This window comes from Propithecus coquereli, unplaced genomic scaffold (assembly GCF_000956105.1).
Source record: "Propithecus coquereli isolate 6110/MARCELLA unplaced genomic scaffold, Pcoq_1.0 Scaffold421, whole genome shotgun sequence".
NCBI classification, from domain to species: domain Eukaryota; kingdom Metazoa; phylum Chordata; class Mammalia; order Primates; family Indriidae; genus Propithecus; species Propithecus coquereli.
Window position 1 is genome coordinate 1,847,868 of NW_012149964.1, and position 70,945 is coordinate 1,918,812.

General features: G+C 38.3%; 1 protein-coding gene across 1 annotated transcript; it reads left to right on the forward strand.

The window, feature by feature from the left end:
• Positions 1–23,615: 23,615 nt before the first annotated feature.
• Positions 23,616–60,587, forward strand: LUZP4 (leucine zipper protein 4). Its single transcript, XM_012653513.1, is given in 11 exon segments — positions 23,616–23,706; positions 33,484–33,615; positions 35,133–35,251; positions 37,779–38,168; positions 38,170–38,257; positions 38,260–38,322; positions 38,325–38,424; positions 43,079–43,160; positions 47,328–47,383; positions 51,659–51,779; positions 60,462–60,587. Coding segments are annotated over 11 exon segments (1,368 nt in total).
• The last annotated feature ends 10,358 nt before the right edge of the window (positions 60,588–70,945 follow it).

Genomic DNA, 70,945 nt, shown 5'->3' on the forward strand with positions numbered 1-70,945 from the left:
GAACACATAATTTAAGTAGAACTCTTGGTATTTTCTTTTATATGCAGGTTTTAAATGCACCTTTCATTTTGTTGGTGGTCATAGAGTCTTATGCCACCTCATCATTTGATCTCATCATTCCCTTTTCAAAGAAGCTCTCCAGCAACATTTGTTCTTTGCTCATTTTTGCTAGGGTTAGATTGTGGGCTTACCAAAACTGTGACTGAGAAAGTGCACAGTGCAGGAAAGAGGTGCAGATGGAAGTGATAAATAAAATAATGGGTGGGCCATGCACAGACTAAAATAAGTGTCAAATTCTGACTTAAAGCATGCCACCAGATAGATGCAGATTTGCAATTAAAGTAAGATGCTCACTTGCTAGTATAAAGCCCACCACCAGATGTAGCATATTTGTCACTTGCCACTCACTGATAGGGTTTTGATATGAGTCTGCGAGCAATTGATTCATTGTGATCTCTGTGCAGTCAAACCTCTCTGCTAACAATAATCTATATCTGCACCCACTCCCCAGCACTAGCATCACCACCTCAGCTCCCCCTCAGATCATCAGGCATTAGATTCTCATAAGGAGCCACAACCTAGATCCCTCCATGCACAGTTTACAGTAGGGTTCGTGCTTCTATGAGAATCTAATGCTGTGGCTGATCTGACAGGAGGCGGAGCTTATGTGGTGATGTGAGCGATGGGGAGCAGCTGTAAATACAGATGAAGCTTCGCTCCCTTGCCTGCCACTCACCCCCTGCTGTGCGGCCCAGTTCCTAACAGGCCACAGACCAGTACTTATCGGAGGCCCAGGGATTGGGGACCAGAGCCCTTTCATTTCTTTAAGCTCTGTTATATATTTTCCTATATTACCTATCCCTTTAGAGAATTTTTTTATTCATGTCCTGAATTATTTTTTTGGTTTCTTTGTGTTGGTTTTCAACTTTCTCATCAATGCCGTTCATCTTCTTTGCTATTCATATTCTGAATTCCATATCTGACATTTTAACAATTCCTTTAGGTTAGGATCTGTTGCTGGAGACCTATTGTGATCCTTTGGGGGTGCCAAAACATCTTGTTTTTTCATGTTGCTGGTTCTTATGCTGATTCCTTCTCATCTGAAACCCTTCTCTCAGTTCCAGGAAGGTAAGTTTGTGGTACACATGTTCTCTGCTGGGAACTCTCCTACTTAGTGGAAAGGAATGGTCCCTGTTTGGCACACTTGTGTCCTACTCTGGAAAATTGAGCTGGCAAGACAGGGATGGATGCACTCGGAACCTATAATGCAGCTGTTCTCCTGTGTCATCATGTTCCTCTGTGGTTGTCACTGTACAATCCAGTGCTGGGAGATATTTGTGCAGAGTGGTCAATTGGTCCCAAGACTGCTATTGGAAACTTGGGTGGGGGACTGGGCTTGTCCCTCTCTATGGAGCCAGGTAGCTTGGGAGTTTGCCTTGGTCTCCCTGCAGTGGTGGCAGCGGTGGCTGGGCATTCTCTCTGCACCCAGGTCCAGGTGCAGTGGTGACAGTGGAGGCAGAGTGGCTGAGGCAGGCAGGGTGGCTGAGGCACGCAGGGCCATGGAGGCAGAAGGGGCCATGGAGGCATGTGGTGCGTAGTAAGCGAGGCCACAGTGGCACAGCAGCACATCTGGAGAGAAAGCGTGATGGCACCTGGGGGCAGGGGCAGGGCAAGTGGGTGGCTTTCGATGGGTGGGGCTGCTGAGGCATACAGTGGGCAGTGCTGCAGTAGCACCTGGGGTTGGTGATGCCACAGCAGCCAGGCAGCATGCAGCAAGTGGGACCACTGAAGCACACCGCAATAGCAGCTTATGGGGGGCCAGGATGGGACAGCTGTGCAGCTCGAAGCAGGTGGAGCCACAGAGGCATGTGATGTGCTGTAGGGGAGTCACTACAACTGAGGCTTTCCCACTGCCCAAGACTGGTGGCAGCAGGTGCTGTGGTGCTATTCAGGTGGCAGTGGCGCTATTCAGGTGGCAGTGGCGGTGGTGCTATTCAGATGGCGGTGGTGGATGCTGGGGCCCAATGGGCACCTTCTCTGTTTGGATACCACAGTGGTGGGGGTGGGGCATGGCACCCAGTCACAGAGAGCATGACAGTGCCTGCACTCCCCACTCCCTCCCCAGTACAGCAGGAGCTATGGGGAGGCCACTGCAGTGGAGTCAACCCCTGTGTATACCAGGTATTCTGGGGCTGAGAGCTCAGAATGGCATCAGTTGCAGTGATCTTGTGTTAGAAGCCAGCAGGACCCCACTGTACCTGCTCTCCAGGGCAATGCAGTGAACAGTCTCCAAGCAGCTCCCTGATCAGTCCAGAGGTCTGCTGTGGTGGGGAAGCCCCCTTGTAGCTCAGGTGGCAGTGTTGTGGGGGGAGTGTGGAGCCCGAGGATTCTCTCCTCTGACCCTTCCCCATGTGTGGGCACCTTCCCCAGGTACCTGCCTATGCTACCAAGCATTTCACTCAGCTTCCCTCTCCTTCACTTTTGCTGTCTCCGATCACTTCTCTGATGATTCACAATGCTCTCTCTAGGACAATCCATCCATAGGTGAACATCTACTTGCAACTTTCTATCCTCTTGAGAGCAGCATGTGCAGGCTGTTTGTAGTCCACCATCTTGACCGCCTTCCCTCATTTTTCAAACATATAAAAGCCGAAAGTATTCATCACCAGCAGACTCACACCATAAGAAATGTTAAAGGAAGCCCTTCAGACAGAGGGAAAATGATACTAAAGATAAAAATGGATCTGCACAAAAGAATGATGAACATTAGAAATGGTAACTTCATGGGTAAATATATAAGAAAATTTGTTCTTTATTTTAAATCCCTTTAAAAGGTACATGGCTGTTTCAAAAATAATAATAATGTAACATGGGTTTATGTTATATGTAATAGTAAAATGTGTGAAAACAATAGCATAAAGAAAGTGGTAGCAAACTATGGTTCGTGGGCCACATCTACTTGCCATCTATTTTTATAAATAAAGTTTTATTGGTACACAGTCATACCCATTCATTTACATATTGTCTATGGCTATTTTTATCCTACAATAGCAGAGTTAAGTAGTCACAGAGACTTTATGGCCCACAAAGCTGAAAAAAAAAACACTATTTGGCCTATTAGAGAAAAAGTTTGCTGATCCCAACATGAAGGCTAAGAGGGGGAAAATGGAAATACACTAATGCAAAGTTCTTATAATATATGTGAAGTGATAAAATGTCATTTAAAATTACACTGTGATAAATTATACTATAAACTCTAAAGCAAATACAAAAAAAAAAAAACCCAATGAGTTAGAGCTAATAAGTCAACAAAAAGGATAAAATGGAATCATAAAAAACACATATTTAATCCAAAAGAAGGCATTAAAAGAGGAAAAAGAGAGCAAAAGACAGATGGGAGAAATAGAAAACAAATAGCAAGCTGATAGAAATAAGCAAAACCATATTAATAATCATTAAATGTGAATGTCAATAAATGTAAATAAAACCCCATTTAAAAAGCAGAAATGGTCAAATTGGATAAGAAAGCAAGACCTAATTATATTCTGCTCACAAAAAATAATTTTAATATAAAGATATGAATAGATTAAAAGTAAAAATATAGAAAAAGATATGTCATATTAATACTAATCAAGAGACTGCTATATTAATATCAGACTAAGTACATTTCAGAACAAAGAATATTACTGGCATAAAGAAGGTCATTTCATGATGGTAAAATGAGTGATCTATTGGAGGACATAACAATATTTCTATGAATAATAGCTTCAAAATATATGAAACAAAAACTGATTGAACTACAAGGAGAAATGTAGAAATTCAAAATTATAGTCAGGGATTTCAAGAAACCTCTTTCAATAACTGATGAAACAAGGAGAGAGAAAATCAGTGAGAATATAAAAGACCTGAACAACATTATTACCTACTTGACCTAATTGGCATTTATAGAATCTTCTCCACAAAATATTTAGCATGATAGGCCATATGCTGAGCGATAAAATATGTCTCAATAAATTCAGAAGAACTGAAAAAGTATACTCTTGGACCATAATAACAGAAAGACATTTTGGATATTCACAAATATATGAAAATTAAATAACACACTTTACCTAATCCATAGGTCAAAGCATAAATCACACCTGACTGCAAAGTATACTACAAACTATAGTAACCAAAACAGCATGGTATTGGCATAAAAACAGGCACATAGACCAATGGGACAGAATAGAGAGCCCAAATGTAAATTCATGCATCTACAGCCACCTGACCTTTGACAAAGTTGCCAAAAACACAAACTGTGGAAAGGATAGTCTTTTCAATAAATAGTTCTAGGAAATTTGTGTATCTGTATGCAGAAGAATGAAATTGGACCCCTATCACCATATACAAAAAACAACCAAAAATGGATTAAAGACTTAAATATAAGACCCAAAACTATGAAACTACTAGAAGAAAACATAGGGGAAACATTTCAAGACATTAAACTGGGTAAGGAATTTTTGGATAAGATCTCAAAAGTACAGAAAACAAAATCAAAAATAGACAAATGAGATTACATCAAACTAAAAAGGCTCTACACAGCCAAGGAAACAGTCAACAGAATAAAGAGACAACCTACAGAATGACAGAAAATATTTGCAAACTGTACATCTAACAAAGGGTTAATATCCAGAATATGTAAGGAAAAAAACAACTCAATAGACAAAAAAAAAGAATCTAATAAAAATGGGCAAAAAAGATCTTGATAGATATTTCTCAAAAGAAACGTATAAATGACCAACATATATATGAAAAAAATGCTCAACATCACTAACCAACCATCAGGGAAATGCAAATGAAAACCACATTGAGATATCACCTCACTCCACTTAGAATGGTTATTATCAAAAATACAAAAGATAGCAAGTGTTGGCTAGGATGTGGAAAAAGGAGAACCTTTATACCTGTTTGTGGGAATGTAAATCAGTATAGCCATTATGGAAAACAGTACGGTGATTCCTCAAAAAATTAAAACTAGCACTACCAAATATCCCAGCAATCTCATAATAGGGTATATACCCAAAGGAAATAAAATCAGTATGTTGAAGATATATCTCAATTCCCATGTTCATTGCAGCATTACTCACAATAGCCAAGACATGGAATCAACCTAAGTGTCTATCAATGGATAAAGAAAATGTGGTATACATGTGGAATGGAAAATAATTCAGCCGTAAGAATTAATGAGATCCTGTCATTGCAACAACATGGATGGACCTGGAGGATGTTATGTTAAATGAAGTAAGCCAGACACAGAAAGACAAATACTGCATGTTCCCACTCATATGCAGAATTTTAAAAGGTTGATCTCATAGAAGTAGTGAATAGAACAGCGGTTATCAGAGCCTGGGGAGGTTAGGGGAAAGGGAAAATATTTGCAAATTATATGTTAAAAAAAAAAAAAGACTTGTATCGGCTGGGAGCGGTGGCTCACGCCTGTAATCCTAGCACTCTGGGAGGCCGAGGCGGGAGGATTGTTTGAGCTCAGGAGTTCGAGACCAGCCTGAGCAAGAGCGAGACGCCGTCTCTACTAAAAATAGAAAGAAATTAGCTGGATAACTAAAAAAAAATATAGAAAAAATTAGTCGAGCATGGTGGTGCATGCCCGTAGTCCTAGCTACCCAGGAGGCTGAGGTAGGAGGATCGCTTGAGCTCAGGAGTTTGAGGTTGCTGTGAGCTAGGCTGACGCCACGGCACTCTAGCCAGGGCAACACAGTAAGATTCTGTCTCAAAAAAAAAAATAAATAAAAATAAAATAAAATAAATGAACTATTAATACATATAACATGTGGATCAATCTCAAAATAATTGTGCTGCATGAAAAAAGCCAGAGAAAAGAGTATATGTATGATGTATGATTCCATTTGCATAAAACTCTAAAAAATGCAAGCTAATCTATACTGATAGAAACCAAATTAGTGGTTTCCTGAGAGGAATGTTGGGGTGGGAGTGTGGGGAGAGAAATTACAATGAGGCAACTCTTGGAGGTGATGAATATACTCATTATCTTATTCATGGTGATGGTTGCATGGATGTAAACATATGCCAAAACTTAACCAAATTGTACACTTTCAGTATGTGCAGTTTATTTTCTGTTGATTACACCTCCATAAAAATGTTAATGTCAATAAATACTAATTATAAATTAACATGGAAAAGATTGTTTTAGATTAAAACATTGGTAAAATAAAAATTAATATAGAAAATATTAAAAGGTTTTAATAGCAATAGGAAATTGGTCAAAGAATTAAATTAGATGAGCTGAGTTCACTTTTAATATACTTTCTCAACAAAAATAGTAAAGCGATATGTAATTCTGAATCAAATGTTTATATGTATAAGCAAGAAGTCAAAATGTCCTTAGGGTCCAATCATAGTCTACATTATCCACTGTATCAAAATAGGCTAAAATGTTAGAATAAAAATGGCCTAGACCCAATTGGGATGGTTGGGGTAATATTTAATTATAACCCCTTGATGAATGTACAACGTAGTTAAAGAAGTAAGACTTGCATATATTAAATAGTTAAATTATCTGTATAGTATGTGATTCCATCTAAAATTGTATTGGGAAATCAGAGATATAAGAGAATTAAGGACATCTTTATGAAGGGGTTGGAACTTGACTTCAGCCTTGAAAGATGATAGGAGAAACAGAGCAGAGAGGATATGATGCCTCGGGAAGGGACAAAGACAGAAATGAGCAGATAGTTTTAATATTTTAGGGATAGTATGCAGCATGGCCTGACCAGAGCAAAGGGAGCATATTGGGGAGAATGGGAAATAAGCTTACATAGATAGGATGGAACTGGTAATGGAAGGGCTTCAAGTCTGAAAGAGGAGATTAGACTGGCTTCATTAGGTAAATCTCTCAAAGAGGGTCTGGCATAATTATGCCCAATGGGGTTAAGCAGAGGGAAAGTAAAGTAGGGGAGATTGTAGTGGTAGACTAAGGCCGTGGTGTTAGAAATGTTTAAGAGACAAATTTAAGATGTATTTTATAGGAGGATTAAACAGGACTTGGAGAAAGATTAGATGCTTATTTCTCTCACGTTGTTAGTCTTATCCCTTGTTTCCTTGACATTGTGATCCAGTGTTATTAACATTTAAGTCTCCTTTCAGGTCCATATTTAAGAATAATCACAAAATTACATTTATGTAATCTAACCCTGGGATCTTTTTTATTCTTATTCAAGCATAATATATCATCTAATTCTTCCTGATTAATTTTTTCAATAGTAAGAATTGAGTGAGTTCAGTTTCATTAATGCCCTTTGTATAATTGTGTTTCATTATAACCTCATTTCATAATCTGATACACTGCTTATTCTAGTTTTCATTTTACACAAGATTCATTTTTGAATGGTTATATCAATCTGTAACTTTTAAAACTTTTAAAAGTATTTTAAACTTAATTCCTTGTGATCCTTTATTATTTCCTAATAAGTTAACATTTATTGTAGTTATTTCTTCTTACTGTTCTTGCACTTTCTGAACTGAATATTATCATCAATTGCATTCCATATGGTCTTCTGGATTCTTTCTTTGCAAAATAAATAGATTTCTGGCACAGAAAGAGTCTTTTTTTGTGGGATCGCTTAGAGGGTATGTATGCTTTTGTAGAGAGGAAAAAGAGACAGCTGGCAGAGCCTTTCTCCCTTGCTCTGACCCTAACTTGCTTTATTTCCACTGCACAATTTCCTAGAACAGGCTAAAACACATAAGTTATTAACCCTCAACATAAGTTATTAACCCTCAACAGGTTAAGCAACCAATCTTCAGCAAATAGTTACTCTTGCAAGCTAAGTAAAAGGAGCATTTTCAGAACTGTTTTTTTGACAAATACCTGAAATAAGTTTTTATGATATTACATCACACCATTCCATTACCCTCTTTCTGCTGCCACCACATTGATTACTTTGACCTCCAGGTCAAAGTTAGCCTTGAATCAAAACAATACAAAACAAGGACAACAACAAAAATCTTCGTCAACAGTCTCAAACCCATCATTCCCTTGCTGCTGTCCCCCACACTACCACCTTTGTTAAAACCCTAGTCATCTCTCTCCTGATTGTTATACAACAGATCTTAACTAGTCACTCTGCTCTGGTCTTGCCTCTGGTCCTTTCCATTCTCCACACTGCTGCCAGAGTGACTTATGAAAAATGGTCACTTATCAGCTTCCCTAATGCCTGCAGAAGCAAGTCTGGCTGCTTTAGCATGACATATGGGGGCTTTATGATTCGGCTCCTGCCTATTTCTCCAGCCTTATCACCACTTACTTGCTTTGTACCTTATGCTGTAGTCTAACCACATTGAATTATTTACGTTTCCCACCACATACTATGCTGTTGCTCTTGACTGAAATGACCTCCCCAAACCCTTTCCTCTAGGTAACTCCTACTCATCTCTCAGTTTAGGCATAATTTCTACAAAAAGCCTTTCTTCAACATCTCATCAGTGGGCTTCCCTCCAGTTCACCATGTTCTCAAAATATCCTGTCCTTATCTCCCAGATTGGTTATTATAATATATTACCACCTTTTTATTTGTCTTGTTTCTTCTCACTTGGACATGAACTCCTAAAAGGCAGAGACTATTAAATTCATATTTCTGTTCTGGCACACACTGTATACTCAATATATATACTCCATATATTTAGAGAAATAGAGAAATGCAACAGTAACTGCCATATAAGCCTCAGAACTGCCACTTTATATTTGGCTCCTTTCAACCACTTGAAAGAGGTTGGTGCCAATCCTTTTTTGAGGCATATGTGTATGTGTGTGAGAATCGAAATAATTTAACCCCAACATCTGCAATAATGTGATCCTTTTTTTCTCAAAACCACACTCTAAACTCTCCTAGAGAGGAGACCCTCACACCACAGTCGGGACCCTCTCTCTGTCTTTGCTTTCAACATAAAGCTGCTATGCTTCAAAGTTTTGTTATTTGCGACCCTGGGTTTTCACTTAATGTGACTGCCCCCTGATTCCTGGGAGCCTCAGACTCCAGCTTTGTGAGCAACTAAATTCCACTCTTTACTTCCCTAAAGCCAAATCCAAGAAAGGTTTTCTGGCTCATAAATTTTTCCTGCCGCTTGGAGTAGAGGGCACAGAGCTTGGGTGTCATAACAGAAAGTGCTAATCTGTACACCAGGTGTAGTAAAACATGTAAAGCCAATTCATAACATTCTAGGACACTTTTATGAGCTTAAAAGCATCTTGCCAGACCTATTCAAATTGTATGCATGTGGGAGAATTGTGCTCATAGCTATTTTTATAGTTTTAGATCATCCTCCCCAAATATGCCAAGGTACCCTCAGTATTCTGTTAGAGATCAAAAATGTTTCTAAAGAATTTATGCCAAGGTTCTAACTCCTTCTGGTCTGACAGGGCTTGGAGTGAGAAGGACTGATTACAGAATGCTAATTTTGACTGTAGGTTAAGAGGATGGACAGCAGGTCTACAGGCTTTCTAATAAGGGACAAAGCAGATTATTAATCTGCCAACTTCAGAGAGAGGATCAGTAGGTGACAGTGAGCAGTAGCTCTTGCAAACAGCTGGCAGTGGGAAATTTCATGGGCTGTGGAAAGGGGGACTGCAGTTACTGAAAAGTCTATGTGCCACCTTTGGTGGAAATACTACATATTGTTATTCCATTTCAGGATACACCTTCATCAACTGTCATCTCATCCCATTCACTCTTTCTCGCTTACTTATCTGTCAGCTCTGAGTCATCCATTCCCTGTAATTCATTCCTGCCATTACAGATTTCAGTTAACCACACAGTCACAGAATCAATACTAACAATTATTGAGACAATTGTGGACAATTTCAATAGAAGAACATAAATCAGGTTAAAGGAGATAATATCCTAACCCCACTTCTTATTGGTCAAAATACACCTGAATATTTGGTTTCTTTGTGCGGGCTACACTTGAAGAAGGAAACAGACACAAGTACAGCAGGAAAGTATTCAAATATAAGGAAGACTTCTTTTAAAAAAATGGTTAAATATAGCCATCAATAGGATTAACTATTGAACAAAGTGATTTCTTGAGTCCCTTCTAGTTCATGCATTTGATGAGTTTGATACCAAAAGCTTCACATTAGCAAGATTATGCCATGGCCTCCAAAGTTGATAATCCTGATCTCTTTGATCTTTCCTTTGTTTGGCATACATTTGTAAGTAGCTACTTTGTGCTGAACACTGTGCTAAGTTGGAGGGATACAATGGTCAGCAGGCAACATTGTTCCTGCCTTGATGGAATTCATAGTGTAGTGAGGGGAAAAGATAAAAGTACAATTATAGAGTGCTCGGTGCTGTGGTGGAATAAATTTAAGGTACTAAGAGAACATAGAGAAGGGATAACTTATCGGACTTGGGAGTCAGAGAAAACTTTCTGGAGGAGGCAATACCTAAACTGAGAACTAAAGGATCAGCAAAAGCTAGTGAGGCAAAGAGATGGAGGAGCTTGTGCAATGGCTAGGAAGAAAGGGACAGTATGCCCATTGGCCAGAATGGCTAGAACGGAAGTGCCAGAAGACACGAAATGAGACCAAAATGGTATACGGGGACAAAAATCTCTCTGGGCCTTGGATTTTATCCCAAGGGCAATGTGGAGCCATTGAGGGTTTTAAGAAAGGAAATAACATGACAAAAATTTTTAGTATACTAAAAAACATTCTTCAGTGAGAAAATAATTGAGAGGAGGCAAAACTAGAGGGCTGGGGACAAATACAAAGGACCTTGTTCAGTAGTCCAGAAGAAAGACAATATGCTTAAATGAGTGAGAGGGTATTGGAGATGGAGAGAAATAAATTATTTGAGAAATATCGATAGGACTTGGTGATAGATTGAATGTAAGGGTTAAAGAGAGGCAGAAGTCATGAATCACTCTCAAGTTTATGTCTTGAGCAGCTGGCTGGCACCACTCAGAGAGGGAAACAGGAGTAGGAGGCTTTATGCAGGGGAGACAGTCATGATGAATTTGATTTTGAACATGGAGAATTTGAGCAGCTTATAAGGCATCCAGATGCCTCCTAGGCAATAAGAAGTTGGGTATGTGAAACGGGAGAGGGATCTGAGCCAGAGATATAGATTTAAGAGTCATCAGCTTTTGAAACCATGTGAGCGGATAGGCTCACCCGGGGAGAGTATATTACGCAAAAAGAGAGTCTAAAACTAACCCCTTTGAAAAGCGATAAAGCTACCAGATAAGAAAGAGGAGCCTGCAAAGAACACTGAGAATGTCCAGATTTTTGATTCATTTGTTTGTATTATTTTATCTCTTTTTGTGAGCCACTAAACTCTCATAATTATATGATATACATAAAATGTACTTATGGCCCCATTTGACTACTTGCTTCTCTGATAATTTCCTTAGCGCACATAACAGTCATTCGCTCTGACTTTCAGCAGCAATGCACTGGAATCCTACCTGTTTATCTGGTACCTGAGTATAATACCTGGGATTTAGTGAAGGTCCACAAATAGTGGCTGTTTTTATTACCATGATGCCTTGTTACTCTTAGTTCTGGAGTATCACTTTATCTCCCAACTCTAATGTAGTTTTCAGTCCTGGGTAGACACCACTGACCTTGGTTTTTCTCCTCTTTAGCATAAAGAAATTGCAGTTATCTTAATGCTTGGTAATGGTTTCAACATCCCTTGTATTTCTAACTCTGTGATTCTGATTTCATCCAAACCAAGAAGATTAACAAAAATGTCATTTGAAAAATTCTAAAATTGTATTGAGATTAAATGCCAAAAATGTATAATTCAGGATATTAGGAAATATATTGTTTACAACCTTCATAATAATAGTCTTTGAAATTGCAGTTGTGAGATGTGATTAAAAATAAAAAGAAAATGAACCAATCAAAAACAAGAACACATTTTAGTACGCTTTAAGTATTCTTACCACACAAAAAAAATGGTAAGTACGTGAGGTAATGGATATGCTAATTAGCTTGATTTAGCCATTCCTCAGTGTATACTATATATCCAAACATCATGTTATATATCATAAATGTATACAATTTTATTTGTCAATTATACAATTTTTTTAAAACTCAGCAATTAAAAAAATAAGAACACATATTATAGAATTTAGTAAAAGAAAGCCCTATTAACTAATATTAAACCGGTGAAGTACAAGTTTGGTTTCAGTTTATTTTATACATTAGATATGCCCAAATCCTTAGAGGGCCAAAGCAGAAGATTTGGAAATTATGATGATGTGAAATGAACTAGGGAAAGATGGATTTGGTGAATTGCTTTGTTAGCCCTGGGGCAGGGAATGAGTCTGTTTACCAGCTGTCTGCCTATTTTCCTAATGTATCTGTTGGGCATTTGCTGTAGAGATGAAAACAAATAATAGTCTTGCCAATATAAGTGAAATTCTGAACAAGTAGCCTAAATAAAAGTAATTGATATGATGAAACAATGAATAATGTTATAAACACTTTGTTGGAGTATGTATATTTAATGGAATCTTTAAAAAGAGACATAGAACAGTTCATGGAAAGGGGATTTAAATTTGTGGCCTGATACTAATAAAATTTTTAATTTATCCACAGCAAAAATAATTTAAATGACTAGAATGAGGAAAAGACATAAATTTTTGATACTACCTTAGTTAGCTGAACATCATATATCAGCTTTAGAACACTATTACAGATGTAAAATTGTAATACCTGAATATAATTTTTTTAAATATGTGAGAAATATTTTATGATTTGTGAAAGTATCTATTACATAATAAGTAAAGAGCACACCCTATTTTTTCCCCCTGCTTAGAACTGAATTCATTCCATCATCTTTAATTAAAAGAAATTTTGGGAGACAAAATATATGTTATGGTAAAAATAATAGCACAATTATATTCCCCTAATATATCACACCTTTTCATAAAAGAATAGGTTTATCAGCTGGATTACATAATGAATCCCTATCAAAGAAGATACTCTCAAGAACATAAATATATTTTAAATTCATTGTTTTAGTGTATGTATCGCAATAACCACAAAACACAAGAAGAATGCATGCAGGATTACACTTACCAAATGAAAGAGTGTAGGCAGAAATAAGTGTTTCTCCCCAAGATTTAATAGGACTCTCTGAGGAGGAGACACTAAGCAAGTCTCTCCTTTCCTTATCTGCCAGATCAGTCCTGAATGTAGACCTTATTGTCAGAGCTAACAAACATTCAGGAAATTATCATGTGTCTGCACTGTAAGGACTTCCACAAAAATAAAATACAGACTGATGCAGAGTGTAGAAGAGAAATGAAACAAAAATGTGTAGCTGAAATGCTGCCAGAAAATCTCTGATAAATTAAGGCTGAATACCATTTATTTGTGACAGAATCAGTTTTGGAAGGCTGCAGATACCTGAAATATATTGAAAAACCATGTTTTTGTATCCATCTGAATTGGCAGTGGAGTGCCTCTTTTAGTGACCATGGTAACTCCATAGAGTGGGTTTGGAGATTCATCATTAAAAGGCTTTCACATTAAAATATAATGGTAGCTCAGCCACAGTACTTAGGTAATATTTAGTTTCTGAACTTCAAAACAAGTTTAAACCATCCTATGCCTTTAGAAACATAATAACAGAGGAATCTACATATAAAAACTAGCCAAATTTTGTTTTAATCCTCAGTAATATAAATTTTCAAGTATTACAAAGTATAGCTAGTGGTTATGGCATAGAAAAGGTAAAAACATGAAAGCATTTGAAAATCTAAAATGGCCTCACCAAATGTCAGTGTATTTAATGTAATCACAAAAATATAAATAAAGGAAAATGGGAAAGAACTCCCATTGATGTCCTCAAATGGCCATTTTGGGTTTTTGCTCTTTGTTTTAAAGAAATGTAATGTGGATGTTATTTTTAACTTCAAAACTTCTGACATTTCTTGGTTATCCTTATCTATCCAAGAAGATAACTAAATTGAAGGAAAACAAGATTTAATTTAGTGGGTTGAAACTAAAGAAATCTGTCTTGGTTTCTGCTTATAATCCTTCCTTGGCAGGTTTCATATTATAATTTGAGAACTGGTTAAATGCATGAAAATATCTCATTGGTCTCTTGAAAGCAACTGACCTTTACTCAGCCTTTAATCAGTGACTGAAGTCGGTGAGACGAGACTAATCCCAGAGGAACAGCTTTTGAATGTACCTTAGTGTGGGTGAGATCTGACAGAATTCAGGATGCATTTGACTAAAATTAAGAATACCAAAGTCTTATTCCTTTAGTGGTTTAAAATGCATTATGTACCTTTTGAAACAATAAATGTCTCCATGTGAATTGTATTCAGTCAACAGAACCGTAGGCTCAAAATACATGTTCTCAGAATTTTTAGATGAGATCAGGAAATATTATGATCTGAACTGGAAATTTAAAAGAGGAATCAAAACAAAATAGATAAAATTAACTGCCTGGGAAAATATTTTCAGGAAAATGGTCCGTGTAAGAGATCATCTCTGAGGATGTTGCCAATTTGACTAGGGATCCCCTAAGTTGGATGCACCTCCTTTAAAAGAAGGCATCAATTTTTAATGTAACAATGGCCTATAATCAGTCTATCACGAGGAAGAATTGAAATGGGAAAAGAAAGTTTTGATGACTATAAAAACATACATTAAAATAAAGGACTCAAAGCATAACAATTTTTCCATTTCTTCAGTGCCATGCAAGAGAGAAGATTCCATTCTTGACAACTCCATCCCTATAGAGGCAATAATGCATCTGATTGTTATACTTGGAAATCTCCATACTAAAGGAGAATTTTATCTGGCAGTAATGATTTTCATTGTGAACATTGCCTCTCAAATCTCTGATAAGTAGACTCTGTATGCATTGTGACCCCCTCCTCTATACATATAGACACTCTGTCAGATACAGCCTAAGCAGCCAGCTAAGCTCTTTCTGTGTTATCTTGTACAAAATATGGATATACTTGAACTACTGCTCTGTGCTCTGCTGTTAACAATAGACTACATAACTCCATTCAAGAAAAATGTTCCTGATCTACAAAAGGTATTGAAGAAATTGAAGGATCTTATGTTTTATATAAAATCAGCTGTATCCCGCTTTTAGAAAACTCAATAACATACATAAACAATGACATGAAAAACAAAAATTTGAGAGTGGGAAAATTATTTATTTAAAAACTCTTTTTCCTGTGGTTTCACTGTATGTTTTTCTTAAATAAGAAATTATACTGATAGGTTTCAAATATGAATCGATTACATACGTAACTTTTTAGAAGTGTTTCTAATACTGTAATTAAAGAGAGGGATCATTTGAAAATATGTAGAACATTTGACAATCTTGATATTTCTATTTTTCTCACATTCTACATCCAACTGTGTTCCTTCAAAATATATTCCAAATCTAACCACTTTGCATGATCGTGTTCTAAACTCCCATCATCTCTCGCCTGGATTATTGCCAGAATGCATAACTAGTCTATTTCTTGCTTCCACTCTTGCCCCCTACAGTCTGTTCTCAACACAGCAGTCAGAACAATTCAATTACAATCTAAGTCAAATCATATCATTCCTCTCTGTTCAAAACCCTGCGATGGCTTTCCATCACAGTCACATAAAAAGCCAAAAACTTTATGATGGCCCCTTTGTAGCTATAAGAAATATTCTCCTTTCCCTCTTATTACTCTGACCTTGTGTTCTACTTTCCCCTCTCTCCCACTCTACTCAGGCTGCTTTAGTGTGTTCCTCTAACATATGCCCCACACACTCAATCTCAGGGACTTTGCATGTGGTTATTCCTTCTCCCTGTGACACTCTTCCACCAGATTTCTCTATAGCTGATGCCTTCATCTCCTTCAGCCCTTTTCTCAAGTGTCACTTCTCATCAGGGTCTTTCCTAACCATTCTATTTAAAATTACAACCTTTCCCCACATACAACTTCTTACTTTCATTCATGGTTTTTTTTTTCTCTACAGCACTTATCATTATCTAATACACTATTTATTTTACTTATTTTGTTTATAGTCTGTCTCCCTCACTAGAATGTAAGCTCCATGAGGGCAGGGATATTTTCATTCTTTAGTCACTGCTGTATTCACACAACTAGAACACTATCTGGCTCAATAAGTATTTGTTGAATGAATGAGTGAGGCACATGAGACGATGTTCCAGCTGAGAGCATTCTTTCTATATATGTTATATATGTTAATATGCTAAATAATTCACTATATGTTAATATGGAGATAACGTTCTTGGGTTCATCTCTCAAATCTCTACCACTAGACAGTATTCTTGGGCATATTACTAAAAATCATTCAAAAGTTTTCAATACTACCAGACATGGCAGTTTGATTGCTTCTCGGCATTGACCATGTGGAGCATTTAACAACTATGAACTACAGTGTACGGTTCACACATATTTGCTTCTGATGGCAATCCCAGATGCTAACTCCCATCAATGTAGAACAAAGTGGTCCTACATTTTACCTTCCTATATTCATAAAAAATTAAATAAAATGTATAATTGTAGCTTTACAACTGTGTCTTCCAGGGGAATCTGGGCCAGTGATTTCTTTCTCATCCTTGAGTGTACATACCCAGAGAACCTGATTTCTATTGCCTCTGGATTGCAGAGCCATGATAAGGGCTGAGAGATGAATTCCTGTTCATGGTGGGCAGTTCTATCACTGACTAATTTTTTTTTTCATTTTTCACTGAAAAACTCAGTATACACATAATGACTGTGTAGGTGTATACAGGATAGATGCTTTTAATTTGAACACAAAGTGTTTAAATGAACACGTAGAGGAACATATATTTCAAATTGAGCATGTGGTTCACAAAAAGGAGTGAAACTCATGTAGAGTTAAATATACTCCCCATTCTCCCACACAAACCTAACTAAGGTAGCTATAAACAATCCACCAGTTTTTAGAGGAAAGGGGGAAGCCTGTAGAAAACTTTTCCAGGTGAGGTGAGTTAGTAACAGTATACTCATTTACTAGTGAGGTAGTACAATTACTAAAGTACATGCTCAGACAGCATTATATACGCTACTGCAGAATTTATTAGTCACAAAATTTATTAGTCACAAAACTAAAGCAGTAACAACATCTGGAAAAAAAGCATTGTCTCTTATTAAAACCAAAGAATAAGTAAGTCCAAGGGAGTTTAAAATTAAATTCAAAAGCTAATGGTGAAGGCATTTATTTGCTATCTTTTAAAGGTGTTTCAGTTCATTTCTTTTTATTTGTTTCTGTGTTCTGAAATATGAAAATCAGCAGATGCTGCATCTATTTTAAAGCATCAGTTCAGTATGTAAGGCTGTAATTATGGCAAACCCTTTTTGTATTAAAAATTAGAACAAATGGTGAATGTTACTTAACAAAAGCACTTGAGCATGAATGGATTTTCAGTGGGCTACTTAATGAAAGAAAGAAAATAACTGTTATTATTATTATGTGGTACTTTGTATAATAATGGAAAAAACACAAAATGTTCCCTCCTATTCCTTTGCAGAAGGTTCTTAACAAACAAAGAGCTCATATATTCTTAAGAAAATCTCACATTTGCTGAATATGCCTAAATATACAGCTGGTAATGCTTCTCCAAGATTGTGAAAGTACATGATTTATCTGACTATCTAAATGAAGAAGTGCAATGGACAGGATTCAGCCCAGAAAATGAAGCAGTCACATTAATGAGGTGTGTAGCTCTCCTATTGAATGTATTTTTTACCCAATAAACATAGGATATTTGACATCACAATGAAAAATATGGTGGAACTGAAAAATATTTTTTGTATTTAAAAAATACATGTTTCTTTGAATTTAATAGGAATGGAATTATTTGAAAACCATGTCTGCAACGTGGCTTTAGGGATAGGTACTATATTATGAAATCTGGACAAAATGCTCAGAGAATAGAATGCCTTGATCAAATATTAATAGATTTTCTGATTAAATGTAGGCTAAGCTAAATTCATTTTTGTTCAAATATTTTTAAGTAAAAATATTCTACAGAATATTGTTTTTCTTCATCGAATTAATATGTGCACCAAAACTTAAGCTTTTTTATGTTTGAACATGCGATACATTTTTGGATTATTAGAGTGAATAATAATCACTCTTCACTAGTCCAAATATAGAAGGTGAAAGAATTTGTGGTTGTTTGTGTTGTCAACAAATAGGATAAAAAATCTATAATATCAGATTTATTGTGATGTTTCACTTTCTCTTCCAAGTGGAAGACAGCAAAATACCCTGATTAACTAATTAGAAGTTGTATTAATACTTAAGTGGATAATTAGACTGTAAGATTTCCTGTATATAGAGAAAATGAATTTATAGAAAGGTATTTCATACTTAGGCATTTTTATCTTTTTTCTCACTCCCTAAATTCAGCTTTGTGAGTTTTCTGTACACGGCTAAGACAGAAGCTATGTGCCTGGCCCCAGTTCTGCAGCTCTCAGTGTTGGTGCAGGTCAGGCTACATGCCAAGTGCTAAACAACTCACCAGCTGTGTATCAGAGTGAGCACAGGGGGATCTATGACAAACTGTTCTTATTCATCACATGGGAAAGATAAGGGATCAAAAAAAAAAAAAAACAAAGAAAAAGAAAAACAGAAAGAAAGAAGAAAAAAGACAGGAATGCATTTTTTTTTCCTGAGCTCTACTCTTTAGGAAGGACCCCAATTCCATCTCTTCTCTCTGCCTAAGCTTAAATAACAGAACCCATGAAGCTGGCGACCCTAATGAGAAAAAAGGCTGGAGGATGGAGGGGAGGAGTGAAAGAGGAGAGGCCCCCTGTCCAATGTAGTGGAAAGAGAAGACAAGCAAAGACAATAGCTGTAAATAGATGAGAACATGTGAAGCATATTGCTCATGAAAAGTCTTACAATGACTCTGTGAAGATTTGTGAATTGATTTAAGAAATATAGAAATGCATATTTTAATGTCACAGAATAAAATAGAAGGAATAAGAAAAGAAACAACTTAGTCAATTACTTGCCCAATTTCATGTTTTCGATGCATTTATTTTTACCCTCCATTTATTTAAGAATAGGTAATTCAAAATGGTAGCAAAATTCTCACCCTGAAGTGAAACTTCTTAGCAAAGTTTTCTAAATTTTAAAATGCTCTAGGTATGTCTTGACAATTAAAAAATAAAAATATCCCATCACCACCTTCCTCTCCTAAAATTACCCTGATAGGCAATATAAGGCAACTCAGGAAACCAGTTCTCTAGTCTTGCTCTGCCAATTCCTAGTATTGCGGGGCAAATAGCAAACCTTTCTGGAGCTAAGTTCCTTTTTCCATAAAATGACAGGGTTGGACTGGATCACCCTCAGGCTTCTTTTTCCACTGAATTAATAAAATTTTAGGTCAGTTGCGGTGGCTCACACCTGTAATCCTAGGACTCTGGGAGGCCTAGGCGGGAGGATTGCTTGAGCTCGGGAGTTCGAGACCAGCCTGAGCAACAGCGAGACCTCGTCTCTACTATAAATAGAAAAAAATTAGCCAAACGACTAAAAATAGAAAAAAAATTAGCCAGGCATGGTGGCACATGCCTGTAGTTCCAGCTACCCGGGAGGCTGAGGCAGGAGGATCACTTGAGCCCAGGAGTTTGAGGTTGCTGTGAGTTAGGCTGACACCACGGCACTCTAGCCCGGGCAACAGAGCAAGACTCTGTCTCAAAAAAAAAAAAAAAAGCCAGTAATTTAGCTTGTGCTTCAAAATTCAGTGTCAATTATATCAATTCAAGACACCTTATTCCATCATTGTAGTTTTAATTACTATAAAATTTGTCTCTATATAGTGCAGAAATCCATTTTCCTATAACTTCTGTCCACTTGAGCTAATGCTGCTCTCTCCTGCTAGACCGAATAACAAATTCACTCTCTCTTCCCTTGAAGACAATTACTGTGATCTCTTGATATTTCTGTTCTACAGGCACAATTTCTTCAATTATGCTTCACATGACATAATTTAAATCTCCTCACAAACCTGGTTGATATTCCTCGGTTTCACTCTAGTTTGTCAGTTAACATATTGTGCCCAAAACTGAAGCAAAAATCAATGTATATCGTCCTTATGTTTCTATTGATGCCAGTAAGAACAAGCTTCTTAGTTGGGCATGACAAACTCTAGTTGTTTTAAGTTAGAAATTCTAAATCCTAAATTCAATAGGAATTTATTGAAAGTCTGTTACGTAGCTCAAAGTCTAGCCAGGATGTCTACAGAACAAGGATCAGGAAAAAGTGCAGGAACAAAGAGAGGCTAGAAATTCAGAATTGCAGCTAAAATCATACCTCAAAACTAATCTGATGTGGCTACCACTGCCACACACTGCATACCATAGTTTACACCCCTGCCATTGCTGGGTCTGGAAACTGGCTATTGATGTTGCTATGGCTGTTGCCAGAATGAATTCTACACTGGCCCTGCTTCTTTGCCTTACTAATGCCAGGTTCCATATGGGGTGAATGTGTTTGATTAGTCAAGTCTAGGTAATACATCTTTGCTCTAGTTTCTTGGGAATTTTCTTGGTCTATAACAGGAGACAGGCTCTGCCTCCCAATAGGACTCTAATGGTGGGATTTTCACAAAAATGGGAAGGAGCTTCATTTGATAAGCATCCAAAGTAAAGGAAAAATTTCCCTACAAAAGTATCATTTGATTTTTTAAACAGCCACATCCCACCGCTGACTCCTATTAATAACTAGCCACCAAAATCACCTAAGTGTATTTTTCACATGTACTTCTTAGGCCAGGTTGCCAATGTAGTTGTTACTTCTTGAGACATCTGTGAAACCCACAACCTCCTCCTCTGAAATCTTCGCCCTATACACACACACACACACACACACACACAAATGGGTTTTTGCAGCTATGGTTTTATATATGATGCTGGCCACAATTGACTGGCCAAAAAAATAGATGCCCTCACCTCAGTTGGGACAATCAGATTCTGGGTCATTCAGTTGTCAGTGTTTTAACTAAGATGATATAGAGTGGAGGAATGACCATATTTAAGCTCTGTACACAAATAAGCAAAGAAGGCCAGTATTCAGAGAAACAAGATATTCAGAGAAAGAGGAATGAGAGCAAGAAAGAAGTGATTAGGCTCAATGGCTTTACATTCATTCCTGCATTTATTCATTCAACAATATTTATCGAACACCTTTTATATGCCAGGTACTGTTGTACGTGCTAGGGATACACCAGTGAACAAATCAGACAGAGATCTCTGCCCTTATGTAATTTACATTCTAGTGTGTGTGTTGGGGGGAGACCAGTAAAAAACAAAATAGGTAAATATATATAGACTATCAGGTGGTGATTAATATTATACAATGGAGAAAATTAAGGAAGGAGGATTGCAAGTACAAAGGGTGAGAATTTAATTTAAAATATAATGGACATGTTGGGCTTCACAGAGAACACAATGTTTGAAGAAAAAGCTGAAAAAGTAAACCATGCAAATATTTAGAGGAAAAGCATACCAGGCAGAAGGAACAGAAAGTGCAAAGGCCCTGAGGCAGGGAACATGGTTGGACTATTTAAGGAACAACAACAAGACCAGTGTGGCTGGAGCAGAATGAGTGAATGGGCTAATTATGCAGGACTTTGTAGGCCCTCCTAAGGATTTTGGCATTTATGTGAGATGGAGAATCATTGGAGGATTTTGAGCAGAGTGCAATGATCTGACTCATGTTTGAAAAGGCTCACTTTGGCTTCTGTGTAGAGAATGGATATAGTGGGGCAGGGCAGTAGTAGAAAGATCAGTTAGGAAACTATTGCAGTAAGCCAGGAAACAGACGATGATGGCTTAAATCAAGACACCCTATTCTATCTTGTGTACAGGTAGTGGTCAAAAGCATTATTTTTAGAGCAAGATTTAGCTCCAACATTTACTAGCTACGTGTCCTTGGGTGACTTTTTAAAATGCCTCTGTGCCTTCATTTCCTTGCCTGTGAAAAAGAGATAATACTAATTCTTACATTATGAGGTTATTGTGAGGAATAAATAATCAAATATTAAGCTCTTAGGACAGTGTCTGGCAGATAGTAAATGCTATATGTGTTTGTTAAAGAAAAATGAATCAGTTACTCCTCAGTTTACAGCCTGCTAGAACTCCGCTGAAGGCAAAAAAATCAAATCTATTAACTAGTAAACTTAATAAATTCTTCATTCCTTAGCTAATTTGATCTTACAGCAACCCTTGATAAGATGGACTAGTAGGTTCTCCTTGGGATTCTCCTTTTATTTCACGGATACCTATTTCCTGGTTCTTTCCATATCTCTCTGATATTTTTTATTCAATTTTCTTTGTAATTTCCTTGGGATTCCTTGGTCCTCTTCCCTTCTCACTTCATACCTCAATAAATGTAACAGGAAAAAAAGCCCCAAACGCTGAGCATGATATAAAAGTCCTTCCATGATCTACATCTCTGCTGCTCTCTTTAGACTCATCTCTCAGTACCCTACCACATGGAATTGCTAGAACTTTCCAGAGAGTGTTGGTAGTGCTGCTTCCTCTGCCAAGAACTATCATTCCCACCTCTACAATTATGCCCTAATTTTTCAAGATTTAAATGAATTATTTTTATTCTTTAGATGGATTTTCTCCTTTGAGTACCAAATACATTTTGTAGATGTATGTATCCCCAGAACCTGACACAGTAGGAGCTCGGTATTTGTTGCCAGAGTAAATTATAGCACCTGAATTAATATTTTGCATGTATTTATTTTCTTTAGGCAACTGTATGTGCCTTGAGAAAAAGATTTATTTATCAATCTTTAGGTCCCAGGTGCTCAGCATTTACTTAAATGAAAAAAATAGTAAATTTACATTTCAAAATCACAATGCATGTTGTGTCCTTGTGTAACAGCTTGAACACGTTTTCAGCTTTCAAAATTTATTAATTTGATTTTTATTTCCTCTGAAGAACCAATGACAAGATTCTTCCTTAAAATAGGGTTTATTGAACAGCATTTAGGCAATAACAGGAACAATCACATTTTTCTTAAGAAATGTCATAGACACTTTCAAGGAGGTCATCAAAAAGCATGTGGCATTGCAAACCTGTGAATGGGCCCTAGCTGCCAGATTTGTGGTCACTTCTGAGAATTTGAGAAGAGAGAACCAGCCTACCAAGTCGAGAACATAAGGTTTTATTTGCCAGGAGTGCCAACAGCAAAGCGGAGAAATGGGTTGTATGAGTTATGAAAGGCAAGGGTCAAAAGTTCACAGACAAAAAAAAACAAAACATGTGGCTGACTGGGTGGCGGGAGCAAGTAAGGTGAGAACAAGTTTAGAAAGGTGGGGGTGGGGATAGCGGGAAGTGAGGGGGTGGGAGATGGGTGGGTCTTTGAGTTTTTTTTTTCTGCTGAGCCAAGCTTTGATAGGACACCTAGTAAGGGTACGTGGCAAGCTCCACCCCTTGGGCCTTACCAACAACCAAGGGAAAGGCTGTGATTGGGAGACCAAGTTAGCTGGAACCTTGGGACCTCGGGGCTCAGTGAGGCAGCGCTACATAAGCCCTGGCTCCCGTGTGACGCGGTCTCACCGAGATGTCCTCGTTTTCAAAGCTAGTATTTTCGCGGAAGGTGCTGCCAGACTGTGGCAACGCAGGAAAGCCGACCTTTCTGGATATGTCTCTAGGTATGTAGATCCCAGATCCCAGCCCCTACTAGTCTGGGCTCGCTGGCTTTGAGCAGGAGACCTCGGCTTAGGACAGACTAGAGTGAGGAGCACACCCCTTTGTGGAGAGGCTTCCCTCTTGGCGTCCCTGTGTCCCGGGAACCCGGGCCAGCTCGGCCCCTGCCCTCCCCTCCGCTCTCCGTTCCCACTCTCCCGCACCTCCAGCCCTCTCCTCTCTCATAAGTGGGGAACTCTGAAGAAAGCTGACAGAAATCGCGTGGGGACTAAAGGTTACTGCTACGAGGAGGTGAGGAAAATAAAAAGATGACTATTTCAGGATAGTTTGCCCTCCTAAGAAATGATACCAAGTCCCCGCCTTGAAACACGCGGGGCCACACGCTCTTCTCAGTGCAAGCGCGTGTCAGAAATGACTAGATTCCAGGGCTGGGACGAGTAAGGCTTAGGCTACTTTTCTAGGGATCCCGAGTCCTAGTGTGAAGCGGGGGCGATTTGCTTGTTGGCTGGCAGTTATTCAAAGGGGTGGTTGGTTGGTTGATTTGCGTTTTGGCGGGTAGTTATTCCAAGGGGTGATTGGTTGCTTGATTTGCTCATTGGCTGGCAGTTATTCAAAGGGGTGGTTGGTTGGTTGATTTGCGTTTTGGCGGGTAGTTATTCCAAGGGGTGATTGGTTGCTTGATTTGCCCATTGGCTGGCAGTTATTCAAAGGGGTGGTTGGTTGGTTGATTTGCTTTTTGGCGGATGGTTATTTCAAGGGGTAATTGGTTGCTTGACTTGCTCATTGGCTGGCAGTTATTCAAAGGGGTGGTTGGTTGGTTGATTTGCGTTTTGGCGGGTAGTTATTCAAAGTGGTGATTGGTTTGATTTGGTTGTTGGCTCGTAGTTATTCGAAGGGGTGGTTGGTTGACATGCTTGTTGGTTATTCGCTCTGAACTGCCTTCCCGCTCTGCTGATACCTTCTCGTCTCTCACCTCAGAACTCTACACAAAGAGTGGAGTCTTAGAAAAAATAAATCCTTTACCAAAGCCCTTAAAACCCTCCATTTGCACCACTTCCAGAAAATGTGGATTTTACTTGGACCAATTTCTCTGCTCGCTGTCATCCATCTTAGAAATGGGGAGAGGAGGGGAGACTTTCTAAGGGAGGGGGGAGTGAGCAGAGGAGGGAGGCTGACTTTAGAAATGGGGAGGGGCAGCAGAGCAGGGAAGAAGGAAACTTTAGAAATGGGGGCAGGAGCACGAAATAGCAAGGGCCATTTTTGAAATGAGAGGGGGAAGAGCAGAGCAATGAGATCCAAGCTTCACGATGGAGGGCGAGAGCAAGGAGGGTGGATCTTAGAAGAGGAGCAGGGCAAAGAAGGTTCACCTTAGAGATGAGGGTGAGGGAGCGGAGCAGGGAGAGCTAAACTTAAAAGGGGGCGGGGCAGTGGACAGTGCGCCATAGAAATGCGTAGGGGGAAGGGAGGGAGGGCAGACGGCGGAAATAGTGGGGAGGGCGTGAGGGTAGAGAAGCAGAGCAGGTAGAGGAGAATTTAGAAATGAGGGATAGAATAGGAGAACTAGGAAGCCTTTAAAAATGAGGGTGGAAAGCGGACAAAAGGGGGAGGGAAGAGCAAGGGAAGCAGACATTTAAAATGCCTGGGAAGAGGAGCAACGGCTAAGGCTAAAGACCTTAGAAAAGGAAGGAGTAGGACTGGGATGGAGGATGTTAGAAAGGCAGGGAGCAGAGTGGGCAGTGAAGGGGGAACTTAGAAAGGAAAGGGGACAGGGCAGTGAGGGTTGAGTTATAAATGAGGGGGGAGAGGGACAACAGTCTTTAGAAATGAGGGTGAGGGAATAGGAGTTCAGACGTTAAATATGAGATGAGGAGCAGCAATAAGGGAAACCCTTAGAAGTGAAGAGAGGGAGGAGCAAGGAGACTAGACCTTGGAAATGAGAAAGGACAAATAGGGAGAGCAGGTGTTAGAAATGGCTAGAGCAGCACAGCCAGGGAGGGCCTCGTAAGAGAATGGGCAGAGTGGACTTTACAAATCGGGGTGCGCTTGTCCCTAGTAAACATGCCCAAAAAGTACTAGAGTCCTTGTTTACAAATAAAAGGCAAAAATAAGACCAAAATTAGAACTGGCAACAGCAAGAACTTAATAGGAACTGGGCTTCTCTGTCCATCCCTTTTATCTAAAAGAGACCAAGGCAAAAGTTAGAAACAAAGGAACCCTTTCTGTCTGCTAGATGTGTTAGATCATAAACACGCAGATATTTACAAAGTGTACACTTTGGTTTTTTTTTTTTTTTTTTTTTTGAGACAGTCTCACTGTGTTGCCCTGGCTAGAGTGAGTGCTGTGGCGTCAGCCTAGCTCACAGCAACCTCACACTCCTGGGCTCAAGCGATCCTCCTGCCTCAGCCTCCGGAGTGGCTGGGACTACAGGCATGCGCCACCATGTCCGGCTAGTTTTTTCTATATTTTTAGTTGTCCGATTAATTTCTTTCTATTTTTTTGATAGAGACGGGGTCTCGCTCTTGCTCAGGCTGGTTTCCAACTCCTGAGCTCAAACAATCCGCCCGCCTTGGCCTCCCAGAGTGCTAGGATTACAGGCGTGAGCCACCGCGCCCGGCCTATGCACTTTGTATTATGCACTCTGCTAGGCACTTAGTACACTGATAAATAATGCCCTCTTCTGAAGGACCTCATAATCTAGTTGGAAAGGCAGGTAAATAAATATGTGCAATTATACGTTGTTTTAAGTGTTCTGGAAGTATGTATAGTCAGAGTCTCTCAGAAATTGAGAGGAATCTAAGTCACATTTTGTGAGGTTTCTAGTGTTTTAAATATTTAAAAAATGACAAAGTGGTATTTTCAAAAATTGTAATTTATTTTAAATATTTATAACTATAAATAGTTATAACACATAATAAAATACAATGCAAGATAATTACGCTTTTCACAAGAAAATTACACAATTTATGTAATATAATTGTATATATGTCACCTTAAGCAGTGTGATCAGTTTAAAACTGTATGAACAATGCTGTTTTTCTTTAATCCTGACAGTATAGTTCTGACACTAAGTATATCTTACTTAGATCAAAAATCCAAATTTGAGGCTCTTTGGTGAGGCCTGGATCAAATGGTTTTCCTTGAAAGAATTGCTAAGTGTTCTCTAAGTGGATTCAGTGGACAATATCATTACAGAGAGCAGCATGAACAAAGCCCCATGTCTCTGTAATGATACATTCTGAGAACTAAGAGAAGGGAACATGAGACTCTGGAAAAAGATTGGTTTTTGTATTAAGGATGCCTTCTTTATAACTTCATAGCCTCTGTTAGAAGGATCCTTAGACATCTTACCCAGGTTCAAAAGCATTTGTTTTCTTTTCAGTATGGAGAGGCTGAGCAGCAATTGAAGTTCATCCCTAAACCATAGCTTATGAGATCTATGATTTCTAGTGCTGTATATATTATTCTACAATTCCATTACCGTGCAACAAATGAAATGGAATTACAAAGTCCAGAGGCTAAAATTATCTATGATTTCACTTTTTAAAAAACCCTGCAACACACTCCAAGGGTGTGAATAATTAGGACTTTTTTAAAAGTAAGTTTTTAAATGAATTTATAAGTTATGTTTGAAAAATTGAGACCTCTGATGTTTTTTAGTTGTTTTTTTTTTCCTGCTGTGAAATCATTTGTTCTTTCTGGCCCACTTAGCATACACCTATATATTTAGGGGGAAGAAAAACAAAATAGAAAACATTAAGTACATTTTATAGGACACATAGGTACACATGAGAAAACCTTTCAGTGTCATTGATTATTAAATGCCAATTCTGTTCAATTAGGTATTTATCAAATGTTCACTATGTACCTAACAGAATTTCTATGAAACAGAAATACTTCTTATACTACAGTTTTTCCCTTCAGTTTTCTAATCTTGTTAATAGAATTTCAGAGTTGGAAAGGACTATAGAAACTCTTTTGTTACCTACCAGTCAAATAAGGAACCATTTACAAAAAGAATTAGAAGAATGTCATTGCTAAATTCACTGATTTCACTCAAGCTATACCTGAGGTCTTTTTTTAGTCTCATGGTACATTTCTAAGTTGGAGGCATAGGTATCTTTTCCTAATGCCATTTTTTTCAATTATATTTCAATTTGAACATTTGCAAATTTGATATGAAACATTTATGAAATCCTAAATACTACATTTATTTCCAGAAAATATAGCATAGAATGGATGTTCAAGATTATATAGCTGAAATATATATTTTTTCCCTTTTGAATCTGAAGTACCTTTATGGTTAAAATTTCCTACTCACTTGACTTTCATCACCTCTGGCATTTTAAATATTGATGTCTGGACTCAGCATTAGTTTAGATGAATACTGTGCCATACAGGCTTGTCTTGAGGTGACACCATATCAGTGTTATAAGTGCACAGAGAAATGGAATAATCAGCATTTGGCAAGAAATGAGGTGAAAGATCTGTTTTATGCAAAGCTTTTCCGTTTTATTGGAAGCCATACAGAACTTAAGTTGGAAAGTAACAAACATATTTGCTTTTAAAAATTTAGTGTTACATTAAACGCGCCCGTCATTCACATTTTCTTTGTCTATTCTCTTTTTGTGGTTTAGTGGTTTAGGCAGCTTTACAGCTTTTGCTAAAACAAGTTTTCTTTAAAATGTGGACTTAGTTTATAAAGACAGCCAACAATGAAATAAAAATTATTAGATAACAGCGAATAATGAAATAAAAATTATAATTACTTTCAAATAGCTGTGCAACAATCATGTAAATTATCTACGATTTCAAAGCATTGATCTGGCCAGGTGCGGTGGCTCATGCCTCTAATCCCAGTGCTTTGGAAGGCCAACACACGAGGACCACTTGAGGCCAGGAGTTCAAGACCAGCCTGGGAAACATAGTGAGACCCTGTCTCTACAAAAAATAATAATTAAAAAATAACCAGACCTGGTGGCCTGTGGTTTTAGTCCCAGCTACTCAGGAGGATGAGGTGAGAAGATTGCTTGAACCCAGAAGTTGGAGGTTGCAATGAGCTATGATGGTGCCACGGCACTCCAGCCTGGGCAAAACAGCAAGATCCCATCCCTAAAAAAAAAAAAAAAAAATTAAAAAAAATCATTGATCAATTTCTTGATTTCATGTGATACATAGCTTTTCGCCAGGCTCATAAGATTCTCTCAGTTAGTGCTTGTTATTTGGCACATTGACATGACACTATGCTAGAGATTATATGGGATTCTCCCCCTATAAGGTGTCTATTACCCTCCCTATTTGTGCCTTAGCTTCTCTCCATTACTGTATACTGAGGTGTTGACACTCAAGGCTTTTCATCACTTGTATCTATGTTATCTGTCTAACCTTTCCCCTCAGAGCTCTGTAGCCTTAATCTTCAATTCGAGCCAAGCTGATCTTCTCCCTGAACACACTATATTAATTCCTGACTCTAAGCCTCTTCTTGTCTTATTTCTCTTTCCTGGAGTGCCCAGATCTTTCCCCTCATTCAAATCCTACATATCCCACTCACCTAAGTCACAAGGATTTTGCAGCTGTTCCAGTACACAGTAGTCAGTTTTTTTCTTCAGTTCTGGAGCATTTATTCTCTATTTCATTCGGTTGATACTTAATCATATACAGGCAATTCACAGCTGGCAAATGTATTGTTATGTTCCAATACCTCATTTGTATGCCAGCTATTGGATATGTAAAGAATTTCCCCCATAGAAATAATATTATAAAGGCAGAATAGGTTTCTAGGGTAATACACAAGTCTATTTGATGCACATATAGCAAAGATATGGTACTGATATTCAGATTGCAGCAACCATTTATAATAATATTTTATGCAATAATGTATTTCAGGGTCAAACTGAGAATTCTAGGAAGGCATCTCACCCTGACATAATTTTAAAGATATCTCTCTATGGGTTGCTCCTCCTTCCCAGTTTGGCTTCATTTCCTTTGTGACCTGGAGAGGTCTTTGATGACTGGTGGTCCAGTGAGAATACTGTGAGCTGTGGGGGCAGAGCTTTCTGCTTGCAAGGGGATGGGTAGAAGGGAATGAGGCTGTGAAGGACTCTGCAGTCAATGTTCCTGTTGCATCTGAGGTGGACAGGAAGAGAAATTCTTGTTCTTCTTGTACTTTTTCCCTGACACCACCCTAGTATAAATTTTTATCTCTTCACTCTTAGACTATTGCAATCCATCTGCCTCCCCCTAAAAGAACTAGTTTTAGTTTTTGTAGTCTCACTCTATTCTCCAATCTACTGCCAATTGATATTTCCCCAAACCATCATTTTCATAATCTCAGTCCTAGATTCTTCAAGGTTCTTCATTGTTCAGGGCAATTGTTTGCAATCCTGGCTGAACATCAGAATTACTTGGAGGACTTTTTAAAAAAAATACAGATACTTGAGTCCCAGTCCAGTCCTACTGAGTCATAATCTTGAATAGGGGTCCTGTATTTTAACCCTTTAATCCCCAAGTGATTCTAATGTACAGCCATGGTAGAGAACCACTGACCTCTAGGATAAAATTTTAAAATCTTATCATGACTTTCAAAGCCCTTTATGTTCAGGAGATTTATGTTCTAGTCCAAGCTCTTTCATGAGCTAACCTTGGAAAAGTCATTTCTCCTCTCTGGGTTTCAGTTTTCCCATCTGTAAAATGAGGAATTGGTACTTTCTCCACTTAATGTTTCCATTCCAAATTCAGGGTCATTTTCAGCCTCTCTCTGCCTCTATAGTTTATTTAATGCTTTATTTTAGTCTTATTTCAGAAAATTTGATTTAAGAGGCAGTTTAAATGAGAGAAATGTGTGGGTGATTATTTTCAAGTCTGAAATATACCCATGACATCCTTTCCATCTTTTAAACAGAGTTTCATTTCTCTGTCTTACAGGCTGTCAGAACAAATTGCTGTTGCCTGTTGTGAAGTTTATTTTTCTGTACTCTACTTGGATGTGTTTATCTTCCTTTGCACAAATGATCCCTTTGATATGAAATTAAATTGTGGAATAAATACAACAAAAATGGAAAAATACGAAAGAGAAAATTGAATTTCCTCTCAGTGTAATGAATTTTATATAGCAACTATGGATATAGTCATTAAAGCTGAACCCATATTATGGGGTTGCTGACATTTTAAAGGGAAGGCAGTACTAACACTTATGAGTCTAAATTGGGTGAAAGCATTGACCATTTTGAAGAAAACATAAATCTTAACCCTGCAACAAAATCTTTTGTGGCCGAGGGTGGTGAACAGCCTTAGAGTAGGGCTAAATAAGTGAGAAAATAATGTACTATTGACTCAGAGATTCTCCTTATCTCAGATTTTGATGGATACCAGAGTAAATTTCTGCCTTTTTTCTTCTAAAACAATTACTGTGAGTCAAAATAGCTTGATGCTGTTGGTCAGGTAGGAGATAGAAACTTATACCCATTTGTTGAATGTGAACTGTGCCAGTTGATGTCTGCAAAGCCTGTTTGGGAATGATTCTACCAGGCATGTCTATAAAAAGCACATCTCATATGAAATGTGAAGCATTTTGCTTTGTGTAATACTACTGCTATTCTCTACTCTTTCTCTGATGTTTGTTCAGTCATAGTAATAAAAATTCATATTATTTGGATTGATTGAGACTGAGATGGGAAAATGCTTCCATACAGTAATATATTCAAAGGGAAAGGATTCAGAAAATCCTATGGAATTAATGTGGCACTACCAGGATAACACTAAGACTAAAGTTGTCTTTATGGTGTTATGTGTAAGATAAAAATTAATCTGAGAAGGATTTGCTTATAGGGGAAGAGGTCTCTAGATATTTCTGGAGCCATTTCATTTATTTCATCCCTGAGTTAAAAAGGATAATGTGAATTGCAGGGTGGTTTTATTGAAACTTCAAATGATTTAAGTCCTTTTGGGCAAATGAGGCCCCTGACAGGATTTAAAGCCATGCTATAGCATTCCTGTATAGTACTATATCAGAACAAGCTCGATAATAGCTTCATACCAGTTCTTTGCCAAGTGATTCTAAGACAGAGCTAGCCACTAGAATTATCTTTGGTGACTCTGAGGAGTGGAAAAATTAAAAGTCACTGCAAATTGTCTCTGAGTGCCACAAGACAGACTGATCCCAGAGCATTCCCTCATGTCATTGCAAAAGGTACTGAGGAAGGAGCTTGCTTTCACTTTCTCCTCTCTGAAATTTTGTTGTCCTGCTTAGGAAGTCATCCATCTCATTGGGTCCCTATAAACTGGGTAGTGATTGTTTCAGATTTGATGGGGAGGTTGGAGATTTAAAAATCTTCCTGTGGTGTCCTATAACATATGGTGTTCGTACACTCTCTTATACTGTAATGAGAAAAAAAATCTGTACAGACTTTGTACAGATTTTAAATGTAGAGTATTGGGGAAACAGAACAGAGGAAAAACAAAAAAGAAAAGAGAATGCATAAGAAATACAAGGAACAGAAAACTAAAGATTATGTCTGCAGGAGATGTTACAACCAATAACTGCTGAGATACAGACAGAACCAAGGTTTAAAATGGGGTTATCAAGAAATGGTACTCAATCAGTTCAAGGTTTGAAGACTTTCTAGCTTGTCCTATGGACCTCAACACCGAGAGTCACAAATTATAAATTTAATAGGTGGTTTTATATCAAAAGGTCAATTACGAAGCACCTAGAATTTATCAATTATATAAATATATTCTCTGGGTTCTGCTATGACCCTGACAGTGTTAACGTCTTTTTCCATTGTGGGTTTTATTTCCCCTCAGAAATTGGTTTTATTTGATGTACCCAAGTCTTCAGTTTCTCAAGAAAGAAAAAAAATCTCTATTAAAAAGAAAGAGCAAAGACACTCAATTGATTGTTGAGCTTTACACTGTCTTTAACCTTTGGAGATGTCAGATATTTCAAAGAAAATCAGAATTAGATATTTAGAGACCTGAGGCAGGACTAGTACTAAGCAAAATAATAAAGGAGTGGTTTAATCTTTGGCACCCAACTGCCTCTTCTGTGCCCTTTTCAGCTCCTCCTCTTTCTTTTAGAATCTCTTGCTCCTTCCAAATCTCTAGCCTGTGCTTATTTCTAAAGATGTCTTAACCTAAGTAAGCTTTCATCCACTGATAGAACATCCCACCTGTAGATCTTTCCATTCCAGATGTTAGGAGAGGCATTTTACAGCAGGTTGTACCTGTCTCCCATCATTCAAATCATGCCATCTAAGTGCTCTCTACTCGAGTACATGAGAACATGCCTGACACAAAGTAAAGTCTGATTGCTTCCTGCTACTCAAATAACCCAGGTTCCTCACCTCTGTGGTATCTCCTGTGAACTAAATTTTGGAGAAAATATGTGTAACTAATTGTCTAGCACTTAAATTTAATCAGTGATGACACTATTGCTCTGTATTTCTCTGAAACAAAAATAACATTTAGTCAAATCATTTATTTAGATGTTCTCCCCCTTGAGCTATTACAATCTGACAGTATTTTGGTTTTGCATAAATGAAATTACCATAAGTATAACAGAAATTTTTCTTTCTTTTTCCAGGAAACTAACCCTAAAATATCTGTATTTTTTGACTTTGGTTATTGTTTTACACATTCATTATTATAATATTATTATTTTTAAGGATACCAAATTTTAAGTGTTCTGAAATATGATGAGATAGAATATAGATTATTTGCTTGAGACACATTGTTTTTATTTAGCTTTTTCTATTTTCTTCACTTTTATATATTTCTTAATACAGCTGAGATTATAAGTTTTAGAAAGATAGAAAACACAAGCACTGAAGAAATAATGAATGAGAAAGAGAACTATAGAAAAAATAACTGGTATCCAAAATGGCAGTCAAGGTCTCGTAGGCACCACGGGCAGAGAGGTAAAGTATACTAAAAAATCACGGGTGGGTGGCCGGGCGCGGTGGCTCACGCCTGTAATCCCAGCACTCTGGGAGGCCGAGGTGGGCGGATTGTTTGAGCTGAGGAGTTCGAAACCAGCCTGAGCAAGAGCGAGACCCCGTCTCTACTAAAAATAGAAAGAAATTAATCGGACAACTAAAAATATACACATAGAAAAAATTAGCTGGCCATGGTGGTGCGTGCCTGTAGTCCCAGCTACTCGGGAGGCTGAGGCAGAAGGATTGCTTGAGCCCAGGAGTTTGAGGTTGCTGTGAACTAGGCTGATGCCACGGCACTCTAGCCTGGCAAAAAGAGTGAGACTCTGTCTCAAAAAAAAAAAAATCACAGGTGGTAAAAAGATTCTGAAATATTTGTGAATAACTAGGTAAGCAAATTCAAGAACTTGCAATGTTTTTCTAAAGTTGCATTATGTTGTTTGTTTTATTTTTTCTGGATATGGACTTATACAAGGTTGGTAAGAATTTATGCCATGTCAAATGAAAAAAATTTTTTTTTAATTTATATGAGTATTTTTTTATTTATATGAGGGCAGGATGAGAAAAGTAATCATATAGGCTGAGAAATGCTTTGTACTCATTTACAAGCCTGGGCTGGTTAGTCCAGTTCCACTTTTAGAAGGCAATACAGTAGGGTTAAAGAGCATGGTCGATAATCTGAGCACCATGGCATCCAGATTTTGGGAAAAAAAAAGGAATGTTGTAGGCCAAAGAGAGTGTGGTAGAACATAAAGTCCTCTATATCATTAACTTTGTTGGTCAGTGCAGTGTGCATATTTTAATATGAATGTGCTGCAGATTGCCACAGTAGGGAAGTCTTTTCAACAATTAAGGGTCTTCATGGTCTAGTCAACAGGTAAGAACCATCTTGATATTGGGCGTACTCTACCATTTGCATACCCAGCTTCATTAAAGTCCTTATTTGAATCTTCTGTGGCTCAACCTGTTGAGAAAGGAAAGGGATGTTGGTTATTGTAGGGTCAAAGCAGCTAAGAATCGTGAGATGGCCCATTCTCATGTTCCTACCCAAACATAAAATTGATTTTTGTGAGTCTTTAGGAGAGCTATATTCTTTGATAGTTTCTTAAACTGTCTTTAGTATCCAAAGCAAAGAAGACAGTTGAGGCAAATATCCACATGATTAATACACAACAGACAGTTTTCCTCTGTCTCTCCTTTTTCTATTGGAGTATTCTTTCAATTAATTTCAGATAACATGTCCCAACTTTGGTGGTATATGAAACCAAATTTGAGGTATTATGTACAGAGAAGACCACCCTACTAAGATATGCAAATAAAAATAGTATGGCAAAAACTGTTCTAGAATTCAATAAGACTCCCAGTTGATATCGGAGTAATTAAATGTCAAAGGTTTTACAAAACCCAGTGCAGAGCTTTTAAAAATGAGATCATAGATAATACTCCTGAAAGATATGTTGAATTTACTGACTGAAACTACAGAAAATAATTATTTTTTAAAGAATACTCAAGATACAGAAACAACTTTGGGGAAAGAAATTGTGATAACAACCCACACCAAGAACCTTCTGGATTCAACTATGGACGAGGCCCTTTTAACAGGCAGCCTTTAATTGAGCAGGTAAATAAATACCAACAATTAGACAATACAAAAGGTCCTAAATTTAGTATTTTTCTTAATATTAAGGATTATTTTAAATTCTGTACAAGGATTGTTTCTTAGTGATGCCTTGAACATAATTTAAATTCAATATTTATTAGTTGTTTTAACCCATAACTATTTTAATAAACAGTTGATTTTTGCTATTTTCGATCATTGCTAGATATCTTAAATTTATAAAATGCCAAAATAGATTATTGGTTATTGTGATGTGTCCTATATAATCATTCTCATTTTTGTCCTCATACAGAGTCTTTGATCTTAACTTACAGTATAAAAATAGTTTAAGTAGCCTTGTGAATGAATTGTAAAAGCCAGAAGTCAGATGATATAGGATATGAAATATACTTTGGGACCAACAAGTGGGACAGACCATACTTATACAAATCCATCACCTCTAAATTTGTATAGGTGAGCCAGTCACTGACAGGAATTCGAGAGGTGCTCATATCCAGATTTATGAGCTAACATTGGCACTAATGTTTTAGCTTGGCTTTATAAACCGATTCGTCTTAAGATGTTATGTGGTCCTTTAGCAAAAACGGCAGTTCCGGGAGCTTAAACCATTTTTACCAAATTACATAAATGCAAATATTTATTTGTTTGTTTTGAATAGAAACATGTTGCATTCAAATATTTGAAGGATTCATCTAAATTTAATAAATGTCAATTGATTCAATGCCTACTCTATACAGGAACTGTGGTACCAGAACAGCCTGCTTCAAATATTGTATGTGGTGGTGAGAGAGAAAGATAAGAGAGAAATGTAATGCCAAGCAGGCCACAGTATGTGTTCTAATAGTTTATATATTGTGGGGATGTAGTTATTCATTCTGATTGGAGGGACTTGAAAAAGTTTGATGGAGGTGATGGCGTTTGATCTGTGCCTTGTAGGATGACAAGGTTTTTGATAAAGTTTGGAAAGAAGAACATGAGCTTTCTTTTGCTGCAGTCCAAGATGCATAAATGAACTGAGAATATTGTAAAACAGTATTTTCAAATTGAAAGCATCCTTCTATTGCTCATACTTTTGAAACTTTTAAGACTATCATTATAGCAGAACTCACCAGAAAAAAAAATGCCCCGTGGTAAAGAAATATATTAAAATTTAAGCATAATTATTTTACCAATAAATTGAATAATTACAGTTTTCAGTAATGCTTTGCAATGCTAATAAGCCAGTTTTGTACTTCACAAGATTTAATTTTAGTATCAATAAAACATAATTGCATTTATTCAACACAATTCTTTTTGATGGAAGGTGTCTACTAGTTTATTATATAATAGGAAACTAATGCGCATTTCATTTTCTAAAGATAGGAAATCTATAGTATCCAAGTTGATGAAAATATTTCTTAAATAAACATTTATAAAAGGACTGCAAGCTCCTTTAGAAAGGTACTTGGGTACATATGGGTCCTTAGGAGACGAATCTCAGTCCTATCTTTCCTCTTGACTCACTGTGTTTCCCAACACTAATCACTTAAAAAGGAGAAGAGGTACATATGCGTTCCACCCAATCTCCTTACTTAAGTTTTTTAATATAAAAGCTGGAGAGTGGCTATGGCTTTATGCATTAGCAAAGTAAGTAATTTTTCATATTTTTCTTATTAAAGTTTTCTATGCATAATATTATTTATGCTGGTGTTTCCCCTGCTGTTTAACAGTTGCTTCCAGCTTCTGGTATTGTTAAACTAGAAAGCCATAGTGCCAAATGTAGGACATGTTTTCCTTGTCAAGCAATATTTACTAAAAAGAAAGCTTGATTTCTCAGCATGGTCCATATGACTTTATCCACTTACATTTATGTAGCATCATAGAGATTTGTCAGAGGTTTCACTGTTTCCATTCAGGTTATTCACTTCACTGCTCTTTTGGCTTTAAAATTTAAAACTTAGAAAGGCAGCATTGTTGCCAGTCTAATTTACTTTAATAGTATTAAGCCAACCTTATGCTCCCTTTATAGCTTCCTTCCCCTTCACTTGCTTTGTCTTTCTCTCTAGAATTAAGTATTAATTTATATTGAAGAGATGGATAGTTTCCTTCAATGATCATCAAGCAGACAAAGAATAAACAGTATGGTTTTGAACACTTTCCTTTGATCCTAAAGATTTGTATTACAAAATATTATTAAATATTCTGTCTCTCCTCAGCTATAAAGTCAAAGAATCTGTCGTTTCTTTAGTAAAACAATAGGTCCAGAAAATGGTAGGTAGAATATGACCTCGGAATATATTCGAACTCATAAAACAACTAGTTTTCCATATTTTTTATTTTATTAAATTTTATGTACATAATATTCTTTGTGTCAATGACATCAGAGCTATTCTGCAAGTTAATTCTGAAAACTGGTTAATATATAAATGTAGGCACAGTGGAATTCTAAAAGAAACAGTTACAGAAGTTGTCTTAAGAATATATCATTATGACTTAATCAAATCATGGGTTATATGTTTCATTTGTTTTGCATAATTGGGGTTCTCTGCAGGAGAAGTACAGTGACATTTATAAGGCCCAAGCAGAGAAGAATCGAGGCCAATCAGAGGGGCACCAGCATCAATCAGAAGGAAGTCAAGATGATTGGGAAGGATCTCTGGGCCAACCAGAAGAAAATCGACACCATTCAGAGGGATTCCAAAGCCACTTGCAGAGATCTCATTATCAATCAGAGATATCTTATGGTCAATTAGAGAGATCTTATGACCAATCAGAGAGATATTATGGTCAATCTGAGATATCTCTTGGCCAATCAGAGAGATTTTATGGTCAATCAGAGAGATCTTATGGTCAATCAGAGAGATCTCTAGGCCAATCAGAGAGATCTTATGGTCAATCAGAGAGATATCATGGCCAATCAGAGAGATCTTATGGTCAATCAGAGAGATATCATGACCAATCAGAGAGATCTGATGGTCAATCAGAGAGATATCATGGCCAATCAGAGAGATCTTATGGTCAATCAGAGAGATCGGCCAATCAGAGAGATCTTATGGTCAATCAGAGAGATCTCATGGCCAAACAGAGAGATCTTATGGTCAATCAGAAAGATCTCATGGCCAATCAGAGAGATGTCGAAGCTACTCACCAGTAGGAAGAATGCAAACACCACCCAGAACTGATTCTGAATATTGCAGGTAAAAATACAAGTCCTTAATCATTAGTACAATGTGTTGAATGATATGGAAATGAAAAGGCATGCTTTACATATCTATATTTTAATGGATAAATATGTATTTGTTGTAACAGGTATGTTTTGGGACAAAGATATTAATAGAATGGAGGTAATATATACATGCTATCAATGTTCTCTCAACTTTCTGATGTCCTCTGGTTATCATCCAGTTTCCCAAGGTGTCCCATTGAGTTGTTCCATCTAGGTCTGCTTTCCCTGGCAGAGTCCCATGTACTCAGCCTTTCTTACTGAGCTTCCCCCACAATCAGAATATATTGACTCATTGTCTAATCCCCTTTGGACCTTCCAACCTGGTGAGCAAGCTAATCTAAGAACAAACTACTATTAATAAATTGATATATATAATATATGATAATGAATTTCTGTGTTTCCCTCTTCTGTCTCCTTCCTGAAGAGTCCTCAGAGAGTCCTTAGCAAACAAATGATAGATGTGCCTTTGGGCAGCTGAACTTTTTTGCTTTCCTCAAATCAGACTATAGGAGAGAATGCCTGTTCTATGCATAGTTGCGATACTAACCTTCTAAATATATTTTGAAAGCATTGTATATATTCACTGTTGCCTTATAAAACTGTTAGGGTAGGTCTGTCTACCCGAGCAAAAGAACCAGAGAAGGTTAAATAGTACTGTAGATTGAGTTTAAAAACACAAGACATTTTTATTGCAATTTATTAGTTTACTGAATAAAAATTTATTTTTAGTTTGAATTTCCCAGTGATTGCCCTCAGTTTTCATTGGCTATAAATGTCTAATCAAATATTTTAGCTATTATTAACTGCTGCACAGAATTGCTGATTTCAGCTAAAAAAAATTATTTCCAAGATGTGCATATGGGTTATTGCATATCTAGACAATATCTGATGCAGGCACCATTTTAATGCAAAAGGTCTCACTCTACTTATATTAGCAGTATACACATTATTTGCTATAAAAAATTAAAATATGTTTAATTTGTGACAAGCAATTCATATATCTGCATTCATTAGGGATTTTCGCACATTTTGCTTCATTTTACATATCAATTTATCAAGTGGTATAATACATTAAGGCATTGAAAATTCTATTTACATTATTGTCCAATGACATATTCATATCATTTTGCAATTTTAAAATATAACAAACAAGTCTGTTTAGTTTTTTCCTTTATCTTCTAATTTTTTTATATCCTCAGCACAAATAAATACTACTTGAATAGTTAGGTTTACCAAATGTAGAACTATCACTAAAGAACACACAAAGTACTGAGAATTAATGTATTTTTATCATTGATCTTTGGAAGATTAATTCTTCTACTCCATAACCTTCTATTCTAATATGTATTAGAATAGTAAGTGGATTTTCTCATTTTCCTTGTGCTATTGATATCAGAAAAGATACTTTGTATGATTTCAGTCTTCTTGAATTTGTTAAGACTTGTTTTGTAGCCTAACATGTGTAGCCTAACATCTTGGAGAATGTTCCATGTACATTTGAGAACGATATATATTCTGCTATTGTCGAGAGAAATGTTCTTTATTGTCTGTTAGGCACAACTGGTCTGTAGTGTTGTTGAAGTTCTCTGTTTCCTTGTTGATCTTCTGTCTGCTTGTTCTAGCCATTATTGAAAGTGAGACATTCAAGTCTCCTAGCATTATTTTCTTGCTGTCTATTTCTCCTTTCAATTCTGTCGAAGTTTGCTTCACGGAACTCTGAGGTTTGTTGCATAATTATTTATAATTGTTAATCTTCTTGGTGAATTAACCCTTTTATCATTATATAATATCCTTCTTTGTCTCTTGTAACAGTTTTGATTTAAAGTCTAGTTTGTCTAATATTAGTATAGCCACTCCTGCTCTCTTTTGGTTACCATTTGCATTTCTGTCATTTCACTTTCAGCCTGTGTATGTCCTTAGATCTAAAGTAAATCTCTTGTGGACAGCATGTAATTGGATCCTGTTTTTTAATCCATTCAGCCAATCTGTACCTTTTGATTGGGGACTTTAATCTATTTACATTTAAAGTAATTACTGATAGGGAAGGACTTACTATTGCCATTTTGTTAATTGTTTCCTGTAAGTCTTGTAGCTATTTTGTCCCTTCTCTTACTGCCTTCCTTTGTCTTTCACTGGTTTTTTTTGTAGTGATATGCTTTGATTCCCTTCTCATTTCTTTTTCTGTGTATTCTATAGAGATTTTCTTAGTGGTTATCATTGTAATCACATCTTAAAGTTATAGCATTCTATTTTAAACTAATAACAACTTAACTTCAATTATATTCAGAAACCCTCCTCCTAAGTACAGCTCCACTCATTCCCACTTTGTTATTGATGCCACAAATTGCATCTTTGTATATCGTATACTCATTAATATACATTTATAGTTATTTTTATGTTTTCGTCATATAAATTCAATGCATCACAATTACGATAGTACAGATTACTGTGTTTGTCCATATATTTACCTTTACCAGAGAACATTATATTTTTGTACAGCTTCATGTTGCTCTCTACTGTCCTTTCATCTCAACTTGGATTCTCTTTAGCATTTCTTGTAGTGCAGGTCTAGTGGTAATGAACTTGTAGGTGTTTTTCTTTCGTACTTTGAATATATCATCCCACGCTTTTTTGGCCTGCAAAGTTTCTGCTGAGAAATCCACTGATAATATTATGGAACCCTCTTTGTATGTGATGAATCCCTTTTCTCTTGATGCTTTCAAGATTCTCTCTTTGTCATTGATTTTATACAGTTTGACTATAGGTCTTGTTGTGGTTGTTTTGGGTTTATTCTAGTTGGAGTTTTTTGAGCTTCTTGAATCTGTATGCTCATTTATTTCCTCAAATGTGGGAAGTTTTTAAAGAAAGTCTCTCCCACCCTCATCCTCTCCTTTTTGGATTCCTATAATGCATATATTGGTTCACTTGATAGTGCCCCGTCAGTTTCTTAGGCTCTCTTCATTTTTCTTCATTCTTTTTTTCTTTTTGCGTCTCTGACTCAGTGATTTAAAATGACTCATTTCAAGTTTGCTGATTATTTTTTCTGTCTGAGCAGGTCTGCTGTTAAACCTGACAAATGAATGTTTCAGTTCAGTTAGTGTGCTTTTTAGCTTCTGAATTTCTGTTTGGTTCTTTTTTTATACCTTCTACCTCTTCATTGATACTCTTATTTTGTTCATGCACCATTTTCTTAGTTTTCTGTAGTTGTCTGTGTTCTCTTTAGCTCATTGAGCTTCTTTATGACAATTATTTTAAATTCTTTGTCACACAGTTCATAGACTTGCATTTCTTTAGGGTCAGTTTCTGGAATTTTATTTTGTTCCTCTGATTTGGTCATATTTCCCATTTTCTTATATGCTTTGTAGATTTTCTCTGGAATTGGGGCAGTTGTAAAAACAAACACCTTTCCCAATCTTTGTGTACTGGCTTTGTGTGGGGAAAGACCTTCACCAATCAGCTTAACTGAAGGTTCTAGGACCTCTCAAACCATTTCTAATCTCTCACTGCCCCTGGCATTTGGCTCTAACATGCTACTTACCTCTGTTTTTGGTGACTTTCCTACTCTAGTACCAGTTCTGTCTGTGCCTTGAATCAGGTGAGACAGAAACCAGTCCCTTGGGCAGCCCCCAGACAAGACAGACTGTTGGATGAATGGTTCACTCTTTTGTTTCCATTTGGAGGGAAGAGCCCTGCTATGGAGGTTTCCTATGCTGCATAGGGGGAGGGGCACAGATGAGTGTACCAAATGCCACAAATTTTCCTACCCTTTTTGCTTGGAATCCCTCCTTGATTTTACAGTGGTCTGAGTACTGTAGATTCTCAACTGGTCTCTATAGTTCTCACAAAGGTATTTTGGTTCACATATTATTGTTAACTTGCTGTCTTTACTGGGGGAAGGAGGGCCCATAGCTCCCTGTCCATTATTGTCTTAGTCTGCTTGGGTTGCCATAACAAAATACCATAGACTGGGATGTTTAAAACAACAGGAATCTCTCACAGTTATGGAGCCTATAAATCTGAGATCAGAAAAAAAAATCTGAGATCAGGATGTGATCACAGTCGAGTTCTTGATGAGAGAGCTCTCTTCCTCGCTTTCAGATGGCTATCTTCTTGCTGTGTCCTCACATGACAGAGAGCAAGTGAGCCCCAATCTCTTACTCTTCTTATAAGGACACCTCACCTCACCCTCATGACCTCATCTAAATGCAATTACCTCCCACATGCTCCATCTTCAAATGTCATCACTTTAGGGGTTAGAGTTTCAATATGTAATTTTTTTTTAATATGTGAATTTTTGGAGGGCACAAACATTCAGTCCATAACAGCTATCTTGCTTACATCACTTCTAGAAAACTAAATTTTTAAACAAAAATATTCAACCATATGCCTAGCTAACTTCTGATCTGTTGTTATGCATGCATTAAGTAATAATTCACACTTAAGCTGAAAATTACTTATCAAAACACCATTCTGGATTTTAATTGCATCTAGTGTTTAGTCTTAAGTCAGATGTTTAAATATGTATAATAAAAGAATATTGCTGGAAGACATATATTCTAAATAATAATTGTTTTCAAAGTAAATGATCGTTTTTTTAAATTATCACCCTTTTTGATTAATATCAGTGCTTTTATGATGAATCAAAGGAGTGAATACTACCAGAAACAGATGCAGGAAAGAAATAATCAAATGAATATGAAACAAACAGTAAGTGTCAGCACTTTCAACTTTATAACTCAGCATCTGTGTGGTTTTATGTATCATTTTCATTTGAATGGGCTTTCTCTTTGCAGCCTTTGTTTCTTCCATTAGTTAGTTTTGGCATCTACTTCTACTGATGATTACTTTAATATGTTTTAAAACCTGTTTATTGACATCAATGTATGAAGAAGCCACATATCATGTCATACATTTCTACATGAGTCAAGTGTTTCTAGCCTTATGGAATAATTGCTTGCAAAGTTTCCTTCTTCCTTTCCTTATCCCCCATCCTACTTTATATTATTTAGTTTCTAAGTGGGCATTAGACAAAAGTAAGCAAAGATTATACAAATAATACTTATTATTAAGTAATAATAATAAGTAGTATGTATTATTTTATTTTCTTTAAATTTTTATTTTATTTATTTATGTATTTATTTTGAGACAAGATCTCACTCTGTTGCCAGTGCTAGAGTGCAATGGTGTCATCATAGCTCGCTACAATCTCAAACTCCTGGGCTTAAGTGATCCTTCTGCCTCAGCCTCCCAAGTAGCTGAGACTACAGGTGCACACCACGACGCCCGGCTAATTTTTCTATTTTTTGTAGAGATGGGGTCTCTTGCTCAGGCTGGTCTCAAACTCCTGGCCTCAAGCAATCCTCCTATCTCAGCCTCCCAAAGTGCTAGGATTACAGACATGAGCCACCACACCTGGCTGCATGTGTTATTTTGAACAATCTGTTTTACAACCATTGTGTCCCTAGGACATTGCCTACTTTATTTGTTATTTATTTCTTGAATATCTGTGAACAACCAATTGCAAGAAATGATGTGAATAGTATATTGATTAAGCCAATTAAGTCTATTTTGCTGGAAACTTCCATCTTTAATACAGAACACAGGTGTTTGATGGAAGCATTTAGATGAAATGTTTTATTGAGTAGATTTAGCTCCTACATAAAACACCTTGTACTTATTCCTGCACTGACATTTGGATATTTTTTCCAATACCTTTGTACCTAGCTTAAATGGCAATGTGACATAGTGTAAAAGAGGACTAGTCTGGGTCTCAGAGATTTAGTTTTCCTTTCTAGCTCTTCCACTTATTACCTGGGTGTATAACCTTGAGCAAGTCACTGCCCCTGCTCTCAATCAGTTTCTTCACCTGTAAAATGAAGGGATTAGAATGAAAGCCATATATGAGATGTCAAAAGAGTTCTCAGCATTATGGTGCAGTGGTTAATGACCAGGGACACTTGGATGGAATCATATTTCTACCACTTAATGCCATATTTCATGAATTCTCAGACACACCTTTTTTTTTCAGGTTTTAACATCTCTGAGATTAGGAAGTGTCTCATATTTAACCATAGTTAAATTGACAACTTTTAAATCTTTTCAGTGGTTCTTAAGATAATAGTGAATGTTACAATCATGGTTTCTTAGATTTGATGAAACATAGTAGCTGAAGAACCTTGGGCAAGTCTCTTTGAATCTGATTTCTCAACTATAAAATTGGAAGAATATTTACCTCATAGGTATTCTTGACAGTTAATGTTTATAGATCAAATATTCTCTTACTAGAAAGTTCATGCTCAGGTTGGAAGCACATATTAGTGTGCTTGTTGTGATGATTAATTGAAATATATGTAAACATTTTAGGATAAAGATTGGATTATAGTAAGTACTACATAAATTGAAGTTCTTATTATTTTATCATTACTATGATTATGATTATGTCAAATTATTTATTATAATCACCAAATGTTCATTATGGTCATATTGATGTGATTACTTTTAAAAATGCATGCTTTTAAAAAAGTTCTTACATTTTAATTAGTTTTATATGATTCATATTTATGTGTATACACACACACACACACACACACATGTTCAGTCATTATTCAAGTGATTTGCAATGTGAAGTTAAAAATCCCCATGGGAATATGGGGGCAAATATGAATATTCTTTAAATGGGAACAAAGTTTATAATAGACTTTCAAATACAGTTAAAAACCTCATAGGCATTTCTGTTTGCCCATTTATTTCTTGACTCTGATTTCAGTCCTAACATTCTACTAAATTTTACTATCAAAAGTTTTTTATTACTTCCTTCTTACCAAATTCAATGGCCTTTTCTTAGTTCCCTTCTTCCTCTACTTCTTTGTAGTATTTCATTTATTCATTGAACACTTACTGAGCACTTATTATATACCAGATATGTGCTATGTACTTGAGAAAGAATCTTTGCTCCCAGTAATGAATAAATAATAAAAACACAGTATAAATGCTGAGATAAAGGTATGTCCCAGCTACTATGGCAGTATAGGAAAGGGGGTCCCAAACCAGTTAGGGAGGTCAGGGAAGGCTTACTAATGGTTATAGAATTTGAGTTGAGTCTTAAAGGCTGAGTAGGAGTAAGCAAAGCAGAAAAGGTTGAAAAGGCATTCCAGTTAGAGGAAACAACACGTGTAAAGGTGCAGAAATGAGAGAGAGCCTGGCATACTTGGTAAGCTGCAGTTAGCTTAGTTTGTCCCCACTGCAAGTGGTTTTCAAACTGCGTACTGCAGAGTCCTAGGGGTTGTGAAGAGATGCCTCGGGCCAATGAAGGCAGCCTTGCTTTTAAAGATTTTGCATATTGGGATACCAAGTAAGATTTTATTAGAACTAGGGATTCTTCCACTTTAAAACATAGTTTGAACATCATTGAGCTCAAGTGTAAAATGTGTGAGCAGAACTGTTGAGAGGTGAGTGTGGAGGGATAGAGAGTCAGGAGCCACATCATGGAGTCTGTATTTGATGGCAATGCAGAACTGTTGAAAGACTTTAAGTAGGGAAACGACGTTATTGACCAATTTATTTTAAAAATAATCACATCAACTAAAACCCATTTTCCCAATAGTTGCTAATTCTAGTTCCTGCTCTCATTTCCCTGTTTCCATGGCTCCTATTCCCATTTCTACTACTCTGGCTTCTCTACTACCTAGTTACACTCCTTGATAATCTGCCATAATTGCCAGTGGTTCCCATATAAACAATCCCTCCATTCTAGTGGCATCCTCCTCTTTCTTTAGTTCTTGGCAAGGTCACTGTTAATGAGTATCACCAGTAGAGTATGGGGTGTGGGTACATGAGGCTCTCTTTAACTTATGGAGACATTGCCATTAGACATACATTCATCTTGAATTTAAGCTGCCTTTAGCAGCATGTTTACTTGTAAACACTAATATGTGCTTCCAACCTGAGCATGAACTTTCTAGTAAGAGAATATTTGATCTATAAACATTAACTGTCAAGAATACCTACATGTGTTATTGTGCTTTTATAGTCTACTGGCTCTGCAGACTTCCTTGTTGCTATATTATTTGTAGGGTTCTTGATACCAAATCCACTGCAAACTATATGGCTAGGACCTTATGTAAAAATAGCTGGACCACCCCAAACACCTGCTGCATATAACTGGATGCACTGCAACCAATTCAGTTATGAAGTGATCTGGGCCAATTAATATTTGAATATAATACTTTGATTACGCTTTGGTCTGTTTCATTGACCACATGTAGGTATAACCTATGTTGTCACTTACAAAGTCATTTCAGGAATAAAGGATTTAAATTAATTATTGGAAAAATTCTAACTTTTACCTGAAATGTCTGATTGGAGTAGAAGTGAGACTTTCTAAAATTAAGTTATTAGGACCATACAGTTTTCTACCTCACTTAGCTATCTTGAATATAGTCAGTCACAGGCCTGTTATATATATAAAGATTTTGAGGACACCCTTTGTAGATTTTATCTATAACTATGATCTTTTCCCTACATCCAGACAAGCAGTGTTTGAATCCAGGCTACATCAAGATCTTAGAGAGTTTTCTTCTGGATCACTACTAGATATAAGGCCTTGGAGAAGTCATTTGATTGTTCTGAATCCCAGTTTTCTTGTCTGTTACTTGAAGGAGTTGGGCTGCTTGATTTCTAAGCGGGTCACTGGCTTTGACATTCTTGTATCTGTGAATAGGGGTGAAAAATCTTAAATTGAATGTTAGACTGAGGATCAAGCAAAGAGATTGTCATTGAAAATGTTGAGTTAATTTTAAATATAGACAATAAAAACCTTGTACTGAGTAAGGACGAAAGACTTTTGCATGATTTGTTTCAACTTTTCTCATTTAGCTAACACCAGAAAATGAGGGCAACAACAATGATGAAGATGAGATAAACTCTGAAAGGTAATTGCAGACTGACATCTGTATAACTGCATTTGATTATTCCTAGGGGAAAATATGAAACAAAAAGGAATAATTGTAACTTCCAGCAGGGCCCCTCTAGAATCTTACTCTGAACAATTCATAACAACTTCCGTAAACAATCCTAATGCAGAACCAGAAAATTCTTAAGTAAAACGACTTGGCTTGATTTTATTTTTACTTTTGAAATTTCCATGCATCATCTTCCTACGGTGAATATAAATGTGTTAATGTTATACCCCTTCCGCTTAAAGCATGAAAGAGTTGTCATCCCAAAAAATTCAGTGCCATGAACATTTTTCCTCATTTTCAATCTTAAGATTTAAAACTCTTCTGCTCTTTAATAATAATATATACTAGACATGCTAAATAAATTCCGGTGTTCCAAATGATCTTAGTTCCAAAGTTGTTTGTCAGGAATTCTCACTGATTTACAGAAATAACATTGATTAGTGATTAGCTATTAATAAATACATTGTTAAGCTATAGGGTATGGGTTATATTATCTGATGTGGCATTATTAGGTTAATTTATAGCTACTTGTGGCAATAGCAAGCAGTTTCAAGAGATGAATACATAGGTCAAAGTGGAGAGTAGGACATGATTGCCATCCCATTTTAACATCTCTCAGGACCTGATAATTTAAAAGGACTCACATTCCTCAGGTAAAAGTTTTTTTCTTTTCTCGCCTATATACCTGCTGTGTATATGAGAGATGCTCAAGGAAATCTCCAAGAGTAAATCACAAGAGTAGATCTCAAAGAGTTGTGTTACACTTCAGGCTTAAATATCATCCTCCCTGAAACAAAGAAAGAAAAGTGTGGGGAAAGGCCAGTTATAGGAGATGGTAGGGGGTGAGGGTAAGTAGAGTAAACTTGAGCAAAGTTTGTTGCTGATCCTTCTGTTCCTGGTGTGTGAGGGAGACAACCTTATCAGTGGAGATTTCCTTTAAAGACGTAAATTTCTCTTACAACAATGTAACGTCTACTCTGTTTTCAAAGCTTCTGTTGTGTCTGCTGTTTGTCAAAATAATTAGCTCAGAAAAATCGTCTGGAAAAGAGGCATATTTTGAGTATACTCTGGGGTATTCTGGGGCAGCATGTCCTGAACCTTATGAGTAATATCTGTAGCATCTGTGTGTCCTTTCAGATCCACAACCAGGAAAGGGAAAAATGCCATTACACTCCCTTTGAAATGGGCCTCACCAAAGGCACCTGTGAAAGGATTGAGAGAGCTGTGAACTTAGAAGCAGATTAATAATAATAGCTGGCATTTACTGAGTGCCTATGTTATGTGCTAGGCACTATGCTAAGTAAGCACTTTTACATTTGTGATTTAATTTAGTCCCAGCAGTCCTGTGCAGTAGGTATTGTCAACAGAAAAGAAGCCAAACTCTGTAACATAATTTAAAAAGGTTTATTCTGGATCAAATTTGAGGACCACAGCCCGCAGTGACACCCAAGAAGCCTTGAGCAAGTGGATTCACTGTGGCTGGGTAACAGTTTGGTTTTATACATTTCAGGGAGATGGGGATTACAGATAAATTCATAAATCAATATATGGAAGGCATACATTGGCTTGGCCGGAAAAAATGGGCCATCTCAAAGGGGGGACAGATTTTTACAGGTTATGGGTGGGTTTAAAGACTCTTTGACTTATAATTGGTTAAAGACATGCAGCTTTGCCTAAGGCTTGGAATGTCTTAAGATAAGGAAGTCTGTTAATCAGAGACAAGCCACTGGACATACATTTGTTATGTAAATTGAGGACCTGCAGGTTTGTCTTGCATAGCCTTAGGCCTTCAATGAGTTACAAAAGGATATCTACAGGAAGGGAGGGGGCATGATGAGGCATGTCTGACCTTCTTCTTCATGGCCTATAATTGAGTTTTAGGACATACTCTTGGCCAAGAGGGGATCCATTCCAGTCAGCTGGTTGGGAGGAAGCCTTAAGATTTTATTTTAGTTCACAGTATTAACATTTCCATATTACAGATGAATAAACTAAACCTCAGTAAGGTACATTATGATAACTTCCCTGAAATCGTACAACCAATAAGTGGTAGAAGCTATATTTAAATTTGGTTTGTATGGCTATAAAACCTGTGGGCTTTCTATGCTCCCATATTGTCTCTCTGCAAATACAAGTAAAGAAGTTAAATTCTCTAAAATCCTAGGATATTAATAGATTTCTATTGCTGCTTAAACAAATTACCACAAACAGCAGCTTAAAACAGCACCCATTTATTGTCTCACAGATCAGATTTACAGGCATGCTTGGGTGGCTCTCCACCTAGGGTCTCATAGAGCTGAAATTAAGGTACTGGCCAAGCTGCCCTCTTATCTGGAGGCTCTTTGGAAGAATCTCCTTCCAAGCTCATTCTGGTTATTGGCAAATTTCAGTTCCTTGTGTCAGATTTTAGTCTGAAATGTCAGTTCTTGGCAGACTCATGTCCGAAGAATGACCAGACATGCCAAAGTTAGGCAAGCATGAAAATGAGATTTATTGAGGAGAGAAAGATAGGATTATAGAGCAAGAGCAACATATAGGTTTACAGAGCGTGATATATATGCCACAGATGACAACCAGACCCATTGTTGCAGCAAAGGAAGAGCAAATGGAAGGGCACAAAAAAGGGACTGCTTATGGTCTGCGTCTTGTTTTATAGTCCCTGCATTGGGACCTCCCTCGTGGTTCAGACATCACCATGGAACCACTTTGATTGGACAGTTGAGAGTTGCATGACCTGAGCCTCACTGTGCATGTAGATCTCCCATGAGCCTCTCTGAAAGCCCATTTGGTGGGCGGAGTGAATCACAGCAGCACCCACTTTCGTCCCTAGGAGACCTGGAGTCACTTGCTATCTACCTAACACTTGGGGTTGTGAGAATGAGGTTTTCGTTTCTTTGCTGGCTATCAGCCAGGGGCCACCCTGCTTCTAGAGGCAGCCTGAATTCCCTCTCATGTGGCCCCTTCATCCTCAAACCAACAACAGCATGTCATGTCCTTCTCACTCTTTGAATCATTCTGACTTCCTCTTTTGCCCCTTTTGCTTTTATCATATGGTTAGATTAGGCCAACTCAGATGTATGTCGTTAGAGAAAATAAAGAAAAGGAAAGAGAAATTACAAATAAAAATTAATTGGGAAACATTTATTTAATTACTCAGAGCACTCTCCCCCTTTTTCCCAAAACAAACACAGTTTTGGTACAGTTGGATCATAGAAGGAGCAATATTTATAACTAGACCAAAAAAAAAACAGTGAAAAAATACCTGACTTATTTAAAACCACTGACTATAACAACTCAACTGACTATACAACCACTGACTATAACAACATCCAGATAACCACACAGCATTTGGGCTTTTGTTGTACTCTACCTCTGATAGAGTGTAACTACATGTGGTAAACATATTCCCTTGAAATATTTATCCGCTCATTAAAAAAAAATTTTCTGTACTGTTTATTTACATGAAGATCTGTTATAATGAGATGAAGCAAGAACCAGACCTACTAGCAACCAGACAGGAGGCCCTGTATTTTCATTTTCATTCTGCCATGTTGCATACCTCTGTAATGGGGCAGAATGAACATTTTTGATAGGTGGGCTCCTTTTCATATTAATTCCTATATATCCATGTGCTCCAACTACTTTTTTAGTAACAACTTCATTGAGATATAATTTTCATATCATAAAGTTCACCAAGTTAAAGTATACAATTCAATGGCTTTTAGTATATTAACAGTTGTATAACCATCACCATAATCTAATTTTAGAACATTTTCACTGTCTCCAAAAGAAACTCCATACCCATTAGGAATCACTCCCCATTCTCTCCCTTCCCTCCCCTATCCCCGGCCCAAGGCAACCATGAATCCATTTTCTCTCTATATGGAGGCTATGTCTGCTTTTGTCCCAAAATGCTTATAGGCATAACCATACTCTAAAAATAGAAAAACTGCTTTGGCATTTAAAGAGTAGAAAAACTCATGTTAGGATTTTGAAGTAATAATATTAAAAAGTCTAGATTAATGCATGCATTTGATCCTCCTGAATGCTGTACAAATGCTCCCTGATTCAGAACTTGAAATCTTACTAGTAAAAGGAAGCTTGAGGATTCTTGAAAATATACCATCTTCATTTTACAACTGGTGAAAATGAGACTTAAAGAGGTTAAGTTCAATGATCCAAAATTGCTCATCTAATTAGTGGCTGTCAAATACGTTTTTATTAAATACTATGTTTAATTGACAGATCCATAAGACGTGAGTTTAAAGATTTACTCCTGAAAAGAAAATATGCTGCAATCGACAATTCTCCGAATAAGCCCAAAGGAGTATGCTTGGAATTCGAGTATCAGGCACTGGGTAATCAGGTAAATTTAATAGAATTGCACAATAAACTTCTTCATGTGATGTTAAAGAATTCATGTCTATCTTAGGTATCTTTTATGTATTGGAAAAAATGTGGTTAAGCAGAACCTATCTGGAACCGTTAATACATAAGAAATCTCTTCCCTATGCTAAACCTTGGTGAGAGACACGAAGGTCAAGAAAATAAACCAATCTCAATTACTTATTTTTAAATGAACTTCAAGTTGAACATGGATTTAGTCCAGTCTATTGCAGCTGTCCCTCAGTATCTGTGGGGGATTGATTCCAGGGCCCCACTGGATACTAAAACCCATGGATGCTCAAGTTTCTGATATAAATGGCGTAGTATTTACATATAACCTATGCACATCCTCCCATATATTTTAAATCATCTCTAGATTACTTATAATATCAAATACAATGTAAATGCTATGTATATGGTTGTTATACTATATTATTTCAGGAATAATGACAAGAAAAAAGTCTGTACATGTTCAGTACAGATGCAACCATTCATTTTTTTTTTAACATTTTTGGTTTGCTGTTGGTTTAGTCCATGGATGCAGAACCCATGGATAGAGAAGGCCAACTGTATATGTTTACATCTGTGGTGGCCTTAAGGCTCAACATAATTCTCACTTATCAAGGAGACATCTATGTCTACCAGACCGCATACTAAAGCAAGAAAGTATACTAATGTATTTTTAATGATTTTCACAGCAAGAGTTGTAACCAGAAGAATTTTCTGTCATCCTTCAGTTAGCAACAGGGTAAATTAATCAGAGTACACTATTCCATCCATGTTTTGATTAATTGTGTTCTGCATAAAAGTATATGACCCATAAGTGGAAAATAGGCGATATATGGTAATAAATATAGACTACTTGTGCTTCAATGTAGTACTAATCTGGTTTCTGATGTAGGTTTTGAAGTGATGTTGGAAAGGGTGTTTCTGGAAGGTGGAGAAAGAAACTTAGGCTCAGTGGCAGTCTATATAAGGATGAAACTGGAAATTTAAGTTTTGGGTGATCTTTAAGGTATTCCAGTTGGCTGTAGACTAATAACATCAATTGGAAGTCACCTGGTCCTAGGGTTGTCTTCACAAGGCAGATCACCAACTCCCTAAGCATAGTCAAAACATTTGATCTACAATGCATAGAGGTAAGTCTGACCCTCATTCCACTGTGGAACCTTACCTACTTACTCTTTCTTCCCTGCTCTTCCATTATGCCCTTCAATGCCACTATTTATCCTATAAGAACCAAGAGGTGGCCTCAATGGCATACCAGAGATGGCAAACCAATTCATGTATCTAAGGTCACAGGGCAGTTTCTTCAAACTCAGAGGCTCCCACTTGTTACTCAGAATCTTCTCTAACTATCCCTGTCTATTTTTAGTAACCAAATTTCATGAGTATTTCGTAAGATTGCTAACCCCGCAAAGTTACAGCTTTTCTTTCTTTTCTTCACAGACTGCAGTATCACTTGATGAGAGATTCTCTAAGCTGAAAGTTAAAAGATCAGCATTCAACATCTGAAGACCAAAAGGTCTGTTTCTATTAAAGGTCTGCTGTTAACAGGGAGATTGTAGTGAATTATATTCAAAAACATTTAGAAAAGCATTTCAAAGCATTTATTCTTTCAGTATTGAACTTTTTACTCTTCTTGTGAAAGTATTTTTTCCTTATGTAAGTTTTAATATAAGTAATCTGCCAAAACTAAATGTTTACATGGAAGAAAAAAATGTTTGGCTTTGTTTGCATAAAAGAACAGGAAGGTGAGCAAGAAAGAAGATTTTGAATGATAGATTTTAGAAAAACAGCCATATTTACAGAATTATATGTTTTTACAACATTAGAGAATTTGTTTCTTTGTTTTAATTTGTTCCTTGAGCTCTAGAACATACCTTTGAGTCTTAAGAAAGCTCTATTTCATCAATCTAGCAAAGCAATTAATGAATACCTTTTCTGAAATATTCTGTGCCTCAAAGATCAGTTAGTAAGACTGAATATTGCTATTTGACTACTAAAATGCTAAATTTGTATCCTAGCTTTTATAGTTTTTCTAGGAATTTGTGCTTTTACTTTTGATATAAACTTATAAGACTTTTACACTCTTCTGTCATTTTTTGTGAACACGTTAAATAAATGAAATTTAAATATAAATGTGACTCTTTTCCTGTCCATTGATACATGGTGTCCCAAGTGATAGTGATCTTGATATGGGCAGATTATCAAAGTGCAGTTTGGACCTCAACTACTGTGTCCAGCTAAAATTATTGTTAGGGTATACTGAAAATGGTAAGTTTATAACTATGTGGTACTTCCATGTAAGGCTGGTGATTTTTAGCCTAATTTAACAAATTCTGTCCTCACATTTAATAGTTAATTGTGCAAGGAAAATGTAATACAATATAGAGATATAGGAAAATTGGAGTCTAGTCTGGTTCACTTGTACCATTGCTTTCTGAACCAAATTAACAGACAGTAAAGACTTTCATAATAATATATGAGTGGATTAATAAAATGTGGTATATGTATACCATGGAATATTACTCAACTACATAAAACGATGGTGAACTAGCATCTCTTATACTATCCTGGATAGAGATTGAGCCCTTCCTTCGAAGTGAGAGGTATCATAAGGATGGAAAAACATGTACCACATGTACTCGCCATCAAATTGGTACTAACTGATCAACACTAAGGTGCTAACATGGTAGTAATACTCACTGGGTGCCGGCTGGGGGGCGGGCGATGGGGGGATAAACCCACAACTGATGGAGGCGGAGTGGAGCCCTCTGTGTGGGGGAAGGGCACACTTGTAGCCCTGGCTTGGGCAAGGCAAACGCATTACATGTAACCAAAATGTTTGTACCCCCATAATATCCCGAATTAAAAAAAAACATTGTGTTGAGAAGCAAAATGATCATCAGTTTGACTTAAGGTCTGTAGACTTTGCTGTAGCTTTGCTATAGAGAAATACAATATGCCTGAAGCTTCTTAATGTAGTTTGTATCAAGTGATTTGAAGAGAGAATTTTCTTCTGGTCATAAAACAATACATGTTAGTTGTAGAAATTTTATAAAATACAAAATACCCAAAATTATCACATACACACATACAATTGTAATATCTATGTCCATATTTATTTTCCTGTCACTACGATTTCTTCCACAGTAAAGCTTTTTACCGTATTTATCTAATTCCCCATTGATGGACAGTTAGGCTGTTTCCAGTTTGAGTTTTTGTAAATTATGCTTGTGATGAGGTTCCACGCACCTATTTCTTTGCAGTACGTCTCCGATTCATTCCATATGATAATTTTCCAGAAGTAGAGTTGCTAGATCAAATAGTACATATTTAGAATGTTACATGTATAGGTAAATTGCTGTACAGAAAGGTTGTACCATATGACATCCCCACTACCAGAATATGAAAAGGCTTGTTTTCTCATACCCTCATCACCAGATAATACAGGATACATATACTGTTTTCAATGTCTTATTTGCCGATGGGTAATAACAGGTAATGAGAGACATGATAAGGCAATGAACCTAGCAATATTTCGCAAGCTTCAAATGGCCTTTTTTCTATGTTAAACAGCAGCCATATATTAATAACTCACAATTCTCTCCCTCTCTATCTTGAATAACTTTACAAGTACAGGAGCACAAACGATCAGTTTGGACAATGCCCAGAGATAAGCATTCTAGCCATTTGGCAGTATGTGAACAAAGAAACAGGCAAACTGAGTTTTCTATTTTTGCCTCACCAATCCTAGCCTCCACCAATCATAGCATTAATTTTCCAAGTGTGGTCTTCAGACCAGCACTATCAGCATCACTTAGGAGCTTGCAAAGTCTCAGACCTCACCCAAGGTCCATTGAACCAGAAACTCTGATGTGGGCCCCAGCAATCTATGTTTAACAAACCCTCTAGAGAATTCTTGTACATACTAAAGTTTGAGATTACACAGTATACTACTCCTTAGTGGTAACCAAAATTCCTACCCAAGATCAGGTGAAATTATAGTGCCTACTCCCTGTCTACCTCTCTCCATCTGTCTCAATATTTCTGTTTTGTCCCCAGTGCCTAACAAAGTGCCTGGTATATAGAAGGTGTCCGATAAATATTTGTTGAATGGAAGAGCATTGCCAAAATGCAATAAACAAAGATTGGAAAAAATGCACCAACACATGTTAGAATTTGGGAGCAATAGGAAATTTGTGTTTTCCCACATTAACTTTAATATATTTTACAAATTTTGAATTTACTTACTGTAATGCTGGTGGTGGGCACCCCTCCCCTCCCTAAAGAAAAAGAAGCCCATGAGTCCCACCCTAAACTTTAACAAAGAACTCTCCACTTTGCTCGCCAAAAGTTCGCGCCAAAGACAAACCCCCATCCCCCAACTCCAAACCCTTTATAAGCCCGCTCAACACTTCCGGGTGCTGGACTTCCCCAGCCTCCTCTCTCGGGACCAGTGAACCTCGTCCGGAAGCACTTTCTTTCCCCCTCCCTCAATAAAGTCTCGTTGCTTGTCCTTTACACTCTGCTTGTCTTTCTTTCTCTGCCGCTGCCCATCCAAAAACCTTACATTTGGTGCGGAAACCCGGGAAGGGCAAGTGGCGCCGCCAGGACCGTGGTCTCCGGGCGGTGCTCCCCCTTCCGCAGACCCTCCGGACAAGGATCTTCGGCCACGCCTCAAGTCCCTGATTCTCTCTCGGCCTGGGTGAGTCACCCTGTGTTATCTCAACCCGAATCCCCCACCGAGAGTCTCTGTTCCCTCCACCGGATCCTGTTCCGGTCCATTAAACCGTGGGCCCACGTCAGAGGCTCCCCCCGTTACGGGGCTTGAGGTTACTCAGGGACGCCTGATATCCTCTCTCCCCCTTTCCATTCCGGCGCACTAGTCTCGGTGAGACGTCCTCCAGACTTCTGTGGCCTCCGTAGTCAGGAAACTGTTCCTGTCTGTTTGCCCCATTTGGGTTTGGGGTCTGGCTGCTGAAGACTGAAGAGGCCCTGACTTGGCAACCCCGATCACCCTCGCCGAGCCCAGGGTGAAATTCAAGGTAGCGGGTGAGACAGTGTCCTTTCTGGTGGACACAGGGGCTACCTACTCGGTCCTGCCTTCTTTTTCAGGCCCTACTTATCCTTCCCAGGTGTCGGTCATGGATATTGACGGCAATCCCTCTCAGCCCCCACCACTGGTCCCCTAACCTGCCTAATAGATGGCCGCCCCATCACCCATTCCTTCCTTATCATGCCCTCCTGTCCCACTCCACTATTGGGAAGGGACTTATTAACCAAACTGGGCACCACCCTCCACTTTTCCTCTGGAACTTCCACCCTTCTTCTATCTCTCTTTCCAGATTCCTCAGTTTCGTCCACAGACTCCCCCCCCCTTACCAAGCCCTACATACCCTCTTCCGCCTAAACTCGTAGACCCTCAGGTTTGGGACACCTCCACCCCAGTGGTGGCCACACACCACACCCCCGTCCTCATTCGACTCAAAGACCCTTCATCTTTCCCTTACCGCCCACAGTTCCCTATTTCACCAACCCACCGCAGAGGTCTAAAACCCATTATAGAACGTCTCCTGCGTGAAAAACTCTTAATTCCGACCAACTCCCCCTATAACACACCCATACTCCCGGTAAAAAAGCCAAATGGCTCCTACAGGCTAGTCCAGGACCTCAGACTCATTAACGAGACAGTTGTTCCCATATGCCCTGTAGTGCCTAATCCCTACACTTTACTTTCTCATATTCCGCCCTCCACTATCCACTTTTCTGTCCTGGACCTCAAAGATGCCTTCTTTACTATCCCCTTAGACGCAGCCAGCTACAACCTCTTTGCCTTTACGTGAAAAGATCCTGACACAAACACATCCAGGTAATGCACTTGGACTGTCCTGCCCCAGGGGTTTCGGGACAGCCCCCATCTATTTGGACAGGCTCTGGCCCAGGACCTACTTCAATGTCCCTTACAACCTAGCACCGTCCTTCAATACATTGATGACCTACTGCTCTGTAGTCCCTCTCTACAACACTCCAAGACTCACACTGCCTCTCTCCTCAACTTTCTTGCCTCTAAGGGCTATCGGGTGTCCCCCTCCAAAGTTCAGCAGTCTATGCCCACTGTCACTTACCTTGGACTTCGCCTCACCCCCACTTCCTGTCATCTCACTGTGGATCGCCAGCAGGCTCTTCGCAACCTCCAGCCACCCACCACTGCTGAACAAATTCTGTCCTTCCTTGGGTTCGTTGGTTTCTTCCGACACTGGATCCCCAACTTTTCTCTCCTTGCTAACCCCCTCTATGAGGCAGCACGTGATGCATCCGCGGGCCCTCTATTAAACCCTCAGGCTGTCTGCCAAGCCTTTCTGAAACTTTGTGATGCTCTCCTACAAGCACTCCCTCTAACACTCCCTCATCCTGAAAAACCTTTTTACCTTTACACGGATGAACACCAAGGCCTGGCCCTCGGTGTCCTCACCCAACCTTTGGGCTCCTAAAACCCACCCACCTTTACTCCGGTAGCTTATTTATCCAAACAACTGGACACCACGGTCCGTGGCTGGCTGCCCGTCTCCAGGCACTGGTCGCGGCAGCTACTCTGGCTAGGGAGGCACTAAAACTTTCCCTGGGACAGGATCTACATGTCTTTTCTACCCATCCCCTCCAAGGCCTCCTAACTCACCATTCCTTGGCACTCCTCACTCCTAGATTACAGGAATTCCATCTCCTATTTGTGAAAAATCCCACCATTACCTTAACACAGTCTCCAACCTTAAATCCTGATACTCTACTTCCCATCCCATCCTTAACCCTGTCCTCTCACTCTTGCTCTGAGTTAGTCGAAGCGGCCACCACCTCCAGGCCCGGCCTAGTGGACCGACCCCTCTCCGGGGCAGACTCAACATTGTTTGTTGATGGCAGCAAGGCCGACCCCTCCCCAGGACAGATTTAACATTGTTTGTTAATGGCAGCTCTTCTGTGAGAGATAACGGCAGGCGCCAGGCAGCCTATGCCTTTGTCTCACTGATTGCTTTTACCCGAGCCTTACATCTAGCCAAAGGTAAAACTGCCAATATCTACACTGACTCTAAATATGCTTTTATGATAGCTCACTGCCACACTGCCATATGGAGAGAACGAGGTTTTCTCTCCACCAAGGGCTCCCCTGTTGCCAATGCCACTCTCATTTCCCGTCTCCTCGAGGCCCTTCAGCTGCCCAACCAATTGCCTATCATACACTGCAAGGGACACCAGATGGATGGGTCCGCTGTCACTAAGGGGAACAACCATGCTGATGCTGTCACCCGCAGCCTAACATCCCCAAAACACCCTAGTCCGGCTCCTCTTCTTTTCCTTTCCATTCCTTCTCTCCAGCCTCACTACACTCCAGAAGAACGCAACAGACTTCTCGCTGAGGGGGGCTCAATCACCACTGAAGGGTGGGTCATACTACAGGGCAAATTGGCCCTCCCTAAGACACAAGCCCTAGAACTCATTGGCCTCTCTTCCACTTTCTACAGCCTCTATTTTCACACCCTTCACTAAACTCCCTTATCGAAACTGTCTGCTCAGTCTGTGACATTTGTGCTCCTGTCAATCCTCAGGGGGGCCTCAAACCCCCCGTGCCTACCCATCAAATGCACGGACACCTCCCCGGGCAAGACTGGCAGGTTGATTTCACTCATATGCTGGCTCACAAATGCTTCAAATATCTTTTAAGACTGGTAGATACCTTCACGGGTTGGGTTGAAGCTTTCCCCACTGCCAATGAAACTGCTCGAATTGTAGCCTCCACTCTCATCACAGAGATTATTCCTCACTTTGACCTTCCTTTCTCCATTCACTCTGACAATGGCCCTGCTTTCATTTCTAAAGTTGTTCATGTCTGTGAGGTGCTCGATATAGAGTAGAAACTTCATGTTCCCTACAGGCCCCAGTCCTCATGAAAGGTTGAAAGGGCTAACAGGTTAATAGAAGACCACCTCACCAAACTCATTATCGAGACCTGCCAATCATGGTTTGACCTCTTGCCCCTGGCTGTTACCCGGATCAGGACAGCTCCTCGAAATCCTACTTATCTGAGCCCTTTTGAGCTCATGTATGGCCGGCCTTTTCTCATTAACCATCATCTTCCAGCCCAGCCCCCACCTTTGGCCTCGTATCTCCCATATCTCTCTCTCCAAAGGGAACTTCTCCGTGCCCACGCAAACAGATACCTGCCTGAGCCGGAGACCAACTCTGATATCTCTCACAGGGGTATACAGCACGGTGACTCGGTACTTCTTAGAACTCTTCACCCTAAGCTCCTTGAGCCCCAGCAGACGGGGCCCCATACAGTTGTTTTAACAACACCTATGGCTGTAAAACTTCTAAACGACCCTACCGGTTCTTGGCATCATATCTCACACATCAAAAGGTCCCCACCTCAAGATGCTTCCCCGAGCTACTCCTGCCACCAGGTAGGTCCCACTAAACTCCGTCTTACGCAGACTTCTATATCTTCTGGCCCTTCTAACAGCTGCTCCTGATTCAATTTATGTCTCAAGATTTAAGATACTCAAGTCTCTCCCCTCAGGACTCACCCGCTGCGTCAAAACATCCACCCCGGGTCCTTGTTTCCCTGTCATAATAGTCCCTTAATTAACTCTATACGATTTTACAGATCGCCTACAAAGTGCTCACTGGCTCAGTTCCTCCAGTGCTGCCTACAGGAACTATCTCGAGTGGCAGTAAACCAACTACCTCTTCATCCATACTCCCCCCAACCAGTGACCCCTCCACCAGCTGACTCTGGCTCATAGCCCCTAACTACATCCCATCACAGTAGGAAGTAGTCAGAAAGAGCAGCACCCATCATATCATAACCAAAAGGCCAGAATGTAAGGCTGGTGGCGGGCACCCCTCCCCTCCCTAAAGAAAAAGAAGCCATGAGTCCCACCCTAAACTGTAACAAAGAACTCTCCATTTTGCGCGCCAAAAGTTTGCGTGGAAGAGAAACCCGCATCCCCCAACTCCAAACCCTTTATAAGCCCGCTCGACACTTCCGGGTGCACGACTTCCCTGGCCACCTCTCTCGGAACCAGTGAACCTCGTCCGGGAGCACTTTCTTTCGTCCTCCCCCAATAAAGCCTCATTGCTTGTCCTTTACACTCTACTCGTCTTTCTTTCTCTGCCGCCACCCATCCAAAAACCTTACACTTACATTAGAAAAAAACACATTTGTGGGTAAAATAATAAGCCATTAGAGTATTTAAGTTGCTTTTTGATTTGTACATCTTACACCTTTAGTGGAGATTTGTTTGTTTTTTGCTGTGAGCAACTTGGCAGAAAGATTTCCTTACTCCAGCTGAGTGCTGAGTGACAACCAGCAGGTGGCAGCATTCAACCTCCAAAAACAGCCTTCCACCAACCTCTCACAAACCGCATTAAAAGAAAGAGAAAAACCTTATGATTAAACAACTTATAGTGTGTTTGTATACTTCAGAAAATGGAAATTTGTTTGAAGCTGGAAAACATTTTATCCTTACAGCATAGTTTCCCAATTTAATTCAGATAGATGATCTTCAGGCTATTTAAATAACGAATCCTGAAAGTCCACTAGTAAAGAGGAATGATGGCGTAATTTTGCATTTCTCAGAACCACACTTGGCAGCTGTGGTAGTGAAAATCGGCCTTCTGTGGAAATGTTTTGGCAGCTGTTTGCAAAGGGTGACTTTAAGACCTCTGAACAATTCCTCTCCTATCCCCACAGCTCTAAATAATGCTCCCCAAAATCATTTTCCTTTGCCAGATAACTGGGGAACATTAAACACTTGTTCCTTTTTAAAATTCAAATATCCCTAGACGAATTTGAATTGTCATAGAATTTTAATGCTGTTAAGTGATAAAATCTTGAGGTTTTTTTTTAAGGGAAAGAAGTCTGAGACTAAGGGCTTAAACAACTTTCCCATGATCATATAGCTAGTTAGTGGCAGAGCTAAGTAAAACAAGGCCTATGTCCCCTACCTTCAGCCCAGTGTAGGCTTTGTATTTGTTTGTATTTTGCTACATATCACACTGCTTTGCTTTATGAATATATACCTTGCAATGGTATGCTGTCCGGACTTGCTTTAAAATATTCCAACAATCAATCAATAAGTCACCCATTCAGTAAAATATAATTATATATGTATAAATTACATATTATTTATAAATAAATAATGTACAATATATGAAAATTCTATAATAAAGATTTTTTTAAAAGATTTTATCTTATTATACCTTGGTTTGAGTAAGTATACTAGACTCTTATGAAAGCATATCCAGATTAGAGAACCAAAGAAAGAACGTAAAAAAAGGAAGAGTGGAAAATGGAGAGTTTGAGAATGTAGACAAACTTATAATTCCTTCCTCATCTAAGTTGCGATACTTGACAGAATTGGTCGTGTGATCTTAGGGAAGTCATTTTCCCACTATAAGCTTGTTTCTTTATCTGGTAAGTGAGGTCTTTAGAAAAGATGGTCTCAAGGGTCCCTGGAAGCAACACACATCTCAGTTCCCTAAAAAAAAAATACCAAATATTTAAATTCCTCTTTGAATTTTCTGAAGGAGATGACAAAGGAAGCCTCAGATCAGGGCAAGCCCCCATGATCCTGACTAGATCATTCCTGACAGCTAAGTAGCCCCATGACCCCCAGTTCTTCAGAAGGCTCCAAGGCCACCAGTTCTGAAATGGGACAGAAGTCTTTAGCAAGCAGCCATACTCACTGTTGCGGTTTCCACATGGCCTGAGGAGGGTACCCAAGGAACATGGCTTTGGGCCACTGTCATGGCCACCCCTGACTTCCATTTGAATGTAAGAACATGGCTATAGGAGACCAAAGTTTAAATCCCATCTCTGCCACTTCTTAGAAGTGTCTGATCTTAGCTATTTCCAGTTGTCAATTTCCCCATACATAAAATTGTTGTGAGAAGTAAGATAATAAACTGTTAGCACAGTGTCTGCCACATACTAAGTATTCAATAAAGGTGATTAGGAAGGTAGACAGAGATGTAGACAGAAAGGAGATGGGGTAATATATTTGTGATATTATTAAATTCTTGCCCTCCAGGGATTCATCTCCTTCCCATTCAAGTTGCTAATCATTTCTGTACTCATTGCCTCAGTGGTGGTATATGACTATCATAATGAAGTAGAAAACTCCACTGACAAATGTCCCTGCTATCTCCCCAAACAGCTGTCACTCTTGCCTCTGTAAACTGCAGGCGCCAAGGTGGATCAAGACCCTGCCCCCGCTAAAGATAACCTCATTGTAACTGTGTCCCACTTCCTCCCTCATTGTAACTGTGTCCCACTCCTAACCTCATTGTAACTGTGCCCAACTCCCCCTTTAACCAAAATGTATAAAAGACTGCTACATTCTTTGTTTGGGGCTCAGAATTTGTGAGGAAAAATCACTTCTGAGTCCACCTGCATATAAACCTGTTTTGCCATGTTTCTGTGTGAGTCTCAGTCTATTCCCGGTCAATTCTGCCGTAACAATAAGGTATAAACAGTGGGATCTTTCTGCCTTAAGAGGGCAAAATCTTCAGGAATGGTAGGCTGGAGCCAGTTCCAAATGGCTCCTTGAGATGAAATTAACATAAAATTAACCTTTTTAAAGTGAATAATTCAGTGGCACGAATCTAGTTCCAAAACATTTCCATCACTCCAAAACAAAACCCTGTATCCATTAAGCAGTTACTCCCTATTCGTCCTCCCCCAGCCTCTGGGAACCACCAGGCTACTTGCTATTTCTATGGATTTTCCTATTCTGGATATTTCATATGAATAGAATCACGTGACCTTTTGTGTCTGACTTCTTTCACCTAGCATAATGTTTTCAAAGTTCATCCACCTTGTAGTATGTATTAGTACTTTTCCTTTTTATGGCTGAATAATGTTTCATTGTATGGATATACCAATTTTGTTTATGTATTCATCAGTTAATAAACAGTTGGGTTGTTTCCACTTTTTAGTTGTCATGAATAATATTACTGTGAACATTCCTGTATAATTTTTGTGCGTGTGAACATGTTTTCAATTCTCTTGGGTATATACGCAGGAGTAGAATTGCTGGGTCATGTGGTAACTCTGTTACCAGAGTTGGGAATAGATGCCTATAATCAGCAACCCAGAGCCAGTTGGAAATAAACACATGAAAAGATATTCAACATCATTAGCCCTCAGGGAAATGCAAACCCAAACCACAGTGAGCTACCACTTCACATCCACTAGGATGGCTATGATCAAAAAGGCAGACAATAACAAGTGTTGGTGAGGATATGGAGAAATTGGAACCCTCACACATTGTTGGTGAGATTGGAAAATGGTACAGCTGCTTTAGAAGACAGTCTGGCAGTTCCTCAGATGCTTAAACATAGAGCCTTTGCATTTGTGAATGTTTCCTGGGCACAGGAGGGAGTGGTCAGGGCCTGAACAGAACAGCTAGAGAGTCTCCCCCTCCTCCTCTGGGGGTTTGATAGTCATTAAACACATGCCCATTCAGATAGACAGAAGGATATGTGGATATGATAATCATCTCTTTGATGTCACTGTCACATCCTACCCCCACCCCTACCTCTCATCTCCCCAAGTGGTAGGCATTCTATTGCAATAGGAATTCTCTCCAATACAACTGGTGCAGAAAAGACTGCCTATGCAGTTCACATGTATTTTCATGCTCCTGGATCTTATTCCCACCATTCTACTTCTGGAAATGCCTTCCTTATTCTTTTCATCCTATCTAGATCTTTCCCATCCTGTGAGATCCAGATCAAATCCTGCCTTCACTGTAAAATATTTGCTCAATTAAATCTAGGATAAAAGTGCCCAGTGACTTGGGAGCTTAGCTCCTAGATATTCTAGTATTCTTAACTAAACATCATAAAATGCTGCTTTATTTAACTTAATATAGTAAAACACATGATTTTTTGGTTATATATTCTACCTAATGCTAGAATAACGGTAGCAGGCACAAAGAGTTTAAGAAATAGTTAAGGAAGATAAATTTAAAATGGAGCAAATATGAACTAAATTTTGTGTGTAATGTATTGGTAATAGACTTTCATTGTTTGATTTTACTTAGAATACTAATGCTTTGTAGCCATACTGTGTGCTTTCCCTTGGATAACAAGTAAGTGGGATGAGAAATAGGCAGGTTTGCGTTCTGGTCCTAATTTAGTTGCTAACTAGGTATATCATCTTTGAGCTCCCTTAACCCTTCCTACAAATCAATTGGAAAATGAGAATGGAACTACCTATTGATAAACAATTCCTACAGATTCTGTCTTCTTTCCTTTGCTACCCCTTTTCGCCAGTATCATTTCCCTGGTTCACACTTTCGTCATCCTTGGCCTAGGCCCTTGCTACTCAAAATGTGGTCTTCACATTCTATAAAAAAGACATCTGCACTCCAATGTGTATAGCGGCACAATTCACAATTGCAAAGATGTGGAAACAACCCAAGTGCCCATCAATGCATGAGTGGATTAATAAAATGTGGTATACGTATACCATGGAGTTCTACTCAGCCACAAAAAACAATGGTGATCTAGCACCTTTAGTTATTATCCTGGATGGAGCTGGAACCCATTCTACTAAGTGAAGTATCTCAAGAATGGAAAAATAAGCACCACATGTACTCACCAGCAAATTGGTTTCACTGATCAACACTTAAGTGCACATATAGGAATAACATTTATCGGGCGTTGGGCAGATGGGAGGGGGGAGGAGGGGATGGGTATATACATACATAATGAGTGCGATGTGCACCATCTGGGGGATGGACACACTTGAAGCTCTGACTGGGGGGAGGGGAGACAAAGGCAACATAGCCTAAACATTTGTACCCCCATAAAATGCAGAAATAAAAAAAATAAAGAAAAAAAAGAAACATAAAAAAAAATGTGGTCTTCAGCCAAGCAACAGCTTGTTAGAAACGCAGAATCTTGGGCTTCACTCCAGACCTATCAAATCAGAATCCACATTTTAACAAGATCTTTAGGTGATTCATATGCACATTAAAATTTGAGAAGCACTGGCCTAGACTAATTACAGCCTCTTAGCTGGTTTCTCTGTCCCTACTCTGGTCCCTTCCTGTCTACCTTGTACATTGCAAGTAGGAAGATCTTTTCAACAGACCAAGATTATATTACTTCCCTATTTAAAATCCCTCAGGAAGCCTTGCACGGTGTCATATGCTTGTAGTCCCAGCTATGCAGGAGCCTGAGGCAGGAGGATCACTTGAGCCCAGGAGTTTGAGGCTGCAGTATGCTATGATCATGTCTGTCAATCGCTACTGCACTCCAGGCTGGACAACATAGTGAGACCCCAGCTCTAAAGATAAACAAATAAATAAAATTCATCAGGGCTCCCTACTATAAAGTAGCAATATAGAAAGAGGATAGGTACTGGAATCAAATATATTATTAATAAGTTCAAGTCCTGCCTGAACCATCTACTAGTGTTGTGACTTTTGAGAAGTGATACAAACTTCTTTTGGTTACAGTTTCTTCATTTGTAAAATGGCAAAGAAAAAAAAGTCTAACCTCATGGGGTGGGGTGAAAATTAACACAATGACTGCTACACTGGAAAAAAAAATTTCCTTGGGGCCAAGGTGTTTTATTATGAAAAACAGAAAAAATCTTTGAAAACAAAATGATCTTTTCTAATTTAATGAAAAATTTGTCATCTTTCATTGTTTTCTGTGCATGGGCTATATGCAACTTGAAAAATAGTTCTCGCGGCTCCTAAGGTGAAGAGACATGTGAGTTACATATACTTCACGAGGCCCAGGGCTCAACACTAGCATGAGTTAAATACAACTCATATGGCATTTGCTGTGTTAAATGAGTCTGTATATGCAGACATTTTTGCAGATGAAAATGTGATGTTTGGGATTTAGTTACAAATAGTCCATGACAGTGGAGAAGGTGTGGAGGGGAGTAGAGATGAAACAGGACTGATGTGGCAGATTGTGTTTTCCAAATATGTCTGCAACAATATTGCCCATCCTATGTGGTTTTGTACAGTGTGACCTTGCCACCCACCCCCCCTCGAAGACGTTGAATCTAATTCCACTCTCTTTGGATCTTAGCAAGCCTTATAACTCACTTAGAACCAACATAGCAGAAGTGACGCTGTGTGACTTCTGAGGCAAGGTCAGAAAAGGTCATGAAGCTTCCACATAGTTCTCTTGGGATACTTGCTCCGGGAGAAGCCAATAAGAAGTCTGACTACCCTGAGACCGTCATGCCAGAGAGGTTACATTAAGTACTTCAGTCAACAGTTTCGGCTCCTCTCAGCCTTCCAGCCATTTCCGTCAAGCCCTCAGGTGCAGGAATCTTGGACCCTCCAGACCAGCTCATCTGCTAGCTGAGTACTACTCAGTGGCCTTGGTGCTACAAGGAGCAGAATTGCCCAGGCAAGCCCTGCCCAAATTCCTGGCTCCCCAAATCGCTGGATGTAATGAAATCCTTGTTGTTTTATGCCATTAAGTTTGGAGGGTAGTTTTTTTATGCAGCAATAGGTTACCAGAACAATTGGCATGAGTTGATAATTGTTGAAGCTGGGTAATGGGAACATGGAAGTTCATTATACCATTTTTTCTGTTTTTACATATGAAATATTTTATAATAAAGAGTTTTCAAAAAGAAAATGTATGTAAAGTACTCAGCTCACAGTTAGTAGTCAGTAAATAGTAGCTATTGTTAGTGTGAATGAAAGTAGTCAATAAATGGTAGCTGCTATTATTGTGAATGGAATTAAGTTCAAAGTTGGTAGTACAGCATTCAAAATCCTTTTGCTAGCCTGGCTCCTGCTCCTTCAAACTCATCTCTCACCAACTCACACCTTTCGCTTCACTCTTACATGCTCCAGAAATTACCAGAATACTTACAGTTCTTAGAATGTGGCATGCTGTTTTATGCCTCATGCTACTGTCTACGTTGCTTTCTCTTTTGGAGGATATTTTCCCATCTTTGTTCCCATATAATCTTTCAAGATTTAGCTCAGATGCAACCCCAACAGGGAAGAGTTTTCTGACACAGAATTTGTTCCTCTTATTGTTAGGCCCCTACTCTAAGCAAACTTCCTCCAAGGCATCAAGACTAGTTTATTATGTTTCTGTGCATACTTGTCTGTTTCCTTTTACCAGATTGTGAAATCTTCCCCACCGTGCTATGTGGGGATTCGGTGGGGAACATGACAAAGTCTTAACATTCTTGAAGCTTACAGTGCAAGTAGGGAAGTCAGACAATAAACAAATAAATCTATAATTAAATTGTGATAAGTCCTATGAAGGATACAAGCAGGATATGAGGAGAGAAGGGGGAGAAAAGGGAAGTTCTCTCTGAAAGAAGTCCACAAAATGATGCTTGTGTTGAGCTGGGAGGATGAGTAGGAGTTAACCTTATTCTTATATTTAAGCCAAGGCCTAGCACAAGGCTTGGCACGTAGTAGGATGCATTAAATACTTATTGAATGAACTAACTCTGCCTCAATCACAAGTTTCTTGTGAGGATCACATGTGATAACATCTGCAAAAGTTCTTTGGAGAGTATAAAGTACAACACAAATGCAACTTTATTACAGACTATATCCTGAGAGGATAGGAAGCAGAATTCCCTCTTTCATCAGTAAACTTCTGCAGACAAGCAAGTTTTGCCCTAGCCAAGCGTATCCAGGCATACAGTCTTCTCCCCAAACATAATTTTCCCAATCTGTTTGGATCATCAACATGGCCTTTAATGAGATACAGGAGGGAGTAAACACATGGCTTGTGTGGGTGTAGGTTTGGATGAAGTCTTATGGCAGGAAGGCAGCCAGCTCTAGTGCATTGACTTGAAGATCAAACCGGATGATTTTCAAGGGTGGAGGGGGGTGCTAAGGAGAGTGGGAAGTGGGGAAGGTGATTAAGAATAGTAATACTAACTCCATGTTTGCCCCTCAATATAATTTGAATCTGTATTCAAGTGCCTGAGTTCCTCCTCTCCGTTTTCTTTACCCCCCTGACTTATGGTTGTCCAAATATCTCCCGTTTTCAGTAAGACCAGAAGAGAATTAACACATGTTTAGCATCTACTATGTGAAAGACACTTAAGTGTGCTTTTAAAACACAAAAAGAGTCAGGGAGTCAGACCGTCTAGACTTGTACCTCTCACGTCAGAATACCTGAATCAAAATAATCTACTTAAAGTGTATTTACCCTAATTCAGATACTTTATGTCCAATAAGGTAGGCTTGCCTATCTCTCGATCAAAATTGCCATTACACAAGAAAAGTATATTGCCATGTTGTATGTAAGTTTTGTGCTTTCTAGCCCCAGCTCTCCCTCCCTCTATGAGAAATAGGCGAGTCTATTTACCACTCTGGATCTCGGGCCCATCTGTCCATGAGGGCATGGATGATATAAGTGATTTTCAAACTGTGTTTCTATGGGAGTCTAAAGTTTTGAGCAGGGGACCCAGGGGATGCTGAGGGTAAAGAGCAGAATTGGCAGGGAACTAAGTACACTCATTTTGCTTCAACCAGGGCAGCTAAATCCTGCTTCCATCTTTTTATTTATTACTCTTTCTAATAAGGTTTCTATTGAAATAAGAGTTTTATTTATAAAATAATTTTTTCTAACCACTGAAGTAGATATCTAAGACTTATTTCTGTGCTAAAATTCTATGGTTTTAAAGGAATTCTGTAACTAGTCAAATATTGAGTGCAATAATGTATCTCTAAAGGAAAGTATAGCTTAAAAAGCACTTTGAAACCATTATCTCATTTGATACCTAATACAACCCTGAGATTTAAAGAATGAGAGATCAGGAGAATGGGAACTCTTTGCCTGAGCTCCTACAGCTAGAGAATGAAAGAACCAGGACTGGAAATCAGGTCTTCTGATGTTGGTTGCTTATCTAGTCTCCACTGCATTATATTCCAACACTTCTCAAAATTTCGTTCTGGTACAAAACAATGAGGAAAAATGTCCCTCAGAAGCAACGTTGGGCAGCATAGACACTGCAGTCAGAAAGTTCGTTGGCACCCTGGGAATTTCAGTTGTGGAAGTGGAATTAACTAACTATACCTTCGATATGTTCAAGTTCCACAGGCCACACTTGGAAAGTACCCAGCCAGAGCATTGAGCTGTTCCTCCTGTCTTTCTACAAGAGAGAACTTGTCAAGGAAAATGATGTAACTGATCATCTAGTCATTCCCATCTCTCCATAGGAGAATGACTAGAGAATACACAAATGCCTTGTTGACTTCTTAAGCAAAGATCTTAACTTAGACCTTTACGTAGATTGTTATGGCTGGAAAGAAACATAGAGATTACTGAGACCAACAATACAAAACTAGGAATCTAGAAAATTCTACTGATGGACATAGAGCTGGCTTAGTGGCAAATTTAGGACAAAGATCTTTGGAGGCAGCATGGTATAATGAAATGAATGGACCCCTGAGTCAGATAGATCTGGGCTTGAATTTGAACTCTTGCTTTTCCACCTGTGGAGCTTGGAGCGGTTTACTTAATCTCTCTGAGCCTCAGCCTCCTAATCTGTAAAATTGGAATGATACCTCATAAGGGGTATTCAGAAAGGAGTAAATGAGGTAATTCCCACAAAGCTTCTACTAGGTGTAAATTCACTTAATTTTGCTAAGCCTCTCTTTGAAATGTAGACAAAAATAACTACTTTGTAGGATTAATACCCATTTTTAGGCTTGCTGTGGTTTTAAATGATATTCCAACTATTTAACAACTGGTAGAGCCCCACCACTGACCAATCAGTGCAGCACCTGCTGAAAACAATTGGTTTGACCATACTGGTGCATAATTGCTGCACAGCCAGTATCAGCCTTGATGTGGAAATTAAACGACATGAAACATAATAGATATGTAATGAATTATATTTATGTTTCTTTCCCTATCTGATCTTTTAGTCCTCTTTCCATCACATTAGGCTACTTAAGTAGAGGAATTGAGCTCCTCCCTCATGTGAATTACATAAATTGTATTTGTCTTTCTGATCTCTTAATTTTATTTGGATTCCTTATTCAATAATGCTGTTTTTTTTAAGAATTTTTTTTTATTTATTATTTCAGGGTTTTGTGAGGGTATAAACATTATAGTTACACT